The 66,487-nt window shown below is 32.6% G+C and overlaps 8 protein-coding genes across 16 annotated transcripts; 7 read left to right on the top strand and 1 right to left on the bottom strand.

The window, feature by feature from the left end:
- On the top strand, positions 2,136 to 6,838 carry LOC109358473 (ABC transporter F family member 1). Its single transcript, XM_019602715.1, has 6 exons — positions 2,136 to 2,245; positions 2,335 to 2,546; positions 3,966 to 4,039; positions 4,134 to 4,344; positions 4,440 to 4,674; positions 5,367 to 6,838. Exons 2-6 carry the CDS (start codon positions 2,346 to 2,348, stop codon positions 6,422 to 6,424), a joined length of 1,779 nt encoding a protein of 592 aa, XP_019458260.1. The 5' UTR covers positions 2,136 to 2,245; positions 2,335 to 2,345; the 3' UTR covers positions 6,425 to 6,838.
- Positions 7,660 to 12,591, bottom strand: LOC109358824 (ABC transporter G family member 3-like). Of its 2 annotated transcripts, XM_019603283.1 has the most exons (13): positions 12,496 to 12,591; positions 11,856 to 11,950; positions 11,311 to 11,821; positions 11,128 to 11,207; positions 10,425 to 10,711; positions 10,130 to 10,301; positions 9,785 to 9,898; positions 9,551 to 9,679; positions 9,228 to 9,419; positions 9,030 to 9,116; positions 8,459 to 8,731; positions 8,195 to 8,302; positions 7,660 to 7,960 (listed from the first exon to the last, which is right to left on the bottom strand). In XM_019603283.1, exons 3-13 carry the CDS (start codon positions 11,780 to 11,782, stop codon positions 7,703 to 7,705), a joined length of 2,172 nt encoding a protein of 723 aa, XP_019458828.1. In that variant the 5' UTR covers positions 11,783 to 11,821; positions 11,856 to 11,950; positions 12,496 to 12,591; the 3' UTR covers positions 7,660 to 7,702. The 2 variants fall into 2 exon arrangements, with proteins under 2 accessions (XP_019458828.1, XP_019458827.1); XM_019603282.1 differs by having other exon boundaries at positions 11,311 to 11,950.
- LOC109358503 (phosphatidylinositol N-acetylglucosaminyltransferase subunit A) lies at positions 26,058 to 30,556 on the top strand. 3 transcript variants are annotated; one of them, XR_002108972.1, is made up of 9 exons: positions 26,058 to 26,307; positions 26,978 to 27,550; positions 28,531 to 28,685; positions 28,934 to 29,024; positions 29,191 to 29,307; positions 29,382 to 29,485; positions 29,823 to 29,913; positions 29,995 to 30,149; positions 30,186 to 30,556. XR_002108972.1 is itself a non-coding variant. In XM_019602764.1 (8 exons), exons 1-8 carry the CDS (start codon positions 26,197 to 26,199, stop codon positions 30,088 to 30,090), a joined length of 1,338 nt encoding a protein of 445 aa, XP_019458309.1. In that variant the 5' UTR covers positions 26,058 to 26,196; the 3' UTR covers positions 30,091 to 30,556. The 3 variants fall into 3 exon arrangements, 2 of the variants coding, with proteins under 2 accessions (XP_019458309.1, XP_019458310.1); XM_019602764.1 differs by having other exon boundaries at positions 29,995 to 30,556; XM_019602765.1 differs by lacking the exons at positions 29,995 to 30,149; positions 30,186 to 30,556 and having other exon boundaries at positions 29,382 to 29,497.
- On the top strand, positions 33,065 to 37,806 carry LOC109358502. The gene is made up of 2 exons (XM_019602763.1): positions 33,065 to 33,409; positions 35,550 to 37,806. Exons 1-2 carry the CDS (start codon positions 33,161 to 33,163, stop codon positions 37,458 to 37,460), a joined length of 2,160 nt encoding a protein of 719 aa, XP_019458308.1. The 5' UTR covers positions 33,065 to 33,160; the 3' UTR covers positions 37,461 to 37,806.
- LOC109357840 (cytokinin riboside 5'-monophosphate phosphoribohydrolase LOG1-like) lies at positions 41,301 to 44,280 on the top strand. Its single transcript, XM_019601892.1, has 7 exons — positions 41,301 to 41,492; positions 41,867 to 41,964; positions 42,070 to 42,100; positions 42,992 to 43,091; positions 43,391 to 43,461; positions 43,719 to 43,862; positions 44,046 to 44,280. Exons 1-7 carry the CDS (start codon positions 41,373 to 41,375, stop codon positions 44,112 to 44,114), a joined length of 633 nt encoding a protein of 210 aa, XP_019457437.1. The 5' UTR covers positions 41,301 to 41,372; the 3' UTR covers positions 44,115 to 44,280.
- LOC109358131 lies at positions 46,096 to 49,217 on the top strand. Its single transcript, XM_019602206.1, has 3 exons — positions 46,096 to 47,179; positions 47,298 to 47,965; positions 48,113 to 49,217. Exons 1-3 carry the CDS (start codon positions 46,098 to 46,100, stop codon positions 49,132 to 49,134), a joined length of 2,772 nt encoding a protein of 923 aa, XP_019457751.1. The 5' UTR covers positions 46,096 to 46,097; the 3' UTR covers positions 49,135 to 49,217.
- On the top strand, positions 49,763 to 56,303 carry LOC109357694. 3 transcript variants are annotated; one of them, XM_019601706.1, is made up of 15 exons: positions 49,763 to 49,890; positions 50,464 to 50,573; positions 50,711 to 50,819; positions 50,916 to 51,068; positions 51,384 to 51,488; positions 51,966 to 52,049; positions 52,142 to 52,257; positions 52,454 to 52,555; positions 52,642 to 52,755; positions 52,869 to 52,925; positions 53,076 to 53,142; positions 53,273 to 53,326; positions 54,934 to 55,008; positions 55,369 to 55,404; positions 55,689 to 56,303. In XM_019601706.1, exons 2-15 carry the CDS (start codon positions 50,554 to 50,556, stop codon positions 55,785 to 55,787), a joined length of 1,191 nt encoding a protein of 396 aa, XP_019457251.1. In that variant the 5' UTR covers positions 49,763 to 49,890; positions 50,464 to 50,553; the 3' UTR covers positions 55,788 to 56,303. The 3 variants fall into 3 exon arrangements, with proteins under 3 accessions (XP_019457251.1, XP_019457249.1, XP_019457250.1); XM_019601704.1 differs by having other exon boundaries at positions 54,931 to 55,008; XM_019601705.1 differs by having other exon boundaries at positions 49,766 to 49,881; positions 54,931 to 55,008.
- LOC109357724 (uncharacterized membrane protein At1g06890-like) lies at positions 58,262 to 61,398 on the top strand. 4 transcript variants are annotated; one of them, XM_019601746.1, is made up of 9 exons: positions 58,281 to 58,484; positions 58,568 to 58,653; positions 58,816 to 58,941; positions 59,084 to 59,268; positions 59,365 to 59,432; positions 59,692 to 59,824; positions 59,929 to 60,090; positions 60,681 to 60,953; positions 61,163 to 61,398. In XM_019601746.1, exons 3-9 carry the CDS (start codon positions 58,821 to 58,823, stop codon positions 61,253 to 61,255), a joined length of 1,035 nt encoding a protein of 344 aa, XP_019457291.1. In that variant the 5' UTR covers positions 58,281 to 58,484; positions 58,568 to 58,653; positions 58,816 to 58,820; the 3' UTR covers positions 61,256 to 61,398. The 4 variants fall into 4 exon arrangements, with proteins under 4 accessions (XP_019457289.1, XP_019457291.1, XP_019457292.1 ...); XM_019601747.1 differs by having other exon boundaries at positions 58,568 to 58,701; XM_019601745.1 differs by having other exon boundaries at positions 58,283 to 58,484; positions 58,821 to 58,941.

The following is a 66,487-nucleotide window of genomic DNA, read 5'->3' as shown; positions in this document are numbered from 1 at the left end:
AAGAAAATCAAGAAAAAGAAAATCAAGAAACAAGAAAATCAAGAAACAAGAAAATCAAGAATCAAGAAAATCAAGAACCAAGAAAATCAAGAACCAAGAAAATCAAGAACCAAGAAAATCAAGAACCAAGAAAATCAAGAACCAAGAAAATCAAGAACCAAGAAAATCAAGAACCAAGAAAATCAAGAACCAAGAAAATCAAGAACCAAGAAAATCAAGAACCAAGAAAATCAAGAACCAAGAAAATCAAGAACCAAGAAAATCAAGAACCAAGAAAATCAAGAACCAAGAAAATCAAGAACCAAGAAAATCAAGAACCAAGAAAATCAAGAACCAAGAAAATCAAGAACCAAGAAAATCAAGAACCAAGAAAATCAAGAACCAAGAAAATCAAGAACCAAGAAAATCAAGAAACAAGAAAATCAAGAACCAAGAAAATCAAGAATCAAGAATCAAAAAAATCAAGAATCAAGAAATAAGAAAATCAAGAAGCGAGAAAATAAAGAAAATAAAGAAATCAAGAAACCTAAAAGAGTAAATAAGGCAAGAAAATTTTTAGCTTGTTAAAATATTTTCATTGCAAGTGAAATTCAAAACTATGACGGTTTTTATCTTTGGGATTTAAGGACGAACAACACTATGAAATCCATTATGTTGTAGCAATATATCATTGCTCCTTCGTCCATAATGGGTTACTCTTACTAGGGTGTTTAGAAATTATCTAGGTGCTTTTCTATCATCGATTGAACCACATGCACATGAATTCAGATTGGTCTTAGAAGCATCATATTATAACACAGACGCTGAATAAATAGAAATAATATGAGAAGAGAAAATGGTAAAAAGAGAGTGAAAAGACATACGAGAAGTGGCGTGAAATATTTATAACACTCAACATAATTTTCCATTTTTCTGTTCTTGCATGATAGTCCCCCACCTTCACCATGTCATGGTCATCACACCTACCCCAATGAAAATAAGGAGCACTACCTAAAATCCCAATGCCTAATGAATGAAGAGGTGGAAGAAGGAGGTGTTGATTTTATTGATTTGCTTTCACTTGTGCTAAGATTAGTATAGGTTAAGAAGAATTAATATAATATAATGCTAAGTTTTTAAGGGTTTGTTTCATTTGTCTAAACATTCAACATTCGAAATTATTTTAGCAAGAATGAGGGTTTCGGTTCTTGTATATCATAATAATATATAAGTGAACATTTCCATTTTTTTTCGTTTTTGCATAAATTAAACCACCCCCTTTCCTTCAAAATTATCATATTGTAAAATTGAGCATAGAGAACTTCTATGCAGTTTGTATATCAAATTAGGAGTGGTGGAATATAATGAACTGAAATGAGATGGAGTGTAATAGAATAAAGCAACCATTCCTTTGTTTAGGTTTTAAATGAAATTTCTGAGCATAGTGGTAAGAGTTATAATTTTATTGTGGTTGTTGTATTACTATTATTCTTTCTTTTTTTCTTTAATGCATGAAAACCATTAGAGTTACATGTCATGGATTAAACAAGGAACACTCTCAAGGTTTTCTTTAAATCTTGGTTTTAACATTGAAAAGCTTCTTTTTTTCGTATTGTCACATTGTTGAAGAGCCCAAAGCCTACGACTATATATATATATATATACATATATGTATGTGTATATATATGTATATGTATGTGTATGTGTGGTCACTATCAAATTGGTTCATGTACTATGCAATAGGAACTGTAAACCAAACATCAAACTCCAATGACACCTAATTGTAAAAGCACTCACTCCATGCCAAGGTCACTTGCCCCTAAATCATGAGGTACAGATCCTCTAACCCTTAAAATTCTAATTGGGTTCTTTTATCTTAATGATTTAACATGTGTATACTGACAGTATAATTATTTTTTATACTGTTAATACATCATCCTACCATTCACTCTTATTATGATATCGACTCACCCTCTCCATTCTTATTAAATATTAAGAATCCAAAAAAAATCGTGATGTATTAAAAAACTATTTTACTCCATAAAATATAAATGTAATTTTTTCTAAGATTTGGTTAATTAGAATTAGTATAATATGACGGTATATTCTTGTAGCCAAACAGGTTCGAGGACACGTGGATCGTTGAAGCCCACATGTGTATATAATAGAGACCTACTCTGTTGAAGTGAATTCTCTTAACCCTAAGCCCTCGCTCGGGGTTTTCTCTATCTTCTTCTTCTTCATCTCTCTTTTCAGATCTAACAAGGTTTGCATCTCATTCCTCTGATTTTTTCTTTTTTCTCTTTTTATATAATTCGTATTTGATTCTTGATTATTGATTATTGCTACTCGCAGAGGTTAAGAATATGGTATCTGACGCGAGTAAGAAGAAGGCTGCACAGAAGAAGGCTGCGGCGGCGGCCAAGCGAGGAGGCAAGGCGGCTGCTGCTTCATCCAAAGCGGCGCCGGCGGCTGATAAGATCGCAAATGGAATAGCTGATATTCAGATTTCAGATCGGAATTGCACTGGTGTTCTCTGCTCGCATCCCCTTTCTAGGGATGTTCGGGTCAGTATCATATTATACATCCATCAAAGTTTCGTTGAATCTTCAAGTTATTTGAATTATAATCTTAGTATTTTAATAATAATAATTTTGTTTATTTGGTGTTTCTATTCACTTTTATTATGTTTACATAATATCAGGGACAAATGCTTACACGTTTATACATATATATTCTGCGTGTTATTTTTTATTATTTTTTAAAATTTTGAAGGCCAATGCCTACGGTTGCCACCCTTGGATCCGTCTTGGGCTGAAAGAGAAACTGATTTTTAAGAAACCAAACTATGATATCCGCCTTCAACGTTTTTAAATGTGTTGATGGATACCGATTGATATTATGACAATGAATGAATTTATGTTGTTATAGCATAATCAGGACTGTATTTACCAAATTCTCTCATAACTCCTATGAACCACAAATTGGTGTATCACCTTATGTGCCGCATCAGATGTCTTAAGGGAAAACGTGAGTCTTGGGTTGTAGACATTGGGGCACATGGGAAACCAAGGATCCGGGTCTTTAACTTCATTTAATAAAAATAAGTTTGTTCTCATGGTTAGTGGTCTGGGCTTCTTTGAGGGAATTAAAATACGTTCTCTTTCTTTAATGGGCTGGACTTTATTTAATCCTTATTTTTTTTAAGTGGACCTTAACCTCTAATTAAATGTATAGGCTTATTTTGATATTGTTTTTCTATTTGAATCAGAAAATTTACACTAGCAATGCAGCTATTAATAAATCAAAATCTACTAAAAACCCCCCTCACCTACAGATGTACTGTAATTTTTAATAGTTTAACCCTTGATGTTCTGCATTCTCGTATATCATTTACCAAGAGTATTGTGAACTTGGTAACTCTGGTATTGATTGTGATTATGTCAACCTAGTTTAGATTAGAAGGCTTCAAATGCCCTCACTGTCCCATAGGTTCAATGACTAGTTTAGCTCTATTGTTCTTATGGCATTTTCGGAGAAACGTCCCCTTTGTTCTTCAGTTGGAAATTTTTCATTTGATATTTTTAATGCATATATTGCATTTGTCCCGCTGGAAAAAAGTACAGTAGTAATTAGTGAATAATCTATCACAAACCTTCATTAATCTTTGATCTAAATTTTCTTAATCTGGAATGCATGGTTTCTAAAATGTTCTAGACATCCCCAGTTTGCCATGTCTTCTAGCTTACTGTTGATAGCATGGGTATGTGTTGACTGCCTACCCACATAGTTGGGTCCGAGGGATGGGCTTTTGATAACCTGGTTTTATGAAATAAAATGCCTAATACAATTAATGTTTTTGGTTGCAGTATATAATGTATTAATTAACGCAATAATAGGGCATTCTTCCATATTAACTATATCTAGATTGTTAATTCCAAATGATCAGTGTTGTATTAAAGTATCTGTTTATGTTGTAATTACAGATAGAGTCTCTCTCAGTGACTTTTCATGGACATGATCTGATAGTTGATTCCGTATTGGAGCTAAATTATGGAAGGTTTGTCACCTTTACCCATTTGTTATGAATTGGATGCTATCATTTGTGGCAGTACTTTTTACTGATGATTGTGCTTTCTTTGAATCCCTTTCAGACGTTATGGTTTGCTTGGGTTAAATGGTTGTGGAAAATCTACCCTGCTTACATCAATAGGTTGCAGAGAGCTTCCCATTCCAGACCACATGGATATTTTTCACCTTTCTAGGGAAATTGAAGCCTCTGATATGTCTGCATTGGAGGCTGTCGTGAACTGTGATGAGGAAAGGTTGAAATTGGAAAAAGAAGCTGAAACTTTGGCTGCACAGGTGTGGTTGGGGAACATGGCATCTAAAATCCCCCACCCCCCCCAATTGTTTTTTATTTTCTATGGCAAGCTCACTTTGATTGTTTTTTCTTCCAGGATGATGGGGGTGGTGAAGCTCTTGAACGGGTTTATGAACGATTGGAAGCCATGGATGCAGCAACTGCAGAAAAGCGTGCTGCTGAGATCTTATTTGGTCTTGGTTTTGACAAGCAGATGCAGGCAAAAAAGACACGTGATTTTTCTGGAGGCTGGAGAATGAGGATTGCTTTAGCTCGAGCTCTATTTATGAAGCCAACCATTCTTCTTCTTGATGAGCCAACCAACCACCTTGGTATCCCTCCTCCATGACGAAATACTTTTTCATTTTGTGGCTGAGTACTGTTATTATTTTGTCATATTTTATGCATTGATTTTCATGTGATGGTTTTATGCATTGATTTATCAGTTGTTTGAATTATGTTATCGAATAAAAAACCGTGATTATCATTTAATCCTTTATTCTCTTAGAGACCATACTGATTAGGAAACCATGAAAACCATCTCTATACGAAACAATTTGGGACGATTTAGAGATAATGCTTTTGTTAGTAGACATGATTTATGATAGGTAAAGCATTATGGCGTTGTTTGGTCCATGTAGCCGACTTCACCTAGTAAGACTAAGGCTTGGTTGTTTTTATATACTTTTAGTTTATCCATTAGGTTATCATGGCGGAATTGCCTCAACATACTTTAAATAATTCAATAGCACCATTGTTTACTGGTAGATTTCTCAGTGTTCCCCCTTCCCTTGCGATGTCTGTGCATTACCATTTCATTTGTGGTGGACACATTTCTTCTAATATAACTATACATTCATAAATCTGTATTGCTTGTACTTCAAATTGGATTACATTCAGTGTTTTCTAAAACTAAACTGGTTGATCTTTAAAATTGCGATGAGTATTTGTTTGTTCTACCTTTGATTATGGAATAACCTTATACTATTCGTCATTTTTTAAATTAAAAAATATTTGCTTTCAGATTTGGAAGCCTGTGTGTGGTTGGAGGAAAACTTGAAGCATTTTGACCGTATTCTGGTTGTGATTTCACACTCCCAGGATTTCCTTAATGGTGTCTGCACAAATATCATCCACATGCAAAGCAAAAAGCTGAAGCTCTACACTGGTAATTATGATCAGTATGTTCAGACACGTTCTGAACTGGAAGAGAACCAGATGAAGCAGTACAAATGGGAGCAGGAGCAGATTTCCTCAATGAAGGAATACATTGCCCGATTTGGCCATGGTTCAGCAAAACTGGCTCGCCAAGCTCAGAGTAAAGAGAAAACTCTTGCAAAAATGGAGCGTGGTGGACTTACAGAGAAGGTATCAAGGGACAGCGTCCTGGTATTCCGCTTTGTTGATGTGGGAAAGCTCCCCCCTCCTGTCCTCCAGTTTGTTGAGGTGTCATTTGGTTACACTCCTGATAATCTCATCTACAAGAATATTGACTTTGGGGTTGATTTAGACTCTAGGGTTGCCCTGGTTGGACCAAATGGAGCCGGGAAGAGTACATTACTGAAGCTAATGACAGGTGATTTGGTTCCATCAGATGGCATGGTAAAGCGCCATAATCACCTTCGAATTGCACAATATCACCAGCATTTGACTGAAAAGCTTGACATGGAAATGTCTGCTCTCCTGTTTATGATGAGAGAATACCCTGGAAATGAGGAAGAAAAGATGAGAGCAGCAATTGGCAAGTTTGGACTGACAGGTAAAGCGCAGGTGATGGCTATGAAGAATTTATCCGATGGGCAGAGAAGCCGAGTGGTATTTGCATGGCTAGCTTATAGACAACCTCAGATGCTACTATTGGATGAGCCAACTAATCATTTGGATATTGAGACAATTGACTCATTGGCTGAGGCATTGAACGAATGGGATGGTGGGATGGTGCTTGTTAGCCATGATTTTAGGCTCATAAATCAGGTAGCCCATGAGATATGGGTCTGTGCTGATCAAAAAGTGACTAAATGGGATGGTGACATTATGGATTTCAAGAAGCATCTAAAGGCAAAGGCCGGTTTATCTGACTGAAGAAGATAGAGTGGTGTTGGGACACAGGCTGTTGCTCAGTATAATCACTATGTAAGGATTCCCTACTTATACTGCAATGTAGGTGGCTCTTTTTGCTTGAGGTGGATTTCCCTCAAGGTGATTATAGTGGAGTTAAATGGCAGAGAATCGGTAGCTAGCTAAGCATGGACTACATTTTTGAGCCGAGATGTCCTTCATCATCTTCCTTCTTCTACATTGGTAATATTGTTTTTTGTTTTTTATTTGTTGTGCTTATTTGATTGCCTTGGAACATGTTGACCAACGTGATGGACAAGGGGATATATAAACTTTATGTTAGATGCTATAGCTATCTGAACATCAGTTGTTAGCGGCTTATTTTATAAAGGATATTGAGACATTATATTTACTCTGCTATTTTTTCGTCACCTTTAATTTATGTTCCATTGTTTGAGATCATTTTGCAATGAAAGTTTCTGAAGCGTGCCTCATCTCAGAAAAGTAATTGAAGGCCATGTTAGACAAATGATTGTCCAGGACTGTGATCGGAGAATGAGGACAGTAAAAAAAAATGAGGTTGGAGTAATTTGAATGGACATATTTCTCAAATCACTACAGATTGGTTAGAAAAATATTTTTTATTAAATTTGTAACTTAAATATGTTTTTTTCTACCAATCTCAAACATTGAACCGGTCATTATTGGCCTAGGGACCAAAATTGGATTTATCTATATAGTCTCAACTAGGCATAAAGATCCTGACTGGCCTTTTTGTCCAAGCAAAAATCTAGAATCCGACCTCTTAAGATAACTTATGAGGGAAGATATTTTCCTAGGTGACATCTAGGAGCCTGTTGGGTCGATTTTCTATTTTTAATATGGCCATAACAACATAGCATTTGGTTAGATAGGTTAGGCTCATTCCAAACAAATATGAACAATCGGGGAGAGATCATTATACATGACGTATCATCTCTCTAATCTCTCAAATACTCCCCACTTGTTCACTTTATATAAATATTGATTTTAAGATTAGAACTTCCTTTTTAAGTACCCAACCAAAGTAGTCAAGTCCGATCCCAACTTGGTTCAAACATAAATCCACTGATGTATCATGCTTCCATTATGCAACAAACTAACACGAATGCCTAATTGGACAGTACATGTAGATCGTGCCCTAACAGTGTCATACACTTAAACCAAAAACCAATTATGTAGTCAAGGAAAATTTCACTATTAGTGTTGACAAGAAAAACTCGATCAAAAAATTGTAGTGTATATAACTAAACAAGGTTCACATCAACTTGTATCTGTTGTAACCCTAGTACACTTGAAACTTTTAAGGAGAGATGTTTTTCTCCCTATGAAGAAACATAACAAAATGAACACGAAAATGCGATAACCAACAGCCATAAGAAACAAAACCAACAAATTGTTCCACTTGGAATTATTGTCAAGGGAGATATTGTACACATTTTGGAGAGCTTGAAACCCAGATATGCTCCTTACCTGTCCTACAGCAAAGGAGGTTCCTAAGTACTCATTCTCCAATAGTCCCTGTGCCATAAAAGACAAGTCATTGCTTCAATAATTTTATCGATTCAGGGAAAAGGATTGGATCATCGGCAACAAAATTTATAGATCATTTATATGGTTATTTGATCCTCCAAGTTAAAGCTCAACAAAAGTCAGAAACTTCTGTACAAGTCAAGGTGCAGAAAATACAAACATATCTCAAAAAGATATGCACAAGCCAGAGTCAGCGGAAGATAGAAACATATATCTACTGACCTGAATAGAGTATGTATGAAAGGCAATATAAGACATTGGATACGTCCATACTGGTCCAGGCAAAGCATTTCGAATTCTAAAATAGCCAGCCGAAAGCATCATGACAACCTGGAATGGCATTCATATGCATCAGTAGTTAGTCCAGGAGTTAACAAAGTTCTCGACGCGGTCACAGTCATTATGTGAAAACATGCAGTACAAGTGGAGCAACGCGTAACATCAGTTAATATTTCACATCTAACATGAATGGATAACGGAACTCACATGTATGCACAACAGCGTCAAGACACTCCAACAAACATCTTGACACAAAGTAGCCACCACTAGCATAATTCCTTCGTTCACTAGCAGGGTCATGAAAAAATTGAGCACGAAGTACATTAACAAGATGAAGTGATCTTCGAGTCCCACGAGGAAGTAAAAGATTGGAGTTGATGAAATGGAGATGAGGAAAAGAAATGGGATGCTGGAGAAGAGCTGCGCGAGTAAAAATACTAATGTACTGGAATGCTGGTTTGACTCTTCACAAGCATATACCTGCAAAATTTCATGAACATTTTCAATATTAGTGTGAAACTGCGTTGAATCCATAATCAAAATCTCATAAGAAAACTCTCAGAGCATGATTTCCTTGTAAGAAAGAAGAGTAACACATATTTCAAAGCTTGCAAGTTTGTTTATAATTCTCGCAAGTAAACTCAAATGCATCACATCGAAGAAATATTCGGAATGCAGACCATTTAAAAAATACTTGCAAAGTAAGCAAATTACACATGATTTTAAGCACACCAAAGCAAACAAATAAATTGATGTGAAGTGAAACAGACAAAATTACCTTGATTTCTTTCAAAAGTGCAGGCAGCCTAGCAATGCTTAGAAGGGAACAAAATGATACAAATACAAAAATTGCTGCAACTCTTGTCTGCAATGTAAGAGATGGTAAAATTTAATTCATACACAAATTTTAATGCAGATATAAACCATTAAGAAATCCAGTTGAAAGATGAAATTCAACTGCCATGTCCACACTCACCACAACAGAGGACAGAGAATGCCCCAAACCAGAGAATACAGTACCGATACACAGAGTGAGCAGCATGTAAAGAATAAGTTGAAGCCAATAATATTTCCATTCTCTTGACAGAACTAACAGGGATCTGCATGTCAACACTGCAACCCGAGTAGCATTGCTAGCTTTGCCTTTGGTTTTGAGAGCTGGACCTTCCTGGGAAATCAAGCGTGTTTTGAATATAAAAAAAACTGAAATTTACCAACCAAAGATGGGGTACCCTTAAATGCAGTAGCAGTTGTTAGAAGCTATAAATAGTTTCCTCTATTTCTGAAGCTATAATATACCTTCTCAGTGAGTTTCAAAATCATAGTTTCAACGGCAGCTGCATCTGCAGATGATTTATAAGTTGCTTCAAGTGTGCGTATAGCAACAGCAGTGTCCATGTTTACAGAAGAAAAATCTCCATTGTCATCCTATTACGATGACAATGTTAATAATGTATCATAAAAAAGTGTAAAATGTAACATTAATAAGGAAGCTTGCAGCACATCAATCATCGATCTACTGTAAGAAATTACCTGCCAGTTTTTACACATTGCAATAATCCTGTCAAAATCTGTATTAATGGCGCGTAGAAAGTGATCGGAAGGACTTTGCATGATTGGACAAGGGAATCCAGCATTTGAGAAGTGCTTCATCAACATAAAATTATAGCAGTCAGAAACAAGATAAGTTTTCATTACTAGCAGAGAAGGTTAGCAAAAGAAAAAGATAAGCAAAGTTCTTGATAATCTTGGAACAGACACAACTTCAACTTCCAATGACCACTTTTCAATAATTACCCTACGAAATATAAAAATCAATGCCTAAACCGGATTACTTATCTAATCCCTAATCAAATTTCCAGTGGTATACAAAGTTACCTGCAAGCAAGCTAATGTTTCTCCAAAGAACAGGGTGTTTCCATTTGAAAGCAAACATATACGGTCAAAAAGGCCAAAGACTTCGGTGCTGCTCTGATAAATGGTCAAGATGAGAGTGCAACCAGTGCTTGAGAGTCTCTTCAATGTAACCATCATCAAAAGTGCCGAGACGCTGTAGAGAAATAAATAATTGAAAGAGGATGTTGACAAAAATCACTCTAAAATATGGAATACAATCACACAAACGATAGAGAACTATTTCAATAAAAAGAATTGGAAAATTTAAAATAAACACCTGTCCAAATGATAAAGCGGTTCATCTAAAAACAAGATACGCGGTCTCATAACAAGCTCCCTGGCAATGCTAACAAGTCGTTTCTCGCCACTAGGAAGTCCCTTCATATAACAATGCCCCCCTATTAGTTTATTTGCATGATCATCTAACGACATGGCATGTATAGCATCCTCTACAACACTCTTTTTCTGACAAAAGAAACCAGGAAGTTGAAGTAGGGCCGAATAATACAGAAACTCTCGCACAGTGAGAGACCCGATCAGTGTGGTTTCTCTCTCCACATAACCCTGCAAATCAAGAAATAAATGTCAATAAACAAATATAAGTACTGGTGTAGTGCAGCACAAAAATGAACATTTATGAAGCAAGTAAAGAACAAGCCTCAGACCCAACTTCGAAAAACAAAACAAAAGTATATCCGATGCAATTAAATTTCAACAGTCGAGTTTACGTACAAAGTGCACTGATGAACAATGTAACACTCAGAAAGAAATGCTTGTCTCTGAAATATTTTAGTATTGCTGAGATACTTTTATACTTACACATCCATTCTTCATAAATGACTCACACTTTACAATCAGTGTACAACATGAAAGCATGGTTATGGTGAATAAGAAGATTATGTTCAAACAGATTGACCACTATAAAATACAAACACAAGGAAAATTCAAATATTAAACAGCCAATGAAATACTGAACTCACATATGATCCATACGGCATTTTCGATGTTCCCCCATTCACAAACACTTCCCCATACACTCTGGCTGACGGATGCAATCTTCCTGAAGTAAAGAGAAAACTCCTATTTAGCTTTGCCTAATCAAATAGACATGAGAAGATCATGGAATGCTTAGTAAAAAAGTCAAAGGAAGAGTGCTTCAAGACCTGCAATCGCTTGTAATAAGGTTGATTTCCCTGATTTAGCAGGACCCATAATCACGGTCATTGTCCCAGGTAAAGCATAACCAGTTGAACTCTTAATAACCTTATCAGAGTACTTTCTTTTTCCCTTTATCGTAACAGTCAAATCTTTCCAGGCAACAGAAGCCCCTGCAATTTTCCGTGGAATAACTGCACCCTCCGGTAGATGTGGGGATGGCAAGGAGCCACTATTCAACTTAGAGAGAGAAGGGGAAGCTGGAGTTGTTGCTGCATTGATGGAGTCACCTCCGTCGTCAACTCTAACATCGACATCAGTGTCCTCCCACTCGGGTGAATCCTCAAATGAGATGGGCTGTCTGAGTGAACCAGGTTTACGCAAGTAAAAAAAGTTACTCGATGGCACCCTACTCGCCGGGCTGCTTGCCGATGATGATGATGACCTATAGTTATCCGATTGAGACTGTATTTCTTCCATGGTTTCCAAAAAATTTCTTTATATCAAGTTTTCGACATCATTTTAAAAGTTGCGGTGTTCTCTTTATAGGATACTTATTCAACTGTATTGTCAAACTATTAGCAAAACCAATTTGTCATATACAACATTCTCTAGCCGTAGAGAGCACTATCAGTCAGTATCTACAACCTGTCATTCAAATCACAAAAAAACAAGAAAAATTACAGGGACAAATTTAAAGCCAAGCTACCACTTTCATCTAATCTTATGAAAAAAACACTATTAATATTAATTAACCAATAATGCAAAGGAACAAATCCACTAAAAAACATGTAAATAAGTAGTTGCACAGGTTATATTTTCATTAATGAGGAGTTACACATCATATAATCACAAGCACCTCAAGAACAACACATAGCTTTTGTTAAAATGCAAAGCCCAATGGAGTAATAGGGGAAAAAATGGGATATTCCAGCATAAAATGGAAGCATGTCATATTCCTACAAAAACCCATGATTTTTCTTATGAAAAGATTAACAAGTAACTTAAAAATCAAAGCTTTCGTACCCATTATTTCTTAATAAGACTACCACTGCTCTCAAACTGAACTAGTATTAGTAAACTGAGGAAGCAAACAAAACCCACAAAAGCTTCCACCTAAACTGAAGCAGATGAACTTGAAAGTTTCCAACTTTGGAAACGACATAGAAAGAGTAAAAGGACAAGGGACCTACCTGGATCTAAGGAGAGCAATAAGTTGGAAGTGTAAAGAGAGAGAGAGAGAGTACTGAAGTGAAGAAAGAGTGTACTGAAGCAAGTGTAAGAGAAGTGAGTTTTATTATTTTATTGATTGTTTTCTTTCATTCTTTCTTTCTATTTTTTCACCTTCTTGTCTTTTCTTTTATAGTGAGAGACATATATTAATGTTGTTTCTTTTTTTCTAAGGCAAGTGTAATGATGTTGGCTTTTAATCTAAGCTCCAACATAACAAATTCCAGTTTAAATCTTTGATTTTCCAAGTAAAATTTTGAGTAGCATTACTTTTAATGATTTAGAAAATATTTCCTAGTTTCAAGTGAAAAACATTTTTTGTGTGTGCCTAATATATCTTATTAACTTATTAAAATTGCACATATGTAGAGTTGTTTGAAAATAGTAATCTTGCAATAAATGTTTTGTTGTTTTAACTATATCAATCATAAATGATATAATATTAAAAAAAACTTGGAACACTTATCGTTGAGTACATTTTTCTAGAGACATAAATTGTATTTGAAGCAAAATGATAACCACTTAGCAATGACTGTTGTACATGGACATCTATCATAATTTTTTAACAAATGACACCAGTAGTGTCATACATGTAAATTACTTTAACTTGTTAAAATACTTAATTTTATTTTTCTTCTTAATTTAACATATGGATATAAATATTCATTGAATGAGGAGGATAGGTGAAACATGGTATGATAACCTAGTGTTTTGTTCCATTAATCCATTGGAATCCATGGTTAAACAACCAATTATCTTACAATATTAACCATAGTCGTATCATGGGTTCTCATGTTATAGAGATATGCTAGTGTGCATGCAATTATGCTATTAAGAGACAACAATATTAACCATAGTCTTATTAGATGGTAGGTTTTGCTTTTATGTACTTAAATTTACCCTTAACTATTTACTTTGTTAACCTAAAGTTTAGGTATGGTATGTTTTCATATTATGGATGAAATTCTTTTGAGCTTGTCATGCATTCTTGAATGTTCTCACACTGGAATATCAATTATGTTCTTGGTGTGTATCATTGTACAACTCAACTCATGTTTACATTTTTGCCCTTTTCCAATGCCAGTTGTATTTTTGTAATCATGTGCGCTTCTGATGTTGAAGTTACTAACATTAGTCTTCAAATTTGGCCCACTATTTTGATGACATTTTATGAATCCAAATTTGACAAGTTAGAGTCCTATAACGATTTATGGTGTTGGTGGTCTAGTAATGTAAGGTCCCGCTAAATCTTTAGAATGATCAAAAGGTTAGGGTATGATTTTTTGTGAGTAACACTTATCAAACTAAATTAGTTCATTATCCAAAAGGATAAGAATATACATACAAAAAAAAAAACTCAATATCTAAACATAAATAGAATATACAAAGTTAAATATTAGATATAGGTAAGTCAAAATTTTAAATGTATACTTTGTGATCCCTAAAAATTATTAATTAAAGTTGCTAATTCTTATTAGTTCTAAACTTCTAATTAAATTATAAAATTAAAGTTTTTTAATAATATGTAATACAAGATTGGATTAGGATTTACAAAAAAAGAGAGAGGCTAATAATGGTTAATATAATTAGTAGGTGACCATATAAGCATGATGTTAAAACTTTTATATATCTCTATCCTTTGTATGGAAAAACTTTGTCATCCGAAATGAAACATTAAAAACATAAAAAAAAACAAGATGTGAATTTTTCAAACCTGGACAAGCTAGCAAGAGATATAGAGTATTTTTTGGTACAATGAAAAGTTAGACAGATTGAGTATTTAATTCACCTATGATTGGTTCAAATTGGATTTAATAGACAAGAAATGAAATTACAACTAGTAGCAGCATAAACAAAAAGCTATATCTACCTATCTCAAACACAAAAATGTACATATTACTCAATAGTATTTGGATATTGGCATAGTACTCAATAGTGATGAGTTTTCATTAGATGGTTACAAATTTTAGCACATAACAGACTTGGAAAAATAAATAATGAAATATCATCTCTCTTTCTCTAGTATTTGGCCAATGTCTCAAGCATTGGTTACACACATAATAGGAAATGGTCACTAACATCATCAAAATTGTAATTGACAATATATCAATCAGAATAACCAAAACAAAAAAACACAAGTGATTTTCTCATCTTCCAAATACTACAAGTGAAGTAGAATAAACATATACAAACAAAACAGGCTCTTGCATTCAACGAAACATGTTCAAGGTTTCTTTGAATTATGCATTCCAGAACAGCCAGAACCTAGTGTGTTATAGTTCACGAATCTGCTTGGAGTTGAGTTATGCCTAGACCCTTTTGGTAAGCAACCATTCACTTCTCTCCCTTTAAAGATTTTCTCTTTGTGATCCAAATGTGGCTTTACATAAGTTTCAACTTCTGATGAAACTAATGGCCTTGTAACTGTACTTGGTGCACTAGGAGGAATGACTCTTCCAGCAAGAGAATTTAGTGAAAGGAAGAGGCACAGAACCACAAAGTAGAAATGTGTAGTAGACATTTCAGTTTCTTTTTTTGTTTTGAACTTCTATACTACTTGATTTGAGGTTATGAAAGGAGAGGTTTATAAGAGGTTTTGTGCTAGATTGTTGTAAAGGGCTTGGAGCTATGTGCCTTAAATATGCTCGTGATCAATAAATGATAGCAATTAAATACCTTCAAGGTTGTGGTTGTGGTGAGTTGGAAGGGTTAGTGCACCTTTTTTCTCTGCAGCAGGTGAGGATGCTCGTGAATTCATGTTATTGCATACAGCCAAATATTATATATATACACACATATATATATATAAAAGTGTGTATATATATGTGTACATGCATATACATGTGTTTGCATCCAAATACTAAAAACATAATTGACACATGATTAAGTTTCTTAATTCAATGTCATACACATGCATGGTTTCTGTCATGTATGAAAAAGATATGTTGGAGAGGTAAACCCACTTTTTTGTTATCATCATAAGATTAAGGGTTAGTAAACATAAAAATGTTGTTCTTTATAAAATAATAAAATAAGGATCTTTTTGTGAAATGATTTATAGATATTGTCAAGCACTTGGGGAACGCATTTAAAGAGCATTAGAGGTTACATAGTAATCTAGTTATGAGTTTCTCGTGATATTCTTCATGGCAGTTATAAGTCATTATAAGAATTAAATGCAATCAACAAATTTCTATGATCATCACTATGTGTATGAGTTTTTTACACTGTTACTTTATTATTTACCATTCATTTTTAATTATATTTAACTTTTCAAAAAAAGTAATTTAGATTAAGGGTGGATGATGCACTGATTGTACATAATTTTTTACACTGTCAGTACATCAATATTATACTCATGTCCATATATATATATATATATATAGTATTTACCTCCTCATCAAGTTGGTTGGTCAACTAAAAAATGAGCCACATCAATCTTATGGGCTGAATTCATCTCTTAATACTAGAGAACTCAATACTTATTTCAGATCCTGACATATAGTACTAAAAAAAGTTTTAATATCTACATTTAATTTATTTTTAAATTAAATAAATGTAAATTTTAAAAAATTCATTCCTCATCTTATATTCCAATATTGAAGAGTCAAGTACTAAGTATTTAAAAGATATATGTTCAAATCTTCTTTGCCCCCATCCACTAATTGCTAATAACTATCTTATTAACAACACTCTCACCAACAAAGTTGCCATTTTAATACTTCATTTTATTAATTGGGGCCAATACCAAAGACTTTAGTGATGATAGATGAAACGATATTCAAATCTTATCTAAAACTGTTTATTGCAGACATTTAAATCATACTAATATTTTAATGTGTGTGCACTATATTAAGAATATATATACTCATCTATAAAAAAATGTCTTTATACATTTTGTAGGTTGAATGAACTGTTGAATAAATAATTTATGAATCACAAACATAGTGAAAGATATGGATGTTAAGTTTTAAAAAAGGAGGAGACAAACTTGATATTTTCTTATGACATGTCAAAATTGAATGTTTAACTCCAATGTCCGAATGGTTTTTACTCTTGACCAATTGAGCTTTTTTGTTTAGACATTATCAACCCACACCAAAATAGTGCAAGATCTATTTAGATATATATTTTACTATTTATTAGAATTGTTAGATTTTCTCAATATTAATGATATATATTAATTGCAAGCTATTTATTAATAAATAAATTTTGTTGAAAAATTTAGTAGGATAATATATCAATTTCATTAACTATATCTCAAATTTATATACTCAAAAAATTTCTCACTTACCCATGTAACCTTCTAAGATTAAAAGACAACAACAAAAATCAATGCTCTTTCCTCTTTTTCCTCTCCGGTATTGGAGAGTCCAGGATATGATTAAGATATTTGACAAAAAAATTCTTTTAACGATTATAATTACATGTTATTTTCTATTAAAAATAAATAAAAATTTTAAAAAATATATCATCCTATTCTCGTATTCTAGTATTGGTTTCTCCGGTAATGGAGAAGAGTTGAACTCTTCTTCTTCTCCCTCCAATACAATTTTAATATTTTTTTACAGTTTTTCATGTGTTGGTGGGAACAATTGTCTATGTTTGGTATGAAATATAATAGACATTGTTCCAGCATGAAGTGTAGCCAGTGACAGTAATAATTACCCAAAACTAGAATGGAATAGGATTTTAGATCATACCCGAAGCATTTAAAGAACCTCATACATGGTGTAATGACTCATGATGTGTGCAAAGTTTACCATTTATGAGTCATGAACACAATAAATTTATGAAACCGCTATAATGGATGAAGGGTATATTCAGCTTCTATTACGTGACGGGTGCTTCGATGAGATTAAATTTGAAAATTGAAATGCATATAAGTTACGTATTTAATGTGAAATCGGCTGCTATAGTAATTGCATGTTGGTTCGTTATTATTGCTTTTAATTGTGAACGAGAACTTACATACAAATAGAATCGGTAAAAGAGTATCGATATTTTATCTTACAAATATTTCTACATTCATATTTGTCATTCTTTGGTGAATAGGAGAATTGGTAGATGAAAATATATTATTTTTAATATGCAAAAGTATAATACAATGTCAAATATATATCATTTGTCATTTATGGATCCGAGAATCCGTATTAGAATAATATCAACTTGTGGATTTAATTTTAAAAGAACAACATTGATTTGGATACAAATTTTAAAATATTAATAATTTCTCACTATCTACTTTTTTTAATAGTATATTTTTACACATTAAAATCAATTGAACTACCCAAACCAATCAAGCCAATCAATAACAAATTAGTTCTTGAGATCAACATTACATTTTCCCAACCCAACCAATTTTATTTGGTTTGATTATACTTTTACATTAATATTTACCCAAAACAACTTACATACAGCCCTACCTCTTAGTCTTTCTTTGAAAGAGAAAAATTGTACATATTAACTTTCCATCGCTTCTATACAATATAACAATATATTTCTTTAAATCATAACATATCCATAATTCTTGTTGATTTTTATTTTTCTTTATAAATCATATATATTCTTTATGAGAATCAAATTATGAATGACAAGTATCTCGTTGTCTACTATTAAGTATGTAATATAATTGCTTTGTCACAAACTCAAGTTCGAGACCTTCATATAGTTTCAAAATAAAAGTAGAGTCACCTCCAGTGTTTTTCTAATATAAAACTTACTTAAATGAGAATCATTGTTAGTGTTTGAAAAAAAATAGTTAATATAAATTATTTGATCTTAGTTAGATGATTAATATCAATAGATAAATACACATGATTTTTTGAAGTGATAATGTGATAATTTATTAACTTTTAATCTTAATCATCGAAAATTGTATTTCCCAAATTTATTCTTCTCATTATATATATATTTGAGATTTCTCACAACTTATTTGTATTTATAAGTTAAAATCTCATTAATATAGTATTATGTTTGCATCTTCCAAGGTGCTCTTTATGCAATATGACCAGTATAAAAGGATGAGGTTATTGAAACTCTCCACTCTCCAGTGTTTTTTTGATATTTTCCATGGACTAATTTATCATATTTTTATAAAATAAAAAGCTAAATTTGGTTTGGTGAATGGAGAATGTGAATAGATATCTTGAAATATTTTTTTGATCAACATCTACAAAATTTTATTCTTAGTATTTTATTATTTGACGAGTCAATATAAAGCACATTAATAATAATGCAAAACACTACTATATATAATACTCTATATATACAATGATAGTGATATGATATTAAGTAAAGTAAAATTATATCATCCTATGAAATCCTTATACCTACACTAAGTAACATATATAATTTGTAAATTAGCCACCAGTAAATAAATTATCATTTTGTTAGAATGAAGATTAGTTATCTTCTTATTCATATATCTCTATTTGTGTTCCTATCCAATAAGAAAATATCACTTAAAACTTATAAAAATAAAAACAAAATTATTTTTATATTATTCACTAAAATTTCATTGGCCAAAGATAAAGAAATTTTTTTTTTGAGAGAGAGGATCTCTATTCCACCTTATTATATATGTTAGTTTCTTGTAGGTTGGATGAATAGTAGTAAAATTTAATTTAATTTTCCTATTAACTATGATGTGGTTGAAACACTAACAATGTTATTAGTGGCACAAAGGTGATGAATAATGGCAATTAATTAATAACAATGATAGTATATTTATGTTGATTGTAATGATGGTTGTAGTACAGGCGTGATGATTCTTTCTAATACTGGAGAGTCTAATACTGAATATGATTAAGATAAGTGGTAAAATAATTCTTTTAACAATTATGATTACATGTTAATTTCTATTAAAAATAAATAAGAAATTTTCAAAAAGAAATCTCATCCTCACATTCCAGTACTTGTCTCTCTAGTATTGGAGAGGAGTTTAACTCGTAGTAGAGATGAGTTACAATGATGATGGTAAATTAATCTTATTTAACAATAATGATGGTGGTGGTGATAGTGACATAAAAATTATAAAGGGAGTAGGAAATATAGTATGTGAAGAGGGTTCTTTATATTTTAATTTCATGGCAGGACAAAGTATTCCATTGTATTATATAGTTTAGTTTAGGATATATAAACAAGTGCGCTTTGCTTTATCCATTCAACAAGTTTGGGTCCAGCACCTGAGTTAATTTATAAATCATACAAATGACAACATTCTGTATAATAGTATCTAAAGACACCGTCTTTGTATTATTTAACATCACCAACTCACTATTTTTTACATAAAAAGCAAGTATACATGTTACACGAGAGACTATGTGTTCACTTTAAATTATTTATAGTAACTTTAGGTAGAATTTAATATGTTACTTAATAGAACTTGCTTGGAAAATGATGGAATTGGGAATCTTCTATATATCAACTGTGTGATGGGTCAATCCATTGTTGATAAGAGAAAATGAGCACATCCTTGTCTCATAAACATTCCACCAATGGAGTTAGTATTATATTACCTTTGTTAAATATTTATTCATTGACTAATGATTTTTATTTTATCAAAGATGCATCCTTGTTGATAGATAAAGAAAACTAATCGGTTTTTGGAATATAAAGATGTTCAAGTAAGCTTTGTCTTTCCTAAAAAAATCTCCATTACCAAAGTGATAACTATATGCTAAAGAAACCACTCCCCCATCTATTACTTATATTGAGTTGATATAAATAAAATTATACTTATGATGCTTTTGGAGTATTATTGAAGATATATGTCATCTTTAATCATGTCTCACATAATAAAATAGTGTCATATTATTTAATTTTTTTTGTTCACATTTAACAAATTAAGGAGCCACTCAATAATGATGCCACATTATTTTATTGGGTGAGACATATTTAAGGGCACCAACTTGGAACACTTGAAGTGTATTAGCTTTTGAATGTGAGATACAAGATTTTTTAAATATATTTTTGTATCAATTTTTATTTATTTATTTTGAAAGTTAAAAATTGTATATAACTTGATATATGTAATAGCAGTACATACACTCATAATAGCATCTAAACACTCAGCCATAATATGATTTTGTTTATCAATTTGTGATGTCATCGACTTATAAGTTTCGGTTTTAAATGAAGTGACCTACTAATAGAGAGAATCCTAACTCAAACAAGGAATCAGAAGTCACAAACAATATTTTTGCAGCCAATAAAGCTACCTACGTGCGCTTTGTCCTTCTATATATTTGTGATTAACCTTCTTCTACTGTTACCACCCAACTCCTACTTCCTTCTCTCTCCTCTCCTTTTGTTATATGGCTAGATCTCAAGTATTTAACTCTCTCTCTCTCTATATATATATATCTATATATATCTTAATATTATTTTACTCTAATCTATTTCAAGCTTATGCATATGAAATATTTGTATCCTTATGAGCAGTTTTTCCTTTTCATTCATATGTTCCTGATTTCTTTTGAATACTCTCTCTCTCTATATATATATACATGTTTGGTTTCTCTCTCTGTATATTGTTTTCTGGATCAATCCCTAGTCGTAATCTAAGCTTTCTTCTTCTTCTGCGAACCGCACTCAAAACATGTAAACTTTTAGTTGGCTTCGAATTCCATTTGTTTCAGTTTTCTTCAATCTTTGGAGGTTCTGAACGTATGTGCTTTTATTGTTCTTTTTTCGAGAAGTAACTTCGTTTTTCTGTTTAAAAAATTGGGGTTTTCAGGTTTTGGCTTTTGTTTCGTTTTGTTTTGTTTGTTGAAGTGTAAACGAGTTCATCAAGGGTAAAGAGATTCCTTAGGTACAAAATAGGCCTCGTGTGCCAAAACATATTCTAACCAATGGCAACAAGCCACGTTAGCTACTCCTCGTGGCCTTGTTCCTATTACACAATAATATCTCAATTTCCCTTGTCCTTATTTTCCCTCTTTCTATTTTTTTCACTCTCTTACTTTCTTGTTGTCCCCTCTTTTTAATTTCGTGAGATTGTTCTTTACTCTCTGAGTAAGCTATAAAGCTTTTTAGCCATATATACTTTTCAATGAGATTGGTAATTTATAATTCTATGCTATGCAACCTTCTATATATACACACACACATTTTTGACTATAGCAGCTAGCTACAGTTGCATGGACAGATTCACAGTCGTTGTTTGCAGATGTAGCATCATCAAGATTCACATGCAAATGTTGGTGGGTGGGACTATTAAGCAATCTAAGCGATTTTCCAATCCATTGGCTTTATGAAGTGAGAATCTTGATGATGCTGCATCAGCTATATATGACTTGCTTTAAAGTGTTTGAACAAGTAGTTTAACACTAAAAAAAGTGGATTCAAGAAGCTCAAATTTGCATTAGATATATTTTCATTCTACAGAAGAGTTCCTACCCAACTTTAGAATGTTGAAGATATACTTTGCACAGTGCACATTTACAAAGAAGCAGGTGACTCTTTCTGATGCCCTTCTTTTGGTTGTTTTCATCAGGTGGGTTTCATTTTTTGTTCTCACTTTTTTGTAGTTCGAACTTTTTATTTGCCACATTACCATATATGATGATTTAGTTAATGAGAGTTAATCTATTAAGGAAGAAAATTATGAAAAACGTATTATTTAACATATCTTAACAAAAGAGAACTTGTTATCCACACCTGTATTATTATTATTGTTATATATTAGGTCTGCATCTTGCAAAGAATCCTAGGTTATGGAATATAAGCTATATTTGGAGGGTGAGAGAAGTGGCTGTTAGGTCCTTTATGTGCTGACTTCACAGATCTATATCTGAATGAATATTCCTTTTCAACAGAAGTGCTATAAAGGCAATGGTTTGTTTTCAGTTTCTTAATATAGGTGGAGTTATGACTCCATCCACTAAATTTTGAGGAGTACTATAGATAAACCCATGGAAAGAGAACTTAACATTTAGATTTTAGAGCACTCTCAATTTCATGATGCCTTTATTGCAGTAATAATTTGTAGGGATAAGAAGTTATTATTTTTTTGTTATTCATTATCACATTCTTATTTTATTATATGAATTTTGCTCTTAAATCAGAACAAACAATGAAAGATAGAATGAAAAATGTAATGTTTGATTAAGAACGATGTAGGTTGTAAGACTTAAATAAGAAAAAAAAGTGACATCTATCATTGAAGAAAAGGTAAATATTATTCTTATGTTATGATAAGTTGTAATAAATTATAAATAATATGGGAGAGTCAAATAAGAATGAGATGCTTTCAGTTTGGTTGCTCTAAGTGCAATATTTCTGAAATTAAAAAATGAGGGTAATATGGTTCCATTGTTAATCTAAAGATTTGTACACAATCAATATATCATCTACTATTTATTTGTATTAATTTTTTTAAGTGAATGATAATTAAACATCAATAATAAATGACAGTGTATAAAATTTATATAATTATTGGTACATACATTTATTTATGTTAATAAATTCATCGTTTTTTAATATAAAGTTCCTCATTGAAGTTTCTTATGGCCAAAGTTAAATTTTATTTTGGTAAGTATTTGTCTGATCTGAATTAGATGGATGGTTCATATATATCAAATTCCATGGCATGCACTCAGCTTGCATTTTAATTTTAAAAGGCTCTAAAAATGTGAATAGGTAATGTGGGAATATTATTATTCATAACGCCAGCTTTTGGGGTAAGGGGGGTTTCTGTGCCCACAAGTTTTGTCCTTGACTTAACTATATATTTTGAAGTAGTGAAGCAGATCAATGAAAATTGACGCTAGCTTGGGAACTTGGATATGCAAAATCATAGACATTTCAATGATCAAGGCTTGGCTTTAACATGCACTAATCAACTAGATAAGTCCCTCTCCAATACTAGACTTTCCCGTACTAAAATGCGAGAAAAGATATAAAATTATATATTCTAAAATGGGTCTAGTACTAGATTTTCGAGTATCGGATAAGATCAAGCCCCTAATCAACCTTCCCTCTAGTTTGTGGACCAATAGCTAAGACCTAATCTGGCATGTTGGACCAATAGTCAGAGTACATATTTTAACTCATTGTTTATTGTATGATTAAGAGAGAAACGTGGGGAACATTTCCCTCCTTACTAACTCACATTTCATTACCAACAAGTGTCGGTTTAATGGTGTAAGATCCAACTAGATATTTAGGATGACCAAAATGTCAAGAGTTCGAATTATACAGAAAATCATATAGTGTAACCCTCTCTGGAAAAATGCAAAAGGTTAGGACAAAGGGAGTAAGGGACACAGTCATATGCCTCCATATGCATACGTACTACATTGCTTCCGTCATAATGTCTGGGACAAATGTTCTCATATATCATGTCATGTTGGGATGATGAGGCAACTATTGATTTCATGGAAAGGTTAAATTGGTGAGGTTTTTCTCATGCTTGATTTTACTCTTGTCTTTCCCTTCAAAGTTCAAACTATTGATGATGGAAAGTGAGCAGATATATATTTGATAATAGGGAAACAAAACAAATTCATAGCTATTAGAAAATCACATTTAATTCATAACTTGGATCGGGCTTCTCTAAAGTACAACATGGTGCACCTTAGAGAAAAAAACTCAACATATGTGACTACTGAATTATCTAAGACAAATCATATATTATATGTGCAATTAAAATAAAAAGTTGCAAATGAAGTTGGTTAATGATATGAACTATGGATTGATTCAATTCTGGTTTTAGTAATGGTTTTTGGTCCCATGTGATGTATCGTACGTTATGGTCCCTGTGTCTGCATACTATTACTAGTGGGTTTATATGTGGCAGACATGCAACTCAAACAACTATCTTGGACCCCATGGACAAGATCTCCTCTGACACCAAGATCCAACCTATTTTCACTAATAATATGCTTTCTGAATGATATATCCTTCTACAAATCCTCCTACCCAGATACTTGTATTCAGCCATAGCATCACAGACAATATCTAGAAATGTTTCTCTTGGAACAAATACAGTTGTGTGTCTCTTGTATAACTCAAATGGTATACTCATTTTCCTTTTCTCTATTGTCACCGTCGTCGACCACCACCATGTACAGTGTTTTCTCCACCTCACCCATCATCTTCTTCTTCTTCCTTCTTCCCAACGCTACCAAAATGTTCCTAGTTTATACACCAGGTTAAAGGGTGTTCAAGGAGAAGAAGAAGAAGATATTTAAACATCAGAGTTTGATTTTTGTTTGGATCCTAAAGTTGAGGTGCAATGAAAAAGTTGTAATAAATTTTATTCCAAACTAATCATATGAAAAAATTATTTATATCCTTAGTCATTTATCATTTGGTCCCTATTATATTCTCTACAAAAGTGCATCCCCTTACTTAAATCTAAGTCTTATATTGGGATAATCAAGGATGTCAAGACACTCATATATTCTATCAAATAAGTGTCGTTGAGAAGGATTGTATTTTTATTTATTTGGAACCCACTAAACTCTGTACTATTAGATTAACAATTGATTTTTTTGGTAAACTAAATGTATCTTTTATGTAAGAAGCATTAATCTCTATATCAAAGTATGTAATTACTCATTCCAATAAATGTCATTTATAAATAAATAATAGTCTATTTTCTACTTCTATTTTCTCCTTCTTCTTTTTTGGTAAAAACATAGTATGGATGGAATCACCACTCTAAAATATAAAGGATTATGTTATGAAATTGAAATACACGTGTAAAATTTAGAAATTAAGAGTAAATTACATTCATGCTGTTTTACTAAAATTATAGAAACCATAATTCATTTTTAAAATCTACATAATCAACCTCTAATTATATAGGAAGGGATCTATTTACTCTGAGAGTAAGTAAACCTCTAATTTGAATTAGTATGTATATTTAAACTATTCGATTTCTCAAGAATGGATGGTTAGAATGTAAAGTAAATTTTTTCCACTTAATCTTAGTGTAAGTGGATCGCCACTATATATATTGATAAGTGTACTTTCTTGCATAAAAATGGTAAAGATTGTAATTAAATCAAACAAAGTATGATATATTTTGAAGAAAATCAAAATAGTATAATAATCAATGTCTATTCATTATTGTTGGTTTGTTATAATAATTCGAAGGAGGTGTTCAAATCATTCATATATTATATTGTAACTAATTAAAATAATGAATAGATATTGACTCTTATACTATTTTAAGTTAGGTTCGTAATATACTATATTTTGTTTAACATGATTACATTAGCCACCATTTTTGTTTAAAAATTTACATTTATCTTTCATACATGAATGATCAATGAAATACATATATATATATATATATATATATATTATTATTATAATTAGGAATGAGTTGTATAAAAGTAAAATAGAGGAGATATGATTCATATAATTTTACTAAAACTCGGATTACCATTGTATACTCATTTAATAAACATGGCTCTAAAAGCATGAAGTCACACTCCTTAAAATAATGCAAATTGTTTACTGGTCCCATAAGTGATATATATTGCAAATGAGTCCCTATACCAGTCGATCTAAAACAAAATTGTCGATTTATTTGAATGCATCTGGTTCTTCCTCCATGAATCGCGTTTGCAGGGATTAACCACAAAACGATGCGTTTGGTGAAATCGAAAAGTAGATAGTGTGTGGAGAATCCAGTATAGAAGGGTAGAATGGAAAAGCATAGAATAATGATGGTCTCTGATTTTTTCTATCCCAATTTTGGTGGTGTCGAGAATCATATCTATTATCTCTCACAGTGCTTGCTCAAATTAGGCCACAAGGTTATTCATCATTTTACTACTTTTTTTTTTAATTTATTATTTGTTTTTTGATTTAATATATTTTAGTGCTTATAACATTGAAGCTTCTATTTCTATATATATATATGTGTCATGGTTTTGCTGTAACAGTTGCAGTTAACTTGTGTTTAAATGTGGCATGTTGATGTGATTGATGTACTTGTAGGGATTACCAAAATGTAAATTTTATTGACACCCTAAGTTTTAACTTAATTATACTCACTATCCCTCATTTAAAAGGTCAGTGTAATTACACTCATATCCTACAGGGGTACACATGTAATATATGTATATAAATTAGAGGTGATTGATATAAGTGTCAAGACGATTGGTTTGTGTAGTTTCATTAAATGTCAGGGTTGTAAGTGTAATTTACTCTTAAAACTATACTAGTAACTTAGGGTGCTGTTGATGTAGGTAACAAATTTATAAATTGATGTACTTGAGAAATTTATAAGCTAGTATAGCATTTTGGATTTAGTTGTAGAAGAGAGTGTTGTTGTATATCTTTTCATAATAGCTGTGACATGTGAAGTTTATGTAGCAAGAGGAAAAAATGGGGGAAGAGTGTAATTTACTTTTTTTCATTTATGTTGTGTTGTTTGTAATTTGTAATATTAATAATATGGACTAAAAGAATGTGAATATTCAGGTGGTGGTTGTAACTCATGCTTATGGAAATCGATCTGGGGTTAGATATATGACAGGTGGTTTGAAAGTCTATTATGTTCCATGGAGGCCATTCATTATGCAGAACACATTTCCGACAATCTACGGGTTACTACCAATTATGAGAACGATTCTTATTCGAGAAAGAATTACCATAGTGCATGGACATCAAGCCTTTTCAACATTATGTCATGAAGCACTTATGCATGCAAGAACCATGGGATACAAGGTTGTGTTTACAGATCATTCGCTCTATGGTTTTGCTGATGCTGGAAGCATCCACATGAACAAGGTTTTGCAGTTTACCTTGGCAGATGTGAGTCAAGCCATATGTGTTTCCCATACAAGCAAGGAAAACACGGTCTTGCGATCAGGTTTGCCACCACAGAAGGTTTTCGTGATACCTAATGCCGTTGACACTTCCATGTTCAAGCCAGCAGTGGAGCGTCCCAGCAGATCGGAAATTGTTATTGTTGTTATCAGCCGATTGGTTTATCGGAAGGGAACAGATTTGCTTGTTGAAGTCATTCCAGAAGTTTGTCGATTAAATCCAAATGTGAGTTGATGAACACATGGTTAGTTTGTCTTGCATTTGCATATCACAATTTAGGAGATTTGTGTCATGATTTCGAGCTACACGGAGGTCATTCAATTAAGCTGAGGTCCCTTTTGAGAATGTTTAGACTTTTTGATATTATACTTATAGTTGCAAACTATTGTTTGGTAAATTTCTTTATGCTGCTTCTTCTATTGCATTGTAAAAGTGATAAATGCTTGTGAGAAACGGCCTGAGGGATGCATTTCAAAGCTTCATGAGCTGTCAAATATATGAAATACCTAAAGAGCCTGTAATTTTTCTTAAACTCTAACTTTATCCTTTCCTATTTTGTGCTATAGTTTCATAAATCTGTTTTACCAATTTTAGGTAATTACACTTTAGAGAGGCTTTTGTTCACCTAAAAAGAAGAAACTTAAACGACCTACAACCGCTTATTAACAGCTTCTGAAAAGGCAAAGGCCCAACTCTCCCTCAGTCTTTCCACATTGCTTTCTGAGATGATAATTGGAGAATTACCTGAACAGATTTGATGGATAATTGAAAAATGTTGTGTTTCTTGTGGGAGATTAATTCACAATGACCTTAATGCAAAATGAATGAGGATTTTAGGAAGGTAGATGAAAGGTTCATGATGAAGACAAAGGGTGCACCAACGTTAGTAAAAGAATAGTTTTGCTCATTTGTTGTGTATCAGACGATTAGTATATATTGAGTGACCCTGTACATGTCAATTAGACCTTTGACAGAATGCTATAGGGTGAGCTTACTGTATATGTTTACCAAAAAAATGTCACTGCCTTTTATCTTTTTAGCCATTCATTGTTATTACTCTATATATGTTCTTATACAAGTGTGATGCTAAATAGTGCACCATGAGATATATGTAATGCTGTCTGAATGAATTGGAGTTGTTAGTTCTTTAGTTTTCTAATTTGTTCTCTCAGAGCTTTATAACTAACCTATGTATCCATTTGAAGGTTCGATTTATTATTGGAGGTGATGGACCTAAGCGTGTGCGGTTGGAAGAGATGAGAGAAAAACATTCTCTACAAGACCGAGTTGAAATGCTGGGAGCTGTTCCACATGCACAAGTCCGACCAGTTCTAGTATCTGGGCATATCTTCTTAAACAGGTTCATTTTGCCTCATTTTCAGTCTATCAATATTATTCTCAATTTATGCATGTCCACCTCGTCCTTCTTCCTTAACCCCAATCCCATAATTCTTCAATGCCACCTTTTTCTGTATTTATGTAAGATGAGCAGCTGTAAAAGCGTCAGTTTTTATTTAACCATGAGGTTGGGCATTGGGATTCTGAATGTCGTCATTGGTTACGGTTTGTATCTATTTTTAATCATTAACAATGTTTGCACTATTTCAGTTCCTTGACAGAAGCTTTTTGTATAGCCATATTAGAGGCTGCTAGTTGTGGATTGTTAACGGTCAGCACGCGTGTAGGAGGAGTTCCTGAGGTAAGTGCAATAGATTTTGCTTCTATACCCATTCAAGATGGGAATAAATGCTTTTTATATAGTTTTCTAAGAATTCTGCATGAGAAAACTAGTTTCTTTCTGATTTGACAACTTTTGGATTGCTCTCTTGCGGGGGATTGATATGGATTCACGTTTTGCTATATAGGTTTTACCAGATGACATGATTGTTTTAGCAGAACCTGATCCGAGTGACATGGTGCATGCAGTCCAAAAGGCAATATCTATACTGCCAAGTATTGATCCACAAGTCATGCACAATCGAGTGAGTTTGTTGTTTAAATGGTATTTTTCTGATGCTTTTAGTGGAAAACTAGTTCAATTTTGTATTTTCTGCAGATGAAGGAACTCTACAACTGGCAAGATGTTGCCAAAAGAACCGAAATTGTATATGATCATGCTTTGAAGTGCTCCAATCAAAGTACATTAGAACGACTCTCACGGTACACTTAGAGGTTTAATTTCATTATAATGACAACATATAGTTCATAGTTGTAAAAGGAAGTTATCCGATTTTGTTAATCACTTGAGCATAAAATCGTTTAATCTGCTGGTAACATAAGCTTGTTGGTACTTGCTAAAACAGTGTATTTTAGGATCTTTTTGACAGCCCTGCAACAATAAAGATGTTTTATGTGATACTAGTTCAGGTGTAAACTTGATACCTAATTTATGAGAAAGAACATGAATCTAATTGTTATTTATTGATTTTCAGTTTTATTGAAAGAATTTTGTGAGCTTAATATTAGTGCTGACTTCTAACAATCTCCATTCTTTTAGGTATCTCTCTTGTGGACCCTGGGCAGGCAAGGTGTTTTGCTTTGTTATGATGGTTGGTTTTTTGTTATGGCAGCTATTGGAACTATGGCAGGTAGCCCGGTGATATTGTCTTCGATATGCTTCACATTTTCAGCTTATTAATGTCATATAAAATGCGTATTTTTACTTATAGCCTGCAGATGATATCGAGGAGGTGCCAGATGTTAGTTTCTCGCACAATTGCGATGAAGAGATGCTGCAAAAAAATCAATGGAATGAGGAAGAATAATACATTATTTTTGTGAACCACACCCACCGATCTGAAATGCAGAGTATCCAAAGAGCAAGGTTGTTGTTTCACTAGTTTCATTCCATCCCACAGAGGTTGTTGTTCCACCCAATGGTGTTTTGGTGAACAATGGAGTTTTTCTTTTGCCTCTAATCTGAAATGTAGAATATCAAAAGAACATTGTCTGGTATTGGTGTTCCACTAGCTTCATTCCATTCTAGTTCTCAGATCTTGAAATGGAGATGATCATTTGTCCTTTACATGGTTGCTCTTTGGCATACAACAACAGCCGAGCTTTTATCTCACTAACGACGTCATAATGATCTATCATAGAAAAGTATCACACAATATGCTATATTTGCACTATTTTGTTGAGGTTGGTAGTCACCATACAAATTTGGTCCGTGAAATTAAGGTTCAGAATATGTTACAATACAATAAGAGCTTCTCAGACCAGAACTACTTTCGTGGTAGTCATTGTGTCTTTCTCTTTCTATCAATGTAGAAATAGTTTCTTTTCTCTTCCACTTTAATAAAATACGAAATCTAGCGAGACCTTACACCAAATGTTACTATCAAAAATCAAACTTTTGATCTTTTGATTTTTTTGATATCTGACAAGACCTTATATCATTAAATCAATGTCTTGTTGGTTTTACCAACATAAGATAATGGTAAACCTAATAATATTGGGGATTCTATCAAGACCATGAAAGATTTAACTCTAATTGATTTCACCCTTAAGTCCTCCACTTTTTGTAACAATCCATTAAATTAGACAACCAACACACTAACCAGGTCAAACCCTAGCATTCAATTTTAGCAACTTTTCCCTAACAATCCATTTAATTTTGACCACCATCATGCATGATTCCCCATTTCACCATTTCATAGACCACTTTTCTCTCTCAGTAATTACCATGCATGATACCCCATACCTAATAACTTTATCTATTTTATTTTTTTAACTCAGTGCTCTCTTTTAGGAAAAGCATCCAACAGAGTTGAAAATGTACCTCTCTATTTAAGGAATGCACCTAATTTAGAAAGGGAGGACATCTTCTATCCCAAATGAATGTATCAATCTATATGTTGCTGTATGATTGGTTAGAACAATATTTAATTATTAATTTTTTAAATTAGATATATTTTTTCAACCAATCGTAATCAGCAATACACAAAGTAACACATTATATGAGACAGCGGTGTGCTCCTGTTTGGAAACCTCAACAATAGGAAAGAGAGGAAAAAATATCAATACTTCTATATTCACACACTTAAATAGTTAAATGTAAACATATAATTACATTTAAAAAAATCACTATATCAAAAATGAAAAAATATATGTTATATATGTGTGTAAAAATGTGAGGCATTTCAGAAAAATAAAACAAACCCACAATTTCTGACGCAATTACAGTATAAGTGCTTTCCCTCTTCAAGAGGACAACTATAGGGTGGTAAAATGGAATGGTATGATAATAAGAAGAAATAATTGAAAGTAAAATTAGTGAGGATTCATGCCAAAACTTTCCTCCAATAATATGAAGCATAGCTGTATACCATTAAAATTTGGAATCATATGTATTTTTAGTCATTTAGATTTCTTTATATTTTATTCACACTTTAAAACAATATTCTACCCTACTCGTTGAAATGTGTATCATCTAATATATTCTCATTTTCTTATTCTTTTGATTTGGTATCCTACAGCAATCATTTTGCTCAATTAAAAAACTTAAAAGTTTAATATTCATGTCTCATTCATTAAAAAAATATTTATATGGTCAATGTATTATTGATCATTATTGTGAATGAAATATTTTTATTTATGGATTAAAGTGTTTATCAATTCACTAAATCAAAGATACATATAAGTGAGTTTTATATTATTTCTTAAAGTATTACGGATTGTGACTTCTAGGTATTGTGACTTCTTCTCCCTATCTAGAATATCCAACAATTGTACATTAAATTTATTTAAGAGTAAATTATAATTAATATATGAATATTTAATTATATGCTATCATTAACACATAGACTATTTTCTCAAAAACTTTATATTTCCTAAAAAATATATAACATTGCCATAATATATTAAATTGATTTTCTATTATTTTTTTAAAACATCAGTATTTAAATTTTTAGAAAATCCATGTAGGGACGTTTCAAAACTATAGAGGCTAATTTGGAAATGGATCAAATTGATGACATGGGTATCTTTAGAGAATTAAAGCTATAATTATCTATAAGGGAATGAAGTATCTCCTGGTATAAGGAGATAAATTATCTCATTCTGTCAATAAAATTATGAGGAGATACATTATTCTCTTATCTCTAATTGAGTACATCATAAAATCCTCCGCAGGTTGAAAACTTGGAAATTTCAACCTCCTACCTGACAGATAAAATTCACCAAGTTTGGGTATATTATAAAACATTCAATTCAAATGAAACACATCCATAACTTTTTCATGCTAATTATAACAATGAGCATATACAAATCATGTTATTATTATGGGGCAGAGAAATGTTGATGGGTCATTCCAATTTGGTGTATGGTTTGTGCAATAAATATAAGAGTTAATTTTCCTAAGACTATTAAAAAATTTAAAATGGTATGTTTATCATGTATCCTATAATATCAAATGTCAAAGTTCAATTCTAAAATAATATTAATTCCTTATCTATTTAGCCACTTAGTTAAAAAATATTAAAATTTTCAGCAATTACTTATTATTATTATATAGTATTAAATGTCCTTAAAATAACATTAAAATATGATAGCATTATTTAATTAATGATGGTAATGAAGTAGAATCATAAAGGGCAATTTTGACTTGCAAAGATAGAGGAATAAAAAAATATAAATAAAAACAAAAACTTGACTAGTTACTATAATATAAGGCCTTAAATTTTATTGAATGATTGCTATAATTATGTGATTTCAGTGATTCCATTATATTCTCAACAAACCAACCAAAGTTCTCTCTCTTCTATTTTTTCATCCATTACTATTACCATTACAACAACATAATTTTGTGTAGTGTACCCTTTTTTTTGGATCAAAATGGGAAGCAAATGGAGAAAAATGAAGATTGCTATAGGAATGAACATGTGTGTTCTTAGTCCTAAAACTATGGATAATTCAACACCCTCTTCCTCCTTAAACTCCACCACCACCACCACCACCACATTTTCCGATGATCTTTTGCCGTCTGGTGATGCCTCTGGTAACCATTCAACCACTCTGACACCCTCTTCCTCTGCCCTACGACTCTCCAAATCTGGATCCAAATCTAAATCAAAATCCTCCAAGGTTTGTTTGTTACTACCATATCATCATTATTTGCATATTCACAATAAAAAGTTTCGTTTTTTGCATTACCCATTGTTACTTTGCAGTTTGCATTTTGACAATGGAAAGTTACATTTTTTGGCATTATACAATGAGAGTTGCATATTGACAATAAGAAGTTACATGTTTTTGCATTACCCATTGATATTTTGCATTTTGACAATAGAAAGTTACATTTTTTGCATTACCCATTGTAGTTGCATCTTGATGATATAAATTTACATTTTTTTCATTGCCCATTTCTAGTTTTTTTCTTAATATCTTCTTTGGCATAGCTGTGAAATTAATCTTAAAGCAGGTGATGATTCTAGAATTCGAATATTTGATGTTATAGATTTATCTGGGTTTACTTATTTGTGGTTTGCATATTTACCATAGAAATTCGCTTTTTGGGTACATTACCCATTTTTAGTTCGAATATTGACAATAGAAGGTTACTTTTTCTTGGCATTACCCATTTATAGTTGGAATATTGACCATAAGAAAGTTACAATTTTTTCTTTTGAATTGCTATTTTGATTCTGCTTTCAACAGTGAATCTCTCCATGGTAAAATCTGATTTATGATTTTTTTCACTACTTGTGCTTAGTCTACTCCATTTCATTTCATTTGGCTGCATATAGTTCACATTCCTTAAACTTTTTTGTATCTTTTCTGGGATTGTAAAGAAGAGAATTACCACTTGATTAACATGACTAAATGCTAAATAAACATCAACATTAGATTCTAATCACTGGTCTATTTATTTAATTATTTTTTGCTTTTATGTTTTGGATTATCTTTAATTTGGGGGATGGTATAAGACTATTGTGGAAACTGTTTACTATTGGTGATGGTGTTGCTTTCATCTTCATTATACTGTGTTTAATGCATAGCTCTTTAAGGACCATTTACTTGGCTTATTAGAAAAAAGGGTCCATTGCTTTTGAGACCCTCCTACTTTTTCATCCATTACTGTGCAGTGTTCAACTAAATGATGTGATGCTACTAACTCCACAATGAGTCAAAGAACCCTTAACCATTGATTGTAATGTGTTAAAACTTAAAACCCAATCCCAGCTACAAACAAAGAAAAAGTTGGAGCTGTACAAAGATAAGATATATTCATATTAAAATACAAAAGATATACTAGTATTGATAGAGCAATGAATGTATCATCTTTGATCTATGCTTCTTTTGATGTCATTTTTTATATTATTAATTCATTGAAAGATTTAACATTAGAGTTTCATTCTGCGTTTACTTTTATGAAAGTCATTTGCTGATTGTTATTTTATTTTTCTTGATTTCCACAATGTGTTTGACCACATAATGTTGATCTCTTTTTTAAACTTTATATAATAACTGTAGATTTGTCTTGGAATCCTCAAGTTTTGGTAATTAGGAATCTATGTTAAAGATGTTAGAATTGTATTATTTCATCTTTTTATGTAGTGGACCTGCATCAGGACAGAAGGGGGCAGTGTTAGACAAAATAATGTTCTAATAGTGACCTTTGCAAATCTTGTATTTATCTATAATTACTTTATTCACTCACTGCTCAGATTCCTGGATTTTACAGAACTGTGTTTTCTTCTTTTTTTATTTTTAGTTTTTGTAAGCTTGGCTAATGAAGAAGGTTACATATACAACAATATGTTACTGATGATGTAAAAAAATTACACTTACAATTCATAATTATTAAGGAGTTACTGATGATTGAAAACATTTGATTCTCTTGATAATTACCTCAAAGGTTCCATACAATAGTGAACTATTGATTGGTGATGTAAAAAAATATCTTCACTTACACTTATACCTCAATTCCACAAGCAGATTTTTTATTACTACATGAGCTGCCTCAACTAGATTTCTAGTGTTCTAGATGACATCAAAACATGTTTTTTCTCTTACTCCATCTTTGTTTGAGGGCATGAAGTTTTGTAGTGTATTGTTCTGTGCACAAAGAACATTTATAAAATTGCATCATTGTGTTTGTCTGTAGTATCCTGTACACTTTTGTTTTTGTATCTAAATCTGCTATTGATCTCTTGTCCTGAGAGCCATATTAACATTTCGGGTCTTAATTTTTTCTAACATCTGTAATCCACCTTCTCTGCAGGGAATGTGTGCAATATGCCTGACCACAATGAAACCCGGGCATGGGCATGCCATTTTTACTGCAGAATGTTCTCACACTTTCCATTTCCATTGCATCACAGCAAATGTAAAACACGGGAATCGGATTTGCCCTGTCTGCAGAGCAAAATGGAAAGAGATTCCTTTTCAAAATCCTTCCTTTAGTGCCTCCACTGACATACCTAGAATCAACCAAGTATCTTCTCAAAGAGATGACGCTGTGGCCACAATGCTGAGAAGGATTCCTTCCCAACCAGCCAACAATGTAGGAGGTAGGAGGAGTTCATCACTTCCTAATGTTCCTGAACCAGTTGTCTTTGATGATGATGAATCCTTGGATCAACTAGCTGGAACAACTCAGATTAATAATGATGCTCAGACTGATCACAATGTGATAAATACAATGGAGATCAAAACATATCCTGAAGTTTCAGCTGTTTCAAAGTCAGCTTCTCATGATAACTTTGGGTTGTTAGTCCATCTTAAAGCTCCTAAGAGAAATATTACTGAATCATCATCACCTACTTCAGTTCAAAACTCGCGTGCTCCAATTGACCTTGTCACAGTTCTTGATGTGAGTGGTAGCATGGCTGGTACAAAACTTGCATTACTAAAACGTGCTATGAGTTTTGTCATACAGAACCTGAGTTCATCGGACCGGCTTTCTGTTGTTGCATTCTCCTCCACAGCTTGTCGCATCTTCCCACTTCAGCGAATGACTGATTCTGGAAGACAGCATGCATTGCAGGCAGTGAATTCTCTGAGTCCAAATGGTGGAACAAACATTGCTGAAGGGTTGAGGAAAGGTGCTAAAGTGTTTGTTGACCGAAAATTCAAGAATCCAGTAGGAAGCATCATGTTACTATCTGATGGACAAGATACATACACAATCAGTAGCAGGCCTCATATTGGAACAGATTACAGGTCACTTGTGCCGAACTCCATCCAGAGGAACAATGGTTCCGGTCTGCATATACCAGTGCATGCATTTGGCTTTGGTATTGACCATGATGCCACAACAATGCACTCAATCTCAGAGATCTCTGGTGGTACATTCTCTTTTATTGAAGCTGAGGATGTGATTCAGGATGCATTTGCTCAGTGTATCGGAGGACTATTGAGTGTAGTGGTTCAGGAATTGCAGGTAGAAGTTGTGTGTGTCCATCCAAAGCTGCAACTTAGTTCGGTGAAAGCAGGAAGTTATCAAACTAACTTAACAGCCAATGCTAGAACAGCTTCTATCAAGGTAGGTGATTTATATGCTGAAGAAGAAAGGGACTTTTTGGTGACACTCAATGTTCCAGTTGATAAGTCTAGTAATGAAATGTCATTGTTGGTAGTTAGAGGTTTTTATAGAGACCCTATGACAAAAGAAATGATGGGTTTGGTAGAAACTAGTGAAGTAAAGATTCAGAGACCAAGTGTAGCTAGAGGACAAGTTGTGTCAATAGAAGTAGACAGACAAAGAAACAGGCTTAGAGCTGCTGAGGCAATGGATGAGGCTAGAGTTAAAGCCGAACGCTGCGATTTATCCGGTGCAGTTTCTGTCCTTGATAATTGTCACAAGGCATTGGCTGAAACTGTTTCTGCAAAAGCTGGTGATAGGTTATGTGTTGCACTTGCTGCTGAGTTGAAGGAAATGCAAGAGAGGATGACAAACCAACGCGTGTATGAGCAATCCGGAAGAGCTTATGTGTTGTCAGGACTGAGTTCACATTCATGGCAAAGAGCAACTGCAAGAGGTGATTCAACAGAAAGCACTAGCCTAATGCAAGCATATCAAACACCATCAATGGTAGACATGGTTACTCGTTCACAAACCTTGATTTTAGGGAGTCCACAACTTGGTTTGAGGCCTGCTAAATCATTTCCTGACAGGAAGAAAGAAAAATGATAAATGGAAAGTTATATTTTGGAAGATTCTACTTAGCTTAATACTTGAACCTATGTGTTGGGCTTTAGATTCATTCTTTAATCCTTTTTTCTTTTCCCTTTTTTGGTGCTGGTATGATGGGGTATATTTGAAAGGAATGAGTTATAGGTGGATAAAATTCCTAGTTGAACTGGTTGGATATTCATAGTTTGATTCTGAGTAGTAGTAATGTACAAATTTTTTGTTTTCATAGTTGGATTTTGCATATTTTGGAGGAGAGGGTAAAGCAAATGTAACTGTGGAGATATGGAATATTTCTTCACTGAATTACATGTATGGTATAATATACTCCTCATTCTTTTGATAAGTGTTGTTCCTTCTTCTGATGCAATTTATTTTTGCCTTTTAAAGTTATATACTTCAGATTATTCTAGGTGTATATTTGGCTTATTAGTTTTCAGAAATAAAATAGCCCTTGGTTTCAGGTGATTATTTTTGAAAACCAGCCACATATATATAAATATAAATAATCCAATGCATGTTAAAGATGTTTATAATGAAAGCAATAATTGAGGTATGTAAGTAGATTTCTAAACATTTGATAAAATTATGTCAAAGTAAGACATGGGACATTTACCCTTAAATATAAATGTAACTTAAAAAAAATGAACTAATGATGGTTTTATAGGTAGATTAGAGTCTAATGAGCTTATAATGTATGATTGAAATATTTAGTATGAGGAAATTTTGTAGCATATTCCAGCATCACATAACACTTGATTGGATCAGATAGGAATGAGAAGTGACCACACTAAAGGCCACTCAAATGATGCCTGAAATTCTATTGGAAGTTCAAGCTAGTTGTAGTCAACAAAGCAATGAGATTCCAACACTATGGAGAAGATGGTGGAAAAGAAAAAAAAGAAGTGTTTACCATATTTGTTTGCTTAAAATTTGAGAGATAAGTATTTGAAGATTGCCAAAAAAGTTGATTAAATTTGACTTAAAGGAGTTAATCCTAAAAGTTGAGTTTCTTGTGTAAAAAAATGATTAAATGAGTAGGATTCCACCATTTAGTTGTGGAGCTAAGTGCTTCATTATTTGCAAATGCACAAGATGATGATAGTGTCCCCATGATAACTCCAAAAAAAAGGGGCAATGAGAATTGAATTAATTCTTAACTCTTCTTCATCCACCAAAGATAAATATGATATAATTCAACAATCCATATTTGACTAATGATTTATTATCTACTAATCTATATTCACTTATTCTAAGTTGATGAAAAATCTAGTTAACAAACTTAGCACATCAAATGACAAAGAAAAAACTAGTGCAATGCTTTCCTAGACAAAGGATAAATAAAGTAAAGATTTATAGCATTTGTGTTTTGCCATAATGCCATATATCTTATCTGAGAAGTGATGGCAATACACATAGTCCTCATAACTTGTTTCTCATTGATTAACACAGTCAAAAAAATTGGCTGGTTGTTATTGATGAAGGAGACAGAAAGGGTAACATCATGGTTGAGTTTGTGACATAAAGGGTAGGATATATCATGGAATTTCATAGGTGTCGAGTTCTTACTTGTCTTGGAGTTGGTTCTTTCCGATAGTTGGACCTGATCCACTTTCTTGTTCCGATCTAATGAGAAAGTGTTACTAAATTAAAAAATATATTATAAAAACATAAATTAATATTTTTATATTACATGAATGAAGTTGATTAGTATTCATGATTAAACCTCATAAATTGATATGATTTCATGCAATTATATTTCTCACTTTACCTTTATTGCTTCTTGATTTGTTTCGTTCACTCATAAATCCTTAAAGATAAGGTCTTTATGAATTTCAAATTGATTTTTTGTTAGTGTCTTTCTATTATCCAACTCGTGGGAATGTCTGCACACTCATATTCATGCATATTTCATAGTTTAATCAGAAATTTTATATGTTTATATCACACACATAATGTACACATGTTTCTGAAAAATGGAAACATTGTCTCTATGTAAGACCTACATGCCATATATAAAGATTATTTTGTTGTAATAATATTTCATCTCAAAACTAAATGATATCGAGAAAAGTAATTTAACAAATATTCAAATTATACTTAGAAGAATAGGTCAGACAATGTGAGACTTTCCAACATGACCCCACTAAGGTGGTAGAGAAGGAAATACAATATTACTTAATAAACTTAGAAGCATTATTAACAGTGCTAGAGAGGTATGTTATAGCAGATAATGGATACTGGGTAGACAAAATTAGTTGGATGCCAAAACTAAGAATGTGATAAAGTACAAGATTACAAGTCAACCAATCAAGAGGAATATACCTATGGTTTTGCTTGTCACAATTGAGTTGACAATATTGTCAAGCAAGAAGGATGGAACATCATAATTAAATGGTTTCACGTGCTTATCATCACAATCAGTGGGTGCCAAAGTCTATTAACAAGAATCTTAATCTACTAGATTTATCAACAAAATTGAAAATTACTATTATCAACAATGTGTTGGTTTAGTTATGTAAGACTCCGTTAGATCATAAGGATGGCCAAAAGTTCAAGGGTTTGATTTCTTTAAGTGACACTTGTTAGAAAAAGCAACCATACATCTTAAAAATGATTAGTTCCTTACCTTAAAGGGTGAAAAATATCTTGATAGTATAAAAAAAACTTCGAAAATTACTCAATTCTTTGGTCAACTTCCTCTGCCACACATATTTTACATACTCTCCTAGCTATAATACATGGGCCTGCAATGCCTCAAATTATAAAAGTGTATATACATCAAATTTAAGAGATTTTTTTAAAAAAGTGATATTGAAAAAAATCTAGCTTATAGTTATGGTGTCATTAGTCATTGAAATGAAGGGCCTTGACCGTTTGGTGGAGTCATTAGTCAATCAAATATGAATCATAAGCGGCAATAGATAGAGAGCATGCATTCCTCTAGTGCCCATTTTCCCTAAAGATAAAAAAAGGACAATTATTTTAAGTTTTTAACATAGGACCATGGATTGTCTTTAATTTTATTTTTTTGGGCAGAGGGGACCATTATAGAAAATGGACTAAGATAGCCTATACCAATTCTCCAATGGTGTACCAAGTCAATCAAAATGTGTTATTTAATTGAAATTCCTTTTATAAAAAATATAAATTAATATGTTATATTATTTTGGGAAATGTTATTAGTTAGGGGCATGGAAAGATAGTTTTTTTTTGGATTTTTCCATAGAAAACACCATACACATAAGTGAATCAAGTTTCCTTCCTTTGGTACAACTTGGGTGAGCTTGCATCATTGTCCATGATGGCTCTAGTCTATAATAGAATCCAGCATAAATTCTTATAGTATTGTCTTAGGAAGAACACGTTTTTCAACAATTAATCACACATTTTTACATATTATACCTTTTTATCATTTCCCAAAGACTCATACTCTAATTTACCACCTACCCTAATATGTGAATGAATGAAATATGCAACAAGCATTTCACAATCTCTTTAGTATCGAATGAGGTTTATATATACATTTAATGATATTTTGATACATCAGTATATTTTTATTTTAATACTCACTCTGATGTGTTACACATGTGTTTTTTTTATCCAATTTTCATGAGAAGTTGAAAGAAACATAGGTATGTATAATAATAGACAACAAATAATGCTTTATCCATTTATATAAAATCCTCACTTTTAATGAACCAAAAAGCACATTTAAACAATGCACATTGAATTAGAGAAAAACAAAACATTTGGGTACCTTACAATTTGTCATAGGTAAGTCCTACGTGGGCAAGTGTATGCCTATGGTGCCGTTATATATAGTTATATAGTATAGGAGCCCTGATACAACATCAACAACTTATCCATATTATAAGCTTCAGTACTGTTTGAAAGAAAAGAAAAGAAGTAATGGAGAAGGAAATAAAGATGAAACAATCCAAATTCAAGAGGATTTGTGTGTTCTGTGGTAGCAGCCCAGGGAATAAAACTAGTTATAAGGATGCTGCTATTGAGCTTGGATGTGAATTGGTAATCATTTTTCTCACTCTCTTTTGTTTCTTCTGCTTCTCCTTCAAACATGATTTCTCATGTTACTTTGTTTTGATTCTTTAATCTTTCTTAGTTGATACTTTATATCTTTACACTACTCTACCTTGGATTTATGCATAGTTAACTTGGATGTTTTTTTCTTTGTTCCTTAAGACATTATATTATACCCCATCATTTGATTCATTTACATTTCAACTACATAAGCTCCTTAAAGCAATATTTAAACTATAACTTAAGTTTCAACCCATTTTCTCTGCTTTTTCATACTTTATGTTTATACAAGCATATATAGTATTGTTTGTGTAAAAGACTAAAAGTCATAGCCTCAATTTTGTACTTTGGTATCTTAAAAGGTGTCAAGAAATATTGATTTGGTTTATGGAGGAGGCAGCATTGGTTTGATGGGGTTGATTTCTCATGCTGTTTATGATGGTGGTCGCCATGTAATAGGGTGAGACTTTAGAGTTTCTTAATCTTCTTTATCATGATTTGTATTAGTAGTATATTTTTGTTCATCTCAATTCTCAACTAATTTTTGTCCTACTTTATTCTGCAGAGTTATTCCCAAGACACTTAATGCAAGAGAGGTAATGCCTATAAGCTTGTGAAATAGTACTTGGTAGCTAAAGATAACAAAACAGAATAAAATAGAAGTGATTGGTCTATTTTATAAATAGAATTAAACTCAACATAAGACTAAAAAAATGGAATAATTTGGGTTCATGGAAAAAATGGAATTAAAGAAAACAAAATAAAACTTCATATACCATCTATTTTATCCAAACTCTACATGCATATTTTCCCTTAATACTCATTCAAACTCTATGCTATGATATCCTAGTTTAAGTGAATTTGAACCATGCTTTTGTTATCCCAATATCTACACTTGTCTTTTCTAAGTGGAACTTTTGGTTGCTAGTACAAAATTTAGGGTTTCTTTAAAGGATGGACATCACCTGTCTCCAACGATATCTCATTTCCTGTCTCAAGCCAATTATATATTAACACGTGGATAAAATAAAAAATTTAAAATCAAAAGGTAATAAAATGGAACATTCTGATTGATTTGAGATATGAGATATCCATCATACTTTAAAAAAGCTTATCCATACATACACCTGGCAATCTGGGGTCTTTCCTTCTGAACCATTTTGTCTTTCTTTCTAAGCTTCATATACTCAATGTAGATTCTTATGCCATTCCTTGTTTTATCTACCATTTTTTCCATTCCTTGTTTTATCTTCAAACACATTTATACATATTCTATATTTATAAATTTTCATTACTTAATTTTATTTCTTATATATATATTAACTATTTCCCTTATAAAGGTTGAAAAATAAGTCTCACATTGCCTACGTCATTGTCTCGGGAATGATTTAAATACTTGTTGATCTACTCCTCTCGTTACTAATTGGTTTTGAGATGAAACCTTAACATGATAATTTGGATTGATTGAGATTAGTGGGATTTTGTAGCTTACAGGAGAAACAGTGGGAGAAGTGAAAGCAGTAGCAAACATGCATCAAAGGAAAGCAGAGATGGCTAAACATTCTGATGCCTTTATTGCTTTACCTGGTTTGTACATACAACATGCATCTTTCCACCTTAAATACAATACCCTATTTTTACACTCATGGTCCTATTGAAAGCCATTACAAATTAGATTTATATTTCTATTTTTTTAAGATATATTTCTAGGAACAGATATCACATGTCCCCAATTGTGTCACATTCCGTGTCCTGGGTCAATCCATGTTGTGAACATATGATCTTTGTCCATATCTCGACTCAACATTTCCACCTTGGAATAGTATCCTAATCCAAGGAACATAGTTTTAAGCCTTCAATGATGACTATTTTTTGCATGAATGAAGGTGGCTATGGGACACTTGAGGAGCTCCTTGAGGTGATTACCTGGGCCCAACTTGGCATCCATGATAAACCGGTATAAATACAAATTACATAATATTTATATATAGTTAGCCCTCTTATTGATTTGTACTTAATTACTAGTATCTATTTGAATATGTGGGGAGAAAATTGTTAAGATTATTAATAAAGAGAGTATATAAGATAGAAGTGAGTATAATTGAAGGTAAAGAAATTATAAGCAACACAATTATAATATAGTATGTGCACCCAAGTGTTATGTAAAGTGGTGTCTCATGGTGGAATAAAAATGTATAAAACATGTTTTGGTAGGTTGGATTGCTGAATGTTGATGGATACTACAATACCTTCTTGACTTTTATTGACAAAGCTGTGGAAGAAGGTTTCATCAGCCCCAAAGCTCGCCATATAATTGTGTCTGCCCCAACAGCAAAGGATCTTGTCAAAAAAATGGAGGTAACTACTTTCGTATAACGTGTATGGATTCAAAACTCTGTATTTCTTTAGCTGCTAAAAAGATTATCGGTTGATACATTCTTTCTTTATAAAAAAAAAACTAGTTTCCTATACCTTTATTACCATAATCACTTGAGCTATTTCTTTCACTATTATTCATGTTATTTGGTTTCACTTGTGTAGGAATATTTCCCACAACATGAAAGAGTTGCTTCTAAGCTAAGCTGGGAAAATGAACAACAACTACATTAGTCCTCAAATTCTGTAATCTGAATATCATTAATTAGATGAAGATGGACAGTTAAAGAGAATTTTGTTGTTGATGATCACAATTTCTTGAACCCAGGATTCTGTTTTTTTTATGTATCAAAAAAACTACAGAATTCAATATATTCTAGTTCTAGCTATGAAGGTTAACTACTTTGTTCAATGTGATTTTTTTTAATATTAAAACCACAGTTACCAAACACACTAGTAGAGATGCACATTTATCACTTTCTTTAAGGTTACACTTATATATGGCGAATTTAGCTGCCACTGAGTGAACAATTTTAGTAATTTTGTCCAAAGAAACTCATTGATTAACACCACATGGCTAATGCCTCCAGTTAAACAAACATCATGCAAACAACAATTACAATTTCCTAGGTGACTAGGAATAAGTTATTGTTGCAAGTAAAGAACATAGGAAATAGTTATTAAAAGAGCAACACAATGAAATTGAAGAAATATTTAGGTACAAGTCCACTCCTTTCAAAATCAAAATAGAATTGGTGTAATTACCCATACATTTTTTACTTGCATGATAAGCTACCAATATATATTATAATTTTCTGTTTTATGAGCAAAACAAAGCATGAGTTTCTTGCGTCCAACCTGGCTAAGTTCAGTTATTAACCATTAAGAAAACTTGTTGGTAGCTTAATGTGCCTGTCTTTATGCAAAAAAGTCAAATGAACCTAACATGTTATTTGTGACAAATTTATCTCATCTATACTCAACCTTCCTTGTATCTAGCCAAAACTTGCACTCTTTGCCACAGTAACTAAACTATGCTTTTCAACCCTTTCACAGAAAATCAGCCATTGATAATGGTGTGACAATAATGTTATATATACATAATAATGTTTAGCTTTAGGCCTCTGCTCTAACTTGGCTTGTTTTGCTTAAAATGAAAAAGGTTTTGTCACCCTTTGCAAATGTCTTTGTATCCTCATCAGTGAAGTTTTATTCAAATAATGTATGTATGACATCTATCCCATGCTTTTTATCGTTTATGTGTATTACTTTTATATAAAAGTTAATATTTTTAATACGATAGCAATTAGTGAATGATATATTGATCTATACTACTACACATCCACTTAACTCAGTATGTATTTAAGAAGATTTGAATTTGGAAAATTTATAAGAGGATATATAAAATTGAAAATGCAGGAAGCTAAAAGAAAAGAGTAGAATCAGAAGAGGAACATGAGTAAGGAGGCCATGCAGTGCCAAAAATGCAGGGTGGCCCTTTTCTACGGCATCAAGTATGGCTTTTTAATGGTGTCATAAGGGTCTAGCAGTGAAAGCTAATGTGTTCTACTTGCACTTCTTAATCAGTATAAGTGTTTAGCCCATGTGACCTATGATGCATTGTTGAAGGGGTACTTCATCTTTACTTTACCTTTTAATACATTTTCCATATAAACACACCATATATTATAAGAAAACATTACCAGTGAAGTGAGTCTTACGCGTTAAATCTTATCTGAATGGTCAAGATTAAATGATAAATATATGTGGCTATTTTAAACTGTTGAATGACTAGTAAGTAACTTTTAAAGCTTTGTGCCTTAGATTTTCCACATGCATACTACTCCTACTAGATTTGCCTTTCTCTATATATGTATCACAAAAAGCACAGAAATCCTTGCTCTTCAAACTTCATTGCTATGTCCATCAACCAACCTGTACTGTTTGTTTTCTTTCTCTTCCATCTCAACCAATACATGTACTCTTCCATTGTCTAATTCGGTGTGGACGTTGTAGTTTATGGTATGTTTTCAATTTCATATCAAAAGTGAAGTGATATAAGTAACTGGACTGAAAATCATTTGGTTAGACTCAATTAGAGCTTGTTTTGCATACTTCTCAAATTTTGTAAACTTTGAGCTGCATTGATACCAACTTTTTCTTGGTTCCTCTACAGGTTAGACAATATTAAATCTACTCTGATTTGTAAGTCAAATAATGTTGAGTCGAAATTCAAGTGTGAGAAGTGGAGATAGCATTGAAGGGATGGTTAATGAAAATGTTGTTGGAAATGTCAAATTGAAGCCTAAAAAAATTACCTCCACTAAGCTTGTGACAGCACTAACATGTTTTCAGTTTTTCTTTGCTGTTTATGCAACATTCCTATTATACTATTTAAGTCCTTCTATAGATTTACCAACCAAACCAGATTTTACATGGGCTACCCAAATTGCACAAAAATGGAAGCAACTTATGATTAGACCCCATAATGTGGATCACAAGGAATCCATTAAGAAGCCTATTATTAATCTATCTCAAGTGTGCCAGAATGAGAAGATAGATTTCTTGCAAAAGAAATCCAATGATGTAGAAATGATAAAGTTGAAGAGAGAGCTTTATGACCAAGTATTGAGCTTCCAAAAGGAGACCATTGGTACAGAAACATTAGATGAGTTAATGGCAATGAAATCCAAATATGATTTAAAGGGTCCAAACAGACCAAAAGTCACAGTTTTACTAAACCACTTCAAAAGAAAAACACTTTGTGCTCAACTTGATTCTTTGCTCCAACAAACCCTTCCATTCCATCATGTTTGGGTTCTTTCATTTGGGTCCCCTAATGAGGCCACTTTGAAAAAAATTGTAGATAGCTATAATGATTCTAGAATCAGTTTCATAAGCTCAAGTTATGATTTCAAGTACTATGGAAGGTTCCAAATGGCTCTACAAACTGAAGCTGATTTAGTTTACATTATGGATGATGATATGATTCCTGGTAAGAAGATGTTACAGATTTTAGCACATGTGGCTGGTACAGAAAAGTACATGAATTCAGTTCTTGGAAGTATAGGAAGAATATTGCCTTTTAGACAAAAGGATTTCACTTTTCCTAGTTACAGAAAACTTAAGTCTAAGGAAGCAGGGTTGTATTTGCCTGATCCTGCTTATGATATCACACTTGATAGAATTGTGCAGGTGGATTTCCTTTCTAGCTCTTGGTTTTTATCTTCTGAGCTTATCAAAACTCTCTTCATTGAGACTCCTTTTACCTTTGCAACTGGTGAAGATCTGCATCTCAGGTAATTCAACATTTTTGCATCACATTGACATTTTTTTTACCAGTTTATGAAGATATATAAATATGTAGTTGGTGCAAATGGAACTACTCACTAACTACACATCAATTTTTTATTTCAGCTATCAGCTTCAGAAGTACAGAAATGCTGGCTCATTTGTTGTTCCAGTTGACCCTAAAGACAAGGAAACATGGGGTGATAGTGAACACAGGCTCGCGTATGTGTCGGAAACCACAGTTATTTTCAAGGACAGAGTTCAAGTAAGGGATGATCAATGGTGGAAAGCACTTTCAACTGGTTATGTGACCCAATGGGCAGCAATGTACCCTCAAAAAATTGATGCACTCTTTTATGCTCACTCTATTGATGAAGTAAAAGCACTTGCACCTCTTCTTGAAAAGTTCAGGTCCACAGTTGGCAAAAAGGCCTATATTGTTGTCTCTGGAGGGAAATTTTGTCCTTGTGAAGATGCTGCAAAAGCACTTAATTGGCCTGTGTTTGTATGCAAAGAAAGACGTTTTAAGATATTTGATTTGGTAATTGGAGCACTTTCTGGGATATCAAACTCAGAGGTACCAGTAATACAAGCAGTGTATTCCAGCATGAAGGGTTTGATCAAAGTTCATAATCCTAGTGTGGTAATCACTGTAGCTGATATTGATCATAATGTGAAGAAAGCTCTAAATATGGCATTAGAGAGTCTAAATGGTACCACTATGATTCTTTTACCAAGAGCTTCAGTGTCAAAAGTTCTTTGGATGTCTGATCTTCATTCAACCGCATTGCGAAGTAAGAACAATTTTTCAACTCTTCTCTATTTTATTTGTTGTATATATCCTTATTCATTCACCAACAATGCAATATGATAAATGTTGACAGGATTATATATAACTTCCTTGTTTAGTACTAGTTATGTAACATACTTTTCATGTCTAGATTGGAACAGGATGCGGATATCCGTCAACATCATTACCCAAAACCGAGTGAATTCGTTAACAAGGCTTCTCAAATCTCTCAGCAATGCCTACTATATCGGAGATGAGATCCCTATTACCTTCAACATGGACAGCAAGGTAGATGAGGCAACTATAAGACTAGTAAGTTCTTTTGAGTGGCCTCATGGATCCAAAACCCTGAGAAGGAGAATCATTCAAGGAGGGCTTATAAGAGCTGTTAGTGAAAGTTGGTACCCTTCTTCTGATGATGACTTTGGTCTCTTACTTGAAGATGATATTGAAGTTTCCCCTTACTATTACCTATGGATCAAATATGCACTCTTGTCTTACCACTATGACCCAAAAATCTCTCTCCCTGAACTCTCTTCTATCTCACTATACACACCAAAGCTAGTTGAAGTTGTTAAAGAAAGACCAAAATGGAATGCCACAGAATTCTTCAAAAAGATACATCCAAACACACCTTACCTTCACCAATTACCTTGTAGTTGGGGAGCATTATTCTTCCCTAAGCAATGGAGAGAATTCTATGTCTACATGAACATGAGGTTCACTGAGGATCCTAAAGCAAACCCAGTTCAAATTCCAAAATCTAGAACAAATGGTTGGCAAGCTTCATGGAAAAAGTTCCTAATAGACATGATGTACCTTAGAGGTTATGTTACTCTATATCCAAATTTCCCTAACCAAACAAGCTTTTCAACAAACCATATGGAACCAGGGGCACATATTAGTGCAAAAGAAAATGTTGTTAATCATAAAAAACATGACTTTGAAGTACCATTGTTGAAAGAAGATTTTAGAAATTTGCTGGCTGGAATGAAATTACCTCAAGCATCAAAGTTACCATCTTTGAACCTCTTTAATCAACCAGTTTCTCTAAAGGGTCTCAAAGCTGCTGGAGCTAAGTTGGGTCAAGATGTGCTTAGATGTGACAATGCTACAGAAATAGTCATTGTGGATCATGCTACTGGTTTGCCTCACCTTTGCTACAAATTCTGAAAACTTCCATGCTTTTTATTCATTCATTATTCTTTTCTAATACTTCTTATTATAGATTAAATTATGTTTAGCAAGGAGGTGAATTCAACACATATATATTGCAATTGAACTTTGATGTCAATGCAGGAAAAAATAATATATAATGAAGGGTGAATTTTTTACATTAATATACTTAAATATTAAAAGCCAACCTACTTCAATTGAACTATGCCCATTGGTATTGTTATGGTTGAAAATATTAGTTAATGTTGGTCGATAATAATGAAGTACTAACCAAAAAACAATAAAAAATTATAGTTTATGATTACATATACCATGGATTATATCTAAACTGCACCTTCCCAAATATTTATCACTTAAATTATTAAAAAATAAATTAATTTTACTAGCTTAATTATACTCACAACCATTCAGTCCTTCATATATTTGGTTGGTTTAGATGAATGTATTCACATTTTAGTAGATCATAATAATCATTCATTCAAATGTCCTAACTAATAATGTACCAATAATATAATGACATTTAAGTAACTTTCATAAACTATTATTATTTAAAAAAACAGTAATAATAATATAATAGCAAATATTAAAATATTGAAATCGTAACGTTTTCAAAGATGCCCACGACATGCCACGTTCGAAACTGGAAGTGGTGAGGGTAGTTTCGTCATAACATAAAAGATGAGGTAGGTAGGAGAATGCAACAATGGTGAATTGGTGATGATGAATCTCTTTCTTCAATTCTCTGTGATTCTTGTAAGTTCACTCTGTTTTCTCCATTCACCTTCACTCATTCCTCACTTTTCTGAAGCACTTTATTAATTACTATTACTTTGTGTTCATGCGTAACTCTCTTCTTCATTTCATTACTTTTAATTCATTTTTTGTTTTGGGGCCAAAATGCACTACCACCACGCCTACAATTTCAACAGAGTAGGTATTTCATGATCCTTTCACGGTATTATGATTCTGTGTTAATTCAGGAAAAAAACAATAGTATTACCAAAAAAACACTCAAAACATGCTGAATCAATGTAAGGGTTTTGGATACTTCCTAAACTTGACATTATTAACTATTTCAGACAATTGTATAATCGTGATATGGTTTCAGCAACTCCAAAAACCTTAACATTTCGGCATCGGATGTAGATTTAAAACCTTGTATGGAACAATGGATATGCATAAATCCATGACTCCCTTAGTTAGATCATGGAAAGTCAAACAGATAGATACATACATACATACATACATATTACTGCACTCACTAACACAAATGTATGCTTAATCTGACTGCTACTCTTTTTGTGTCTTATCTTTTGGTTGTTGAAGGATGATATATTTTATTCAGAGATTCCATAACGATTTCAACCTTTTCGGGGTGGTACATTTATTGACTTGATTGTGATATACACTATCTAGATGGGAATAATGCATCGCAGGTAACAACACATTGGTTTTGTAGTTAAACACAGTAGCCATACACTGATACCCTTTTTGGTTTTGTTTCTTAACATGAATATTATTTATTTTTAACTACCATCAGAATGCCTGAATTTAGTTTATGATTCTTCTTTAGTCCACTGAAAAGATCAAATGGTGGTACCAAGATTATCATCACAACAATTATGGGAATTGCCTTTGGATTTTTTATTGGTATTTCAATTTCATCCACACATTTGAATAAGGTAATATATATATAACCATACTTTTTCAGTGTTGCATTAGCCATTTATCCTCCTTTTAATTTTCCTCCCTTTTTCTTCTCTTGTTATATTTTTCAGATTAGCTTACTTTCAAGTGTTGGGAATTCTTTTGATGTACCTACAGCTGAAATAGAGAGATTTTCAGCCGAAGTAGACAGATCGCCTGCAGTTATTGACGAATCTTCTGGAACCAAAAATCTTGAAGCCCTAGGATCAATTAGAATACCGAAGGTAATTCCCATGCCTTTTCATCGGATGGGTGTGCATGCACGCATTTTTGTTCTCAGAAATGTAAAAGTGCATATTTAGCTGAACATGATATAGGCAGGCCTTTGTGGCTCACCCATAACGGCCTGCCTAGATTTTCTGATGATAAACCACTTTCTAGAATAATTTCCTGTCATTTTCTGCCCACTGTGGTTCTTGCTGTATCTTAGCTATAGCTTTCATTTAGCTTGTCATCACTATGTAATTATGTTTGCTTCAGATTTGCAGCAATATTATATTTCATGCAAATCAAGTCTGATTGGATGCCTACTTGTGCAGACAAACGTTCAAACAAATCCTCGCGGAGCAGAATCACTACCCCCAGGAATTGTTGTATCAGAATCTGATCTTTATTTGCGCAGACTATGGGGTGAACCCAGTGAGGTGTGATATGAACCAATTGTTTACAATGCAACAAATTTCCTTTGTCTTGTAGTTAGTAACTCTCATATTATCATATAGTACAATAAATATGACTCAGAACTTGACCTGTCTGAAGTTAGAACTAAACCCCTGGGCATGAATTCTCTGTCTCTCTCTCTCTCTCTCACACACACACACAAACATTTGCATGTGTTGTCTATAGTTTGTGATGGTTGATGTATTATGAATAACATAACTGCGATTAGCGATATTTATTTCTTTAATCTTTTCTTTTTTCAAAAAGTCTTTCTAAATCTTAGTTGAACACGATATTTATTAGCCATATTTACACACAGCCACATATCTCAATCCTGTCTTCATGGAAATCATGCATGCATGAGACCATTGCATGTGTGTATGTCAGGAGGTGAGCATATGGATAAGCTAGGATGCTGATGTGGCTAATGATCACAAATCTTGAAACCTTGAATTCTACAGGATCTGAAGAAAAAGCCAAAGTATTTAGTAACATTCACTGTTGGTTATGATCAGAGACAAAATATCAATGCGGCAGTGAAAAAGGTTACAGAGACCAACAATGTTTATATATGTGGATTATTTATGTACCCTTTCATATTTTCATCAGAAGTACTGACTATTATATTGTTCTGTAGTTTTCTGATGATTTTGCAATTTTGCTCTTTCATTATGATGGTCGGACTAGTGAATGGGATCAATTTGAGTGGTCAAAGAATGCAATCCATGTTAGTGCAAGGAAACAAACAAAATGGTATAATTTTTTCCTGTCATTATTATCATTTATCGTAAGAAATTCACAAGCAAGATATTGAGCAGTGGGAAGACAGTTTTTTATGTTTACATCTAAATTCGGAATCCGCAGTAGAGATTATCGTCATTTGGAATGTTAACCTCATTGCTTCGCTCCTTGAATTTATACAGTTTGCCTCTTTCTTGATGTTATGCAGGTGGTATGCCAAAAGGTTTTTGCATCCTGATATAGTATCAGCTTATGAATATATTTTTATTTGGGATGAAGATCTTGGAGTAGAACACTTCAATGCAGACAAGTATATTTTCGCTTGTCTAATTTGCTCAAAATTTAACATTATATGCAACTTTTAGTTTGATTAATTATCTGCATTCTATTCACCAGGTATATTAACTTAGTCAAAAAACATGGTTTGGAGATTTCTCAACCTGGTCTTGAGCCCAATAACGGATTGACATGGGAGATGACAAAGAGGAGGGGTGACAGAGAAGTTCATAAGTACTCCTTTTATACTTCCTCTGTTTCTAACATCAATCATTGCCATAATGTGATGCTTTTTATCATTCATTCAAATGGGTTCTTGACACATTTATGTATGCATTTGTGAATAGGGTAACAGAAGAGAGACCCGGCTGGTGTAGTGATCAACATCTGCCTCCTTGTGCTGCGTATGCTCTCTTTGCCATCATGATTCAAAGTTGAACTGTTATATTGCAATATCATTTACCTATACTTTCTTTTAGCTTGTCTATTAAGTTAGCATTATGATTTCTTTTTCTTTTGGATTTTTAACATTATGATTATTTTTGGTCTTTTAGATTTGTGGAAATTATGGCTCCTGTCTTTTCTCGGGAAGCATGGCGTTGTGTGTGGCATATGATTCAGGTCTATTTATTTGTCATATCACATTTCTTGGTTATGGTAATATAACTGAATGAATAGGTGAATTTCTCTTTTGCATGATATATACAAACTTTTAATTTCCTTTGTGCACTTTCCAAATATATGCTTGCAGAATGATCTAGTCCATGGATGGGGATTGGATTTTGCTCTCAGAAGATGTGTACAGGTCAGCATCTGTCTATTATATATTTATTTTCATCCATTTCTAATGCTGGATCTTCGTATCCTTCCGTTGGCCTTGTTGATATTTAGTTATGCTTCAATTCATCATGCTTGATTTCATATGCCATAAAGTTATTGAGACAGTCCGTTTAATAGTGAAAATTAGTCTCATAACACTGAAGCTAACAAGCCTCTTCTCTTTAGATGGTTGTGGCCAATTTTAATTCTTGAAATGCATTTGATGGTTTTATTTAGGCCTGAATCAGACAAAATGGCTTCTACAGTCCTATTTTTTCACTGGAGAAACATTTATTTCTTTCCATGTTTATGAATCACCCAGGGGATTTTTGTGTGTGAGACCTGTATGTGCCAAATATGAGCAGAATCGAATTCTTTCAAGTACATCTTGCTGCTTGTCTAATTTGCTCAAAATTTAACATTATATGCAACTTTTAGTTTGATTAATTATCTGCATTCTATTCACCAGGTATATTAACTTAGTCAAAAAACATGGTTTGGAGATTTCTCAACCTGGTCTTGAGCCCAATAACGGATTGACATGGGAGATGACAAAGAGGAGGGGTGACAGAGAAGTTCATAAGTACTCCTTTTATACTTCCTCTGTTTCTAACATCAATCATTGCCATAATGTGATGCTTTTTATCATTCATTCAAATGGGTTCTTGACACATTTATGTATGCATTTGTGAATAGGGTAACAGAAGAGAGACCCGGCTGGTGTAGTGATCAACATCTGCCTCCTTGTGCTGCGTATGCTCTCTTTGCCATCATGATTCAAAGTTGAACTGTTATATTGCAATATCATTTACCTATACTTTCTTTTAGCTTGTCTATTAAGTTAGCATTATGATTTCTTTTTCTTTTGGATTTTTAACATTATGATTATTTTTGGTCTTTTAGATTTGTGGAAATTATGGCTCCTGTCTTTTCTCGGGAAGCATGGCGTTGTGTGTGGCATATGATTCAGGTCTATTTATTTGTCATATCACATTTCTTGGTTATGGTAATATAACTGAATGAATAGGTGAATTTCTCTTTTGCATGATATATACAAACTTTTAATTTCCTTTGTGCACTTTCCAAATATATGCTTGCAGAATGATCTAGTCCATGGATGGGGATTGGATTTTGCTCTCAGAAGATGTGTACAGGTCAGCATCTGTCTATTATATATTTATTTTCATCCATTTCTAATGCTGGATCTTCGTATCCTTCCGTTGGCCTTGTTGATATTTAGTTATGCTTCAATTCATCATGCTTGATTTCATATGCCATAAAGTTATTGAGACAGTCCGTTTAATAGTGAAAATTAGTCTCATAACACTGAAGCTAACAAGCCTCTTCTCTTTAGATGGTTGTGGCCAATTTTAATTCTTGAAATGCATTTGATGGTTTTATTTAGGCCTGAATCAGACAAAATGGCTTCTACAGTCCTATTTTTTCACTGGAGAAACATTTATTTCTTTCCATGTTTATGAATCACCCAGGGGATTTTTGTGTGTGAGACCTGTATGTGCCAAATATGAGCAGAATCGAATTCTTTCAAGTACATCTTGCTTTAGTTTGAATCATTTTTTGTATGTTCAGCAGCCAGCACATGAAAAAATTGGTGTAGTTGATTCACAATGGATTGTTCATCAAGTAATTCCTTCTCTCGGGAGACAGGTTAGTCATCAGATGTTTGATATTTGGGGCCATTTACTTTCTTTGATGGCAGCATTCTAAATTGAGTGTGCTTTAATGCATCTGCTTGTTGGAGATATGTACATTATACTTTGTCACTTGATCAAGCAGAAAATAAAATGTGAATTTTGGCGTAACAGTGTAGATGAAACTAATGCATCCATCAAACTATTTCTTTTGCAAGTGATATTTTTGGTAAACACATCTGAGTTGTAAAAATAAGGTTCTGCTGTATTAGATTTTTGTTACTTGTGTTTCAGAGAATTTATACCATATATATACAGAGAGAGATGTCTTAACTTTAAAATCTAATTTTCTGAGATATGTATGTATAATTTTCAGGGAGAGGCTGACAATGGAAAGGACCCAGGGGATGCGGTATGTATATTTTTCTTGGCGTTGTGCTATTTACACTATGCTTTGCGGTTACGACTGCGCAGTTAGCTTCTCTTTATCTTCTATTAGAGCTACATGTGCAGTTATGTAGAGTACCGAGTGCAAGATCAGTTTGCACTAGTAGTATTACTTGCCAATTTTTTAGGGCACTTCATTGTATGTGTACTGTCCTGCTACCAGTGCACCACAACCAGATGTATCTTTTTGAGTCATGCCGAACTTAACCTGTTTTTTTTAATTCAACAAGGATTTTATTGCTCTTTCAGGTCAAAACGAGATGCAGAAGTGAATGGGCTATGTTTCAAGCTCGCATCACTGATGCTGATAAGGTGTATCTCGAAGGTCTAAAACGTGGGAAGGGTTGATACATCTATATGGCCCCTCCTTCCTATTGTACATATTTTACATACACCCAGGCTGTTTATGGTGTATTGATTCATCCATTGGGTGCAGCAAGGTTTATTTTTTGAGCCACAGTTTACATGTGTCATTTCGGAAGGGAAAAGAAAATCACGCCTTATGCGAGAGCCCAGGTTTTTGGTACTCATTTTGCAACAACCACCACCACCACCACCACCATTTCCACCAATCCATAGCTTAAGCTCATAGCAAAGTTTTCGATAATCTCCAAGAGCCTTAGGTTTAGGCATCATTTGAATACTGGTAAAAGGCTCAATAGTATGGCACCTGAAACCCATTGGCGTATACTGGTATGAACAAAAATGTAGATTACATTTGTTTGCAAGGTATTTTATTTTTAATCTGAATCATTGAAAGTGAGGGATGTTATATTTGTTACTTCTAAAATTCTTGAAGTGAATTGTAGTGAACACAAATTATCAACTGACCGTATAATTATCAACCAACAGTGTTTCACATCATTATTGATACAAAATATTGTTAGTTAATGGTAGGGTAGTTATATTATTAGTTAACAGTGATTGTAGTGTATAAACATTAAACAGGTATTGAGAGGAATGTAACATTTAGTGAATCATTTGATAAAAGTGAATTTACTAAGTCTTTCTTCAAAAGGAGGTTATACTCAATGGACCAGATATTTATACACCATGTTTACTCCTAACTATAATACTTACAAGTTCCAACTATCAATATCTCATATCAAGCTGTAATCTCTAAGATTCGTCATTATTCTTGATCATGATATTATTAAAACTTTCACCATAAAAGACATGCATAATGAGAGAAGTATGAAAAGGAATACTTCAAATGATACATAGGATGTGAGAGAGATCATGAAATAGTGAAACCCAATTAGAAATGCCAGCAATGGACCATGGTTGTGACAACCAATAAAACATTACCAACACATTAAGAATTTAATTCCAATTAAAATTTAGTCATAAATGATAGCATTAAAAAGCATAAATACATTTGTTTCTAAATATGACGTGGTGTATGTGTCTCCATGTAAGTTTTTATCCAGTTTTGTACCTTCTCTCATACATAAAACTTTGTTTTTAAAATATTTGAAATTACACTGATCTTGAGTTTCATTATGGATACTAAATTATAACACCAAAAGAATATCATATGCTCAGATGTATAGTCCATTTAGCATGTCCTCTACTCAAGGAATTTCAAAAAAGCATAAAATCTTAGCACAGGAAATACTAGTCAAAATTCAATAATTGTCTCACCACATAATACTTATTTTGATTGGTCATAGTTTTATATCCTGTCTCTTATTTGGCTTTTTTCCCTTCATGAACATATCATAATTCAATAACCAATGAGGTGTTAATCCAATGGTGTAAGGCTTCACTAGATTTCCGAGAGTTCAATTTCTGAGAGCAACATATGTTAGGATGACAGTCACGAACCCCGAAAAAGATTAATTCTTTACCCAAAATGGGTGAGGGAATACTTTTAGTAGTACCCATAAAAACATAATTCAATAATCTTTAAATGAGGGCCTAGAAGGATACCCAACACAACTTTGCTTAAAAAAAATGGAAGTCTCGTTTAGAAAGTATGAGCAAGGTTAAAGTGTATTGAATTGGGTTGGAGAGTCTTGCTTGAAATGGGAGCTACACCTCCTCAAAAATAAATGTTGATTTTCACTCACCTTCCTTTCTTGTGAGTCAAGACTCGTTTAGTACACAATTTATGAAATATGTGGGACTAAAGAGTTTGGTAATGACATTCTTTAGAATATAATGTAGCAATCAATTGGACTAAAACAACCATCTGATTTTAACGTTTTATCTGTCTCATCTTGCTGTTTGATGCTTCCTACTTTGCCCTTTCAAAAAGATAGGACACAAAGAACAGTTCTTATGTAAGCCAAAAAGGGTATCTTAGTAATTCAAATGAAAATGCTAGTCATATATTGCTTTTAAAGCAATTTTAAATCATCGGCATGACACCGATAAATCCATGAGAGATTATTTGTAAAATCGTTAAGTTGAGCCTCATATCACTTACATAATCAATTCTTATACTCATAAAAAAAACTAATCCTCTTACTAACGAGTAACTAAATAAAGAAAATATTAATTTTTTTATCTTTTTCAAAGATGTTCGGCAATAAATTCTCTTAGACCGATTCATATTCGTAAACAAAGAGGTTGTTTCTCCTAGAGAGTCCATGAAATAATTAGAGTATTAAAAAGAATGCTTGCATGGTTTTGAATTTGAGCCATGTAGTTTTGTTAAATAATCAAGGTGAGTTTTCCCATCTATTACCTGGCTAGTATACCATTGTCTAATATAAATAATACATGTAGCTGTTAGGAAAAATAAATTAATAAAAAATGCATTACCATGATTCTGACCATGACAAACGACAAACCAAGTGATATGTATATGTTGTCTGAATGAATGTCTAGTTGCTTCAAATGGCCGTTAATAAGTATACACCAACCAACCCATCATTGATAAAAATGCCACAAGTTAAATCTGCATTCATACACAAACCTTACCCTCCAATCCAATCTCTTATAGCTTTGAATTCTATATTAGAATTTGGGTGGTCTTTTTGGTATTATAGGAGCCCTTACATATTGCATAGTTATTTGTCCATTCACTCAAGTTATAAGGTATGTGATCAATTATTATGACCTATGACTATTTTCATGAGCTTGATTTAATGTCTTCCTTTCCTTATTTTGATCATTTTCAGGGCTCCTACTACTATACCACACACTAGCACCAAGGTCAATTTCAAATATATATATCATCTATTCATCTTAGTCAAAATTAAGTAAGGTACTATTAGTGAAATATTTCTTTCTGGTAACAATCAAAGAGTAAACTCAATATTTCTGATGATTGTAGTATGCTTTTATTTTAATCTAGTCATGATGTGATAAGAATATATATACATGTGTGTGTGTGTTTTAGAAGAATCCTAAGAAAATGTGATGGTAGGAAAGATGGGAGAAATGTCAAGCTTCCAAATGGGTGTTGTTGGTGCACTATTTCTCTCTGTGGCTTCCTCTGTCTCAATAGTAATCTGCAACAAAGCCTTGATGAGTAATCTTGGTTTCCCTTTTGGTGAGTAATAGTATCATTTTGTTCCCTCTTTAACAATCATATAGTATAACTTATCAAAACTCTTAAAACTAAATTTATTAGTATATGCTTGTTACCTTATCCTACTAACTTTGTGTTGTATTTATTTTGTTATTTGGATAAGCTACAACACTTACTAGTTGGCACTTGATAGTTACATTTTGCACTCTTCATGTGGCTCAACGCTTAAACCTGTTTGTGTCTAAGTCCATTGACATGAAGACAGTCATGCTTTTTGGCATTCTAAATGGTATCTCCATTGGATTTCTCAACTTGAGCCTTGGCTTCAATTCTATTGGATTCTACCAGGTTTGCCTTAATATTTTACTACCATAGTCCAATAATGTTATTAACTCAACCATTCTGCAGCTATTGATTTTACCTTTTGGAATGGATATTTTGCAGATGACAAAACTTGCAATCATACCATTCACTGTATTGTTAGAAACTATTTTCCTTAAGAAGCAGTTCAGGTAAATTATTAACTAAAGAGTATAAAGTCAGGACTAGAAATGCTCAAATAACATTTAGTCATTTACACATACAAATTTGTCTCATATTCTTCACATATAATGAGTAGGAATGATCACTACCTCAATCATAATTGCTTGGTGCACTCAACATTAAATGCTCCAAATTCATGCAAAACTTTATGTAAATAACATTTCTGAAATCAAATTAAAAAGTAGTCATGTTTATATAGTGTATAAACCCTTGTGCTAATACTTGCAGCCAGAAAATAAAGTTCTCTCTATTCCTTCTACTTGTGGGAGTTGGCATTGCCTCTATCACAGACCTTCAACTCAATCTAGTGGGGTCCATTCTTTCCCTTCTAGCTATCATAACAACATGTGTTGGACAAATTGTATCCTTTATGTGCTGATTGTAATTAAACATTATGGCTTAGACTCACATGTTAATGCTGAGGATTATTACATATTTGAATTCTTAACCTTGTGCTGAATTTAGCTGACCAACACAATACAGAAGAAGCTCAATGTCTCTTCAACACAGCTTCTCTACCAATCTGCACCATTCCAAGCAGCAATTCTTTTTGTTTCAGGCCCTGTGGTGGATCAGCTTCTCACCAAGCAAAGTGTCTTTGCCCACAAATATTCTCCTGTAGTCTTGGTAATAATATATCCGTACTATGCTTCGAGGTTTTAAATCGCAGTTGTTGTTATGTCGCGTTTATTGCAATTGTGGAAAAATGTGGTTGATGTAACTACAATTGTAGCTGTGAATCTTGTGACACAGTTGCATACTGCAGCTTAAAACATTTTCATCCATTATAGCATGTTAGATTAAATGGTCAAATAGAAATTAAGAGCTATAATTTCCTCAATCATATTAGTTCTAAATGATAAACATACATTTGGTAATACAAATTACTGCCTGCAAATAGGACTAATATAATGAATTTGATATCTTTCATATACTAATTTGATCATGAGATTAATTTTGATATATAAATGTGAAGATGTTTATACTATCAACCAGTTATATTTCATTGTATTACTTGTGTAAGGGTCAAACATGTTTAATGATATGATAATGCATGAGTGGTTCATAGCATATAAAATAGTTACATTGATAGTGCATTACAATTAAATCTCTGATCATTTATGCATTATGTTACATACTTATACATTTGCAAATTACAATATGAAATATGAGTCATTTTTCTGAATTGAAAATTAATATTTGAACAAAAAATTCAGGCATTCATCATTCTGTCATGCTTGATAGCTGTTTCAGTGAACTTCAGCACATTTCTAGTGATAGGCAAAACATCTCCTGTAACATATCAAGTGTTAGGCCACCTCAAAACATGTCTTGTTCTAGGATTTGGCTACACATTACTACATGACCCTTTCACTGGAAGGAACATTCTTGGAATACTTGTTGCAGTTTTTGGAATGGGCTTGTACTCTTATTTCTGTGCTGAGGAGAACAAAAAGAAACATTCAGGGGATCTCCCATTGTCCTCTCAGGTACCTTGCCCGATCGATTTATTCGCTCTTTTATTCACTTTGATCGTTAAGAGTAAATACTCATTTTCATCCTTATAATATACAAACACCAACTTACTTTTTTCATATTTCTCCCCTTGTTTCTTAAATATTATTTGCTCTATTTGGTTATCATAATGTTAATGTACATGTTTATAAGAAGTTAGTTATTGAGTCTCTATCATTTACAGGTTAAAGAAAAAGATAGCTCAGCACTTTTGGCTGGGAATCAAGATGAGGAAAATCATGAGCCTAGAAAATCAAGCAAAGAATCTAATATTTAAAAAAGAACATATTGCATGTCATTTTTAAGTTTCTTATATATTTTGGGTTCTTTCGATTTGTACTTTGTAGGGAACTATAATGAGTGTAAATCAAATTTTGTTTAATAAGTTTTCTGTAACTTTAAGTCAATGCATTTTCATTACCATGTAATATTGAACTACAAGAAATATAGTTTTTCATGAAATTTTAATCGTTTTCTGTGTCAATGAAAGGATACAACATATCAATTATTCTAAGTTCACCACTAAATTGTTCCCAGCTTTATTATATATACAAAGTAACTAGTGTATATGCATTTCATTATAAAATTTGAGTTTCTAGATTACTATTTTTTTGTTATTCTATTTCCACTGAACATGATTCTAAGCTTCCTAGTTTTTTTTAGAGAATCAAGAACTCAAAAGCCTTTAGGAGGAAGCCACATAAAATTACATGTTTTTTTTTTGTATTAACAATGATATTCTTTACCTTTTTAGATAATGAATTAATCTCTTTCAAAGCGTGTAGTTATCCTCCCAACCAGTGTTGCTCATAGGAACTGAGATCTTGATCTTTTGGTCATTCTAGGATCTAACGGGTCTTACATCACTAGACCAACAGAAAACTACATGCAAAGCCACTTTGGTTAATTTGAGATTAAGCATGACTAATTTAATGGGCCCAGGTAGATCAGCCCACTAAGGTTCAAACCATTCAGCCCATACGTAATAAGGAGGGGGAAATCACATTTCCTTATAGTTACACTAGTGCTCATTAAAATAAAATATAGTTAAGAAAAATATATTTGAATCACAACACATAATCTACTATTTCTAAACTATATTAAGATATAAAAAAAGGATAATATGAATTTTATCTTTTGAAAATATTATAGTGAGAACCACATGGAAAAAAACTAAACATTTATACTTGAATGAACACATTGAAGGCTACATCAAGGATAAATGGAAATATAGTATAAATAATTTTATTTAAGAAAAATATATTTGAATAACATTTTCGGAAGAGATATAGAAGATGGTATGGTGGTTGTTCCCATTTTTTGAATTGTATAAAAAATAATGTCAAATAGAAAAATATACTAGCTTATTTGATAGTACTTGTCATGCATTTTGAACTCTTATTTAATTCATGAAGCCAAAATTGGTCTTACATTCAAACAATATGAAGAAAAAATAGTATTGAGAATAAAAAACGGAAATGAATAGAAAATAATAGGTTAAATTGATATGTTGAATATTAATGGTGTGTTGTTTGTACATGCCCAATTTGAATAGAATGTGGTCCTATGTAGCCTTAATTAAGGTCATGCTCTGACCCTCCTATGCATCCCACCCACTAGTGTATGTACCACTCTACCTCTAAAGTCTAAAAGATTAAAGATGATACTAACGACCAATGTTTATGTTTAATTCCACTAATGGGATCAAAATCATTTACTTAGTCATGTTTAATGCTAAGGCATAGTGTGTTAAAGTCTTGGGATGGAAGTGGAATGAATAATAATAATAATAATGGTTAAGACACTTTTTTTTAATTTGCTTCATATAGTTTGGTGAAAAAAACGTGAATTAACTAGTGTAGAATATAAATAATATAAAGTGGGTAGTGTATAATTGTGTATTGATAATATGTTAGGAGTCCAACATTAAGTAGAATAGTAAATTCAATGTGTAACTTTAGTCATGAGACTCTCCCACCTAGTATAATAGTCTTTTGGGTTGAGCTTTATGTGCTTAAGTCTCAACAATAAGTGTTTTCATTGAGAGTTGTGTCATGGAAAATGCTACATATAAGTTGGATTAAGATATATTACTGAATACTGACAGGTAAGTGAAACCGCCAAAAGAGAAATAGCTACCATCGGGTCAGTGTTGATCAAGTGAAACCCGTCGCGCACGTCGACCCTTAAAGGGGTAGAAATGTTCCACAGTAGAATATTAAACACAATGTGATATTAAGTCATTAGACTCTCCCACCAAATAGATTAGTCTTTTGAACTAAACTTTCCTCATATAATTAAGTCATAGATAATAACAGTTTTTTTAAAAGGATTAATAATAATATTAGTGTTTGAAAAGGATGATGTTTTGATTTGATGCCGTTTAGTCTAAGTGATGGATGAATGAAGATATTTTGATATGCTATAGGTTGTAACTTGTAACATATAGTTTATAGAAAACATGACATCACGATGGAATCAGAAACTTAGACAGAAAAGCAAAAACTGAAACAAACCCTCTCTTCTCTCTAACTAGCCATATATATACACTTCTCTGTTTATCCCGTGATAGAGAGAACACAACGACAGAGATCCCTGATAGAGAGAGAGAAAAAGTGTCATAATCATTGTCAACATTAAACATGCCAACCAAGAACAACTCTTTCTGATTGTGCCACGTGTCCAACCTCAAATCATGTCCATTAAATCACTCATACCAACCACATTATTGTATAATCATCATCATCACATTAATTATAAAACATATATATTACTCTCATCATTCCAACTAACCCAATTTTTCTTTATAACTATTGCCTAATCTTTCATTACTCCTTCATCACATAATATATCATCTCATTCAACAAAGATCTTCTCCATTAATAAAAATGCAAAATAGTTATTTTTACTCATATTTTTAATGATAAAAATGTGATTTTATGATAAATAAATGGATAAAGTGGCATTCTATGTGTTTTTGTTTGGCATGATATATGTAACAAACTAATTCTTTCGGAGTGTATGATTACAAATCCTAACAAATATTATTCACAAGAGCTAAATAAAAAGTATAAATATTTGACTCTGAAAATTATATATAAATAAAAAGTATAAAAATTATAAGTTTTCTAGCGTCACTCTTACTAGTTAAGAATAAGTAATTAAAAATGAGTTTTATTGATAATAGTGGAAATATAAAATTAGTATTTTATATAGATATTATTTGAAAAATAAATATATGCATTTATGAATTTTTATCCTGGAACGTTAAGAATATATATATATAAAGATGAGATAGATAAGTTTTGTATTTAAGTAGAAGATTCCTGCGCTGTCACATTGGTGTAGTTGTACTAGACTATGTGCATGCGCCACTCAATTATGCTTACCCTTCATCATTCACATGCAGTCCGTACTATCAAACATGAAAAAAAAAAAATTTGGTACTAACAACTGTATCTCTTACATTATAAATAAGAAATTAATCTTTTTTTAAGATTTGTTGTTGTCTCTCTCAATAAGTGTTACTCTTAGAGATTTAACTTTAACATTTTGATCATCCTAAATCTAATAGGTTCTTATACTATTAGACTAACATTGTTCAAAAAAGACATCAATTTGAAACCAAAGAAAAGTAACTAAAATTGTCATCATAATACTATCACCATTATGATGGGGGAAAACTTCTTCAAGATAAGCAAATTGATAAAATCATACTATTATAATAAACTTAACCTAGTAAAGTAGTAGTAATCTGAAAGTGAATACTGAATACATACATAATTAATAATCCACTTAATATACCAACTTATTTTAGAACCAATAGGATTGACACGAATGACCAAACTTTTACACATGATGTGGCTTGATTCAACTATTTTATGATCTTCCTTAATTTTGTATGGGTGCCTTATTTATATAAACAAAAAGGGTTGGTTTAACATGAATTATCCTAAGGTTATAATATGATTCCAGGAAGAGTAAATAATTGTGTGGAGTTGACAATAGAGAAAGACGTGGACATGTTTGGAATGGAAGCACTCAAAGCTAGCTAGCTACCTTTATCATCAATTATCATTCTGAGTCTCAGACCAGAGACAGGGATCACAGGAGAGGACAATGACTCTTTTTTTCGTTTTGGCTACTTTTCTTTTCTATTTTTTCATCATGTTTTGGCCACTGCCAAATTTAATTATTTTTGTCATTTTCTGGGGACCCAATCTTTTTTTGGAATGCTAATATTTATTAATAATTTTCCTTAACCAAACTGTATTCTTTTACCTTTTGGGATGTCATCTGAATTATTTTGGTATAGCTAGGCTTATCTTCACATAACACTCCTTTCAATAAATTTACCAAAAGAAAATGGTTTACACTTTGCAGGATTAAGAGGATGAGACAAATTTTGCCCATGGAGCAGAATCAGAGAGATTATTATTAATCAAAAAAGTTGGGTCAATTTGTGAAGGGCATGGACCACATGGAAAAAAGTGCAAGTAACAAGACCAAAGGCAATTACTATAAGCATGGATGGATGGATGAGTTATTTTTTATGAATATAAGAGATATTAATGAGTGTGCATAATAAGTAGTTGTAATTTGTAACACACATTGTGAGATGGAGGAGGACCTTTGAGTATGTACAACAAATTAAAGTGGATCATTGTGGGGGAATACATCATGGAATGGAGATTAGTTGTCCCATTTTTCATGTTTCATTGTGTTCTGAGCTAATTGAATGTTGACACCTACATTAAAAGAAAAATAAAAAATATACAATAACATTTTTATATTATTTGATAGTATGTGATTGGTTTGGGACATATAGACATTAAATTTTGGAGACGGAGGATCCATATTTAATACATCACATGCCCCAATTTTTGTCTCACTGTCCCGGTCTAATAAGAAAGTGACATCAAATTAAAAAGAAAAATTATAAAAACACAAACTAACATTCTTATATTATTTGGATAAAGCTGATTGGCCCGAAATCATGGGAGGGTAAAATGAGACACTTGTTAAAGTTATGGCCTGTGAGCAAACGATAAGAATAAAATTGGCTGAAGTTGAGGGCCAATGCCATTGATGCTGGCTATGCATGCAACTCAATTCTTAATTTATTATCCCAACATTTCTACTTTCCTTCATATGTACGTCATTACATCTTCGTGTCTTAATTGTTTCAACGTTTTGTGTCGGTATCAATGTTCATTCTTAACCAACCAATCCTATTCTTCTCCGAACCACATCTTTTTCGCTGATTTATCAACTACTGTACTACTTTTTGTTCTTTTATTTGTATTTTAATTATGATGTTGGCTCGTTGCTGTGTTTTTTTTTAATTTCTTAATTAATTAATGTATATAAACACAAAAACATGCATTAAGTATGTTCAAATAATATTTAGTATTATTAATTATTTATAACAAGAGATGGTGGTTTCATAGAATAGATTGATGTTACAAATAAATAAATATATATATATATATATATATATATATATATA

The sequence above is a fragment of the Lupinus angustifolius genome, chromosome LG10 (genome assembly GCF_001865875.1).
Source record: "Lupinus angustifolius cultivar Tanjil chromosome LG10, LupAngTanjil_v1.0, whole genome shotgun sequence".
NCBI lineage: Eukaryota > Viridiplantae > Streptophyta > Magnoliopsida > Fabales > Fabaceae > Lupinus > Lupinus angustifolius.
The sequence above is the reverse complement of the archived record's forward strand: the minus strand, read 5'-3'. Positions and strand labels throughout refer to the sequence as shown.

Excerpts from the sequence above, each read along its gene's own strand:
- LOC109358502 (XM_019602763.1), top strand. The coding sequence starts at position 33,161 with ATGGGAAGCAAATGGAGAAAAATGAAGATTGCTATAGGAATGAACATG. Across the intron at positions 33,410-35,549 it reads CTAAATCAAAATCCTCCAAG|GGAATGTGTGCAATATGCCT; the intron begins GTTTGTTTGTTA and ends CCTTCTCTGCAG.
- LOC109358503 (XM_019602764.1), top strand. The coding sequence starts at position 26,197 with ATGGAAAAGCATAGAATAATGATGGTCTCTGATTTTTTCTATCCCAAT. Across the intron at positions 29,025-29,190 it reads GTGTAGGAGGAGTTCCTGAG|GTTTTACCAGATGACATGAT; the intron begins GTAAGTGCAATA and ends TTTGCTATATAG. Across the intron at positions 29,308-29,381 it reads CACAAGTCATGCACAATCGA|ATGAAGGAACTCTACAACTG; the intron begins GTGAGTTTGTTG and ends TATTTTCTGCAG.
- LOC109358824 (XM_019603282.1), bottom strand. The coding sequence starts at position 11,782 with ATGGAAGAAATACAGTCTCAATCGGATAACTATAGGTCATCATCATCA. Across the intron at positions 9,420-9,550 it reads TTTTGAAACTCACTGAGAAG|GAAGGTCCAGCTCTCAAAAC; the intron begins GTATATTATAGC and ends TTGATTTCCCAG. Across the intron at positions 9,117-9,227 it reads ATTCTCTGTCCTCTGTTGTG|ACAAGAGTTGCAGCAATTTT; the intron begins GTGAGTGTGGAC and ends CTTACATTGCAG.
- LOC109357840 (XM_019601892.1), top strand. The coding sequence starts at position 41,373 with ATGGAGAAGGAAATAAAGATGAAACAATCCAAATTCAAGAGGATTTGT. Across the intron at positions 41,493-41,866 it reads TTGAGCTTGGATGTGAATTG|GTGTCAAGAAATATTGATTT; the intron begins GTAATCATTTTT and ends GTATCTTAAAAG. Across the intron at positions 43,863-44,045 it reads ATCTTGTCAAAAAAATGGAG|GAATATTTCCCACAACATGA; the intron begins GTAACTACTTTC and ends TCACTTGTGTAG.
- LOC109358131 (XM_019602206.1), top strand. The coding sequence starts at position 46,098 with ATGTTGAGTCGAAATTCAAGTGTGAGAAGTGGAGATAGCATTGAAGGG. Across the intron at positions 47,180-47,297 it reads GGTGAAGATCTGCATCTCAG|CTATCAGCTTCAGAAGTACA; the intron begins GTAATTCAACAT and ends TTTTTATTTCAG. Across the intron at positions 47,966-48,112 it reads TCATTCAACCGCATTGCGAA|ATTGGAACAGGATGCGGATA; the intron begins GTAAGAACAATT and ends TTTCATGTCTAG.
- LOC109357694 (XM_019601704.1), top strand. The coding sequence starts at position 50,554 with ATGGGAATAATGCATCGCAG. Across the intron at positions 50,574-50,710 it reads ATGGGAATAATGCATCGCAG|TCCACTGAAAAGATCAAATG; the intron begins GTAACAACACAT and ends ATTCTTCTTTAG. Across the intron at positions 53,143-53,272 it reads GTGTGTGGCATATGATTCAG|AATGATCTAGTCCATGGATG; the intron begins GTCTATTTATTT and ends ATATGCTTGCAG.
- LOC109358473 (XM_019602715.1), top strand. The coding sequence starts at position 2,346 with ATGGTATCTGACGCGAGTAAGAAGAAGGCTGCACAGAAGAAGGCTGCG. Across the intron at positions 4,040-4,133 it reads TTGGAGCTAAATTATGGAAG|ACGTTATGGTTTGCTTGGGT; the intron begins GTTTGTCACCTT and ends AATCCCTTTCAG. Across the intron at positions 4,345-4,439 it reads CTGAAACTTTGGCTGCACAG|GATGATGGGGGTGGTGAAGC; the intron begins GTGTGGTTGGGG and ends TTTTTCTTCCAG.
- LOC109357724 (XM_019601744.1), top strand. The coding sequence starts at position 58,284 with ATGGCCGTTAATAAGTATACACCAACCAACCCATCATTGATAAAAATG. Across the intron at positions 59,269-59,364 it reads ATTCTATTGGATTCTACCAG|ATGACAAAACTTGCAATCAT; the intron begins GTTTGCCTTAAT and ends GATATTTTGCAG. Across the intron at positions 60,091-60,680 it reads AATATTCTCCTGTAGTCTTG|GCATTCATCATTCTGTCATG; the intron begins GTAATAATATAT and ends CAAAAAATTCAG.